The sequence below is a fragment of the Pleurodeles waltl genome, chromosome 4_1 (assembly GCF_031143425.1).
Source record: "Pleurodeles waltl isolate 20211129_DDA chromosome 4_1, aPleWal1.hap1.20221129, whole genome shotgun sequence".
In the NCBI taxonomy this organism is placed as follows: domain Eukaryota; kingdom Metazoa; phylum Chordata; class Amphibia; order Caudata; family Salamandridae; genus Pleurodeles; species Pleurodeles waltl.
This window is the reverse complement of record NC_090442.1, coordinates 778,737,226-778,809,314: the sequence shown is the minus strand read 5'-3', so window position 1 is coordinate 778,809,314 and position 72,089 is coordinate 778,737,226.

Sequence of the window (72,089 nt, the reverse complement as noted above, 5' to 3'; positions counted from 1 at the left end):
AATTGTTGCATCCTAGCAACGGGGGGCTACTACTGCTGGATTCAGCAGTCAGAATGCAGACAGTTGCTGTAAAGGCTGGACATGAGAATGGGGTTGTTCCAGATGACTTAAGTAAAGCTACAATTCAGCCATCTACCACCTCTTAAAATTGCGATGAGGATAGGATGGGCTATCAAGGCGGTTACAGCGTGAGACCTGTTAAGTAAGGAAATCTTTTGAAGAGGAGAACGACCCATGGCTCATGTGTATTGTTTGTAGAATATTCCATGAATGAAGATGCTGTCTGCCTAAGGACTAGGGCTGAGTGAATCATCCTGGGACCCTTTACATTGTGAAGGATGCTTAACTGATGCAGAGAAGCTCGTAAGTTTGGGCAAGCGTGAGCGCTTGCACGCACTTAGGTATCAAGTACTGTTGTGGCAGAGAGTGAGGGCCTAGCAGCAAGCATTGGACATAGTGCATGTGTCAAGCATTGGACAAAAGCACGTGTAGACGGTACGCTACATGTACCTTCTATTGGAAGCGCATCTTTTGAGTTGTCTTAGAAAATAAATAGAGTCTGTGGTACCATCAAAGGAGGTGAGCGGTGTCAGCGAGGGAAGTCAAGCATGGTGGCAAAGTACGTTATTGCGTGACGTTCCACTGTATGGAGAGTGCCACAAGGCAGCATGAGGCAGCGTCCATCTCCAGGACATGGACTTCGTACAGAGAGCATCACAGGGAGTCGTTGCTTGACGTTCTGCTATATGGAGAGCATCACAAGGCAACGTTCGTTTCCAAGGCAACAACTTCGTACAGAGAGAGTTATAGGGAACCGTGAAGCAGCGTGTTGGTCTACAGGACGATGACACTGCATGAGGTCAGAGTTTATTTCAGGGCAACGCCACTCACACGTGGAGTTGGGATTGGAGAATACGGCCAGACAAAGTGAGACAGTGGGAATCAAGGGGCTCATTCTGAGCCCGGCGGGCGGCGGGAGCCGCCCGCCTGGAGGGAGCCGCCAAATGACCGCACCGCGGTCAAAAGACCGCGGCGGCCATTCAGACATTTCCTCTGGGCCGGCGGGCGCTCTCCAAAAGAGCGCCTGCCGGCCCAGAGGAAATGCCCCTGCAACGAGGACGCCGGCTCAGAATTGAGCCGGCGTAGTTGCAGGGGTGCGACGGGTGCAGTTTGCACCCGTCGCGTATTTCAGTGTCTGCATTGCAGACACTGAAATACACTGTGGGGCCCTCTTACGGGGGCCCCTGCAGTGCCCATGCCATTGGCATGGGCACTGCAGGGGCCCCCAGGGGCCCCGCGGCACCCCCTACCGCCATCCTGCGCCAGGAACAGGATGGCGGTAGGGGGTGTCAGAATCCCCATGGCGGCGGAGCGCGCTCCGCCGCCATGGAGGATTCCCCCAGCAGCGGGAAGTCGGCGGGACACCGCTGACTTTCCGCTTCTGACCGCGGCTGAACCGCCGCGGTCAGAATGCTCGTGGGAGCACCGCCAGCCTGTTGGCGGTGCTCCCGTGGTCGGTGGTCGGTGGCCCTGGCGGCCACCGGCCGCCAGGGTCAGAATGACCCCCAAAGTGTGTTATACTTAAGGCAACATTGGAAGAACATTTTGGCGTTTTAGTTCGTTATTTATATACAAGTTCTATTGTCGCGTAGGCTCTCATTATTCTAAAGAGACTATTGGATTTGGGCGGCAGAATTGCCTGCTGTGTGGGGGACTGAGTCTAACCCACTACAGGTGACACCTGTCAGTCCAATCCGGGGTTTGCTCCGGCTAACTAGCAGTGCCTCATCTCTACCCAAGAGCAGGGATGATTGGGCAGCCGAACGTATAACACAATTGACTTCTCAGAGAAATCATGGTAACTCAGATCACATCCATTTCTCTCACTTACAATAGTCTCACATACACAAGGACTATCAGAGGCAGTATATGTTTCAATAAGGTTTATAATGAAGCAACTGCATCTTAGATACTAAAGCGTGTATTGCAATAACCAGGATGATAAAGCATGACAGGATTAAAATTGTGACTAGGAGAGTGAAACATAAAATAACGCTACCATGTTGTCACTAGAGTCAATAGACTAATTCCTACCTGGGCTTTATTAGAGCACATCATGTTAAGCTCTATTTCTGCCCTTCAGGTTCCCCTGGGAAGACATCATCCCTCATACTTGAGCAAGAGGCCTGAAGTCTGCATAAGAAGCTATAGCGAATCGTTCAGCAATCAGCATACAGTCGTGGTCATCTGGCTGGTATCTCCATCTAACGTGTATGGGACAGGAAAGTGTTTTTATAATAAAACAGCTGATGTTCTGAGAAAATATCCCTACGTAAGGATGTGTATGTTTCTATGAATACCAGAGACAAAGCGTTACCACGTTTACTAGCAACCTATCTTAATGCAGCCTTGAGAGAAGCACAGAGTGAACAAAATGCCTTGTTTAAGAACGTAGTGCTGGCCTAGGCAAAGAACAGCTAGTTAGAGACAAATAAAACAAGACCGCAGGTGTGGTTATTGTTAAAATAATAAGCGAAGCTGAAAAAAATATAGGGTAATCTAAGGGTAATCTAGGGTAAAATGCACAGCGGCAGGCTTAGTGTGCTAAAATTACATGCATGGAGCTATAACTAAAATGGCTACACAAAACCCTCCCCTTGCTGGTTTAAAGGTGGTTTAAAGCCTAATTATGTATAAAAGCTACTAAAACTCAACCGAAGATATTTATAAAAATATCAATAATGGCAAGTTTAAAAGACACTTGAGTATATAAAAAGGACAATTTGAAATGTTAACTTGTGGCGTAAAAAGACCGAATTTCAAGAGTCAGAGTAATTTTGAAAGTTGCCAATCGATTCCAGGACAATCTTCCACTTCGGCAGGTGGTAAAGTAAGAAACTCATCGCCAAGAAGAACCAAGGAGCATTTGTGTTCCATAGCCTGAGCGTCAGCCAAGGCAGCAGCTTTCCGTGGTGTGACCAATAATAGTTCAGAGCTGCATCCTCCATGAAGGGCAACTCATAAGCAGCTTACCGTAGCAAATGCACCCTCAACGCGCATGTCTGGTAATGAGCCCTCAGCGAGAACATCAACAGATCAGCGTCCAATGAAAGCAAGCGCTGTGTAGAAAGACAAACTTTCAGTGCCTGTTCAAACGAGCACCAGAGGCACCGAAACACGGGCTGCACACAATGCAAAACCGGTCTGAATGACAGAGACCAGTCACACTCCAATTGCTCCAGGAGTGTTGCTCCGAAGTACTGCATCATGCGTTCACGACATCGCTGCGCTGGTGAGAGCGCTTTTAGTCCTCCTTGTTGCGGTGGTACAGCCATTGCACAGAAAAAATAGCAATAGCAAAATGCCACCTATTATAGCCAAAGTTATTGGAAATACCGCGAAATACTGGAGAATATTGAGTGGATGGCTGATGGTATTAAACCGAATATAGAGGAGAAGGTGTGAACGAAACCAGAACAAACAGCCTAAAATAAATTTGCAATTCCAGTAGTACTGGGCACATTAAATATTCATCCCACTAGCTCACCAAATTGTCTCGGAAAGTTGGTACTTAAAAGGTACTGTATCTCTGCTGATGACCTTGCCAGCTAAAGTGCGTAGGTCTCTTGTACAGATGTGAGCGCCACATGTTTTAGGAACAATAAAGCCTTGAGTCTGCTCAAAATTCACATTTGAAATAGCAATGTGGGGCCAAATCTCAGCTACCTTTCTTTGTCTTGTGGGAGGAAAAAGTACGTTCCCGCAGCATGTAACAATCTTAGAGACCGAAACAACATAAACTATTCCGGCTCGCATCCCACAACAGTTTTCACTATTGAGGAGAACATAGCTGCCATTTGAAAGCATCTGGAACGCAGGTCTAATCAAGGGGACTGGAACTCCTTTCAGATGACAAGCCAAGTTCACTGCCGAAGCATTACATGCCCCGTGCAAGGACAGCTATTTATAAACCATCGAATGGCTGACAGAAGTCTTGCATTCACTACCGCTAAGAAAGACCTCTTCCATGCCACTGAGCCATTTGTACGAGAAGGGCAGTTCCCACACCTCATGAATGTAACTATCTCCCAGCCTTTCATACCTGCCTCCTGGAATGTGCTTTAAACACGACATGAATTGAAGTGTTGAAATAGGCAGATTAATGACCCTGTCTATTAGCCACTCAGCAGATGGTATTTTAGCCACAGTAAAAGGCAACTTTTCTAACTTTTCGATGTTTAACATGACATAAGTTGCTTCTTTCTTAGCCATTAGTTGTTGTTGTCATGTTAAATTAAAGGTAGAAAATATGTCCCTTACGCTAACGTGTAGCCAGGGAACGCAACCTGCCTTCAATTTTTGAAGTATCCAACCTAACTGCATAATGGACCTTAGTTGACTCTGTCCATGGTATAAAGAAGACATATCACTTTGTATTATGTGTATTGCAGAAGAGACAATGTTATTTAAGGTGTATATCTGGTTGGACAGGGTATTCATCCCATTATCTACAACACCTAATGCCTTCTGTAAATTTTCCCGATCTATTTGCCTTAACCGGGCAGCAGCTTCTTGTTGGGAAAGCTTCCAAATTTCATTATATACTGCATATAAGAAGTGCTTTCTGTGTTGTTTTCAGGGGCCTAACAGGAAATCAGTGTTATTAGACAGGAGACTGAGGTGCTCCCTAACTGCATCTAGTGAGGAACTCTTCAAACATTGCTGGTATAGTTTCCCTACACTGTATGTTGTTACTATAACCCCATGTTAGGATGACACATAGCGAGGGTCCGGCCTATTAGTTCTAAAACCCCAATGTAGTTGATAAAAATGCTTATGACACCAAATGGTATTTATTGGCCACAATAACCACTGGCCAGGACGTGACAGTGAAGCATTAAACGTGCCATTCTGGACCCATTCATCGAGCTGATCTTCTGTTGCATTTATATATTTTGCCATTTGTAAAATCTTGCAGGAGCAGGAATACTGGGCACATTCAATTCCTTAATCTTTGCTAAGCCTAAGCAACTTGTTTGTTGTACAGTTTCATTTAAAAAGATCATTTGAACAGGTATCAGGCATACTCAAAACAAAGCTTCCTTCCCCCTTATTTGCCAATTTCGTGTTCCCCACACACTTTTTAAGTCAATCGACTTTAGACAATATTCATACCGTTCTATAGCCAACTGGAAAACAAAGGAATCCGAATAAATGAATTTCGTATCTGTTAATAATATACGTATATTTTCCATTGATAGCAATTTGAAATAATATGACTCAGCATTTTTAACATTGTGCCTAGAAAAATATGCAAACATTTCAGAATATGTTTTGGAACTCCCCTGTGGTGGAGTTGGACAATGTTTCCATTGTGTCTAATTACAAATAGGCTTTGGGTTACTGTGAATGAAATGATGCCCATAACAATTATAGCAAAACATATCCCCATAATTCTCTTTAAATTGATAAACATCTTCACTTTCAAATACAGTATAATACTGCAATTCATTCATCATGGAATCAACTGTTTTCACATCCCTGTCATCAGAAACAACTCCGGGTATTATTACATTGTTCATTGAAAGTTTGAGCACATATGGTATTTGAATGACCTCTGTAGGGCCATGTATATGAAATTTTAGTTTATCCCAAACAATCCCATTAGGAATTGGTATAGCGTAAATATTCACATAAGACAAGTCGCTACGGAGCTTGTGAGAAGAAAAATTGGGTTTTAGGATCTCATCCACCAGTTCAAATGTTGATCTTTCAGGAAAAAAAATGGCTATGTATCAATAGAAAGAATGTTATAACAAAACCAATCCAAAGGAGGAAAGCTAATACAGTCAAGGAAAGCCATAGATAGTTCCATGGGAAAATAAAGTCATTTGTTTTAAGCCAGTTTATCAGCTCACGTGTTTTTGACAGTTCAGATGTAGAAGAGGCAAATGAGTCTGAGAAGGTGTCGTTGACGTCGGAAAAGTATCCAGAAGCAGTTTGTGAAAAAGCTGAAGCCGTATTTGTAGGAGGAGAACTTGTAGGGGTCTCCCTCAGTGGTTCATTGTAAATGACGCCATCCGTCTGTGTTGAAGTTGTATCAAATCGATCAGTAGTTTCAGTATTGTTTGTTGGAACAGATGTTAGTGGAACTAATGCAAGATCATTTTCCAAGCTCCCGAAGCTAAGAGAGGTGTCAGCGTCACTGCTTAAAACTTGTAGAGGGACTTCTTAACCTGTAGTGAGAGGGATTTGGGAACTACTGGCTGTTCCTCTTGGTCTGCTGTGCAGGATCAGCCACATGTTGTAACTTGACATTGTCAATAGATACAAAGCGGTTTTCTTTAGTACCAGCCAACGGTGGTAGAATGACAGTTCTGGTACTGTGCATTCCCAAGACTAGAACCAGTGCACGATAAGAAGGACCAAACTCCTCTTTCACAGCAAACTTTCCACGTACTAGATCTCCAACCTTAGGAATCCATCTGGTAGGTGTTATTGGCACATCCTTAATTCCTGTGGAAGCAGCACTGGCAGAAGTGTTGTCATCACGGAACTGTTGTATTTCCTGCAAGACAGTGACACGTTCATTTATGTTAAAAGGTGTTTCTGCCACCTCCACGCTAGGACCATTAAGCTCTGGAACATACATTTGAGTTCCGAAAAGGCACTCGTATGAAGTACAACCCCCCTGGGACCTTCTAGGCAGATTGTTAAGTGCTCTCTGGACTCCATACAGGTGATTAAGTCAACTACGATCCATACCTAAGACTCTGGCTGTTAAAGACTGCTTTAAATTAAGGTTTCGTCGCTCCACAACACTATTTCCCTCGCGATGAAATGGAGACGAGTAATGGAGTTGGACCCCTAACGAAGCCATGGCGTCCCTGATTGCCCTTGTAGCGAAAGCAGGGCCCTGGTCCGAGTGGAAAGCCGCAACTGCATGTGTACTAATAAAGACTCGCATATGTTTAATAACAGTCCGAGCGTCAGCCGAACGTTGTGGACACACCCATAGAAATCTGGAGTAAGAGTCAACAGCGACTAAGATGTATTTGTATGCACTGTCCGGTGTTAGGGGACCACAATGGTCCAAGTACACACATTGTAAATGTTTGTTGGAAATTATGAGGGATGTCTACGGTGGGCATTTGACGGTGGAACCCTTAATTTGTTGGCAGATGTCACAACAAAGGACATACTGCTTGGCCTGTTTGTATAGACTTGGCCACCAATAACGTGCTTGCAACAATGATATTGGAGCTGCCACATCAGCATGGGCAGATGCTATCACCTCATGCGCTGCTTTAATCAACTCTGATCTTATGTCTTTGTTGGGATTTACTTGAACCCCCACGCCTGGTATCTTTACTTCAGTGTTTAGGCTGCCTCCCGTTCGGTAGGAATATTTAGCAGGAAATGCTTTTGGATAGGGTGTGCCTTCAGCCGTGGTTTTCACGACAGCCCATATGTCATCATCCGGTTTCGCTCCTGAGCGGGTTACTGCGGCAACAGCAGCCGTAGCTACTGCTGATTTGGCGGCTTCATCAGCCAGTGTATTTCCAGCAACGTGTATTCCAACGCGCTGGTGTCCAAATGTATGTACAACATGGACGTTGGGTAGTGTTTCCTTCAGATCCACTACTTTCCGCCCTCAGAAGTCTGTGCTTAATGGTGTTGCCTTTAGAATCTTTGAACCCATTCTGGCACCAGTAATGCAGTTATTCATTGACAGACTGGCCACAATAGTACGAATCACAAACAATCAGTATTAGCTGTGCACGATCCGTATGTTCCAATGCCATCACCAGAGCCTTTAGCTCTGCTAATTGTGCTGTGCAATCCCCAAGGGTTTGCGTGAATGTAGATTGGGGACAAAATTTATTAGCCTTCATATAGCCGCCACGACTGCGCAAGCAGCGGAGTATTGATGTTTTGTGCCAACTGCAGGTTGTGCTGAGCCATTGGTGTACATGACTCTTTGATATTGATCAATAGGTAGTGTACTTGCTGGAACTGGGTGTTCTAGGTCATATTGCAAAAATTCTTGAGTTTGTAATTTCGGGTAAAAAATTTAGTCTACATCAGTGGCTGTCAAAGATGTTGCCCATTGTATCCAACATGGATGTAATGCTTTAGCTTTTGGAACGCTGGCTTTGGTGGCAGTCTCAAAGGCTGGAATTGGGGAGACGACAATAATGCGTTTGCCTTGGGCTAGAGGTCTTTCTTTAATAATGGCCATCTGAACAGCAGTGAGAATTTTCTCAGTGGGAGCAAAGTGTTGTTCTGCTGCCGAATACAAATGTGATTTGTATGCAATCAGGACCGTCTCACCCTCATCGAAAGTTACATAGGTGAAACCAATGGCATCAGCAATTACTCTGATGACCAAATGTGCTTTTTGTTGTCCCTGGTGTGTAGGTATTGTGCTGCAAGCATGTCTGTTTGCAAAGCTCTGAGAATGCATGTGTGTTTGACTGTCCAAAATTTACTTGAAAACTCAGGACGTATTAAGTCAAATAAAGGTTTTATTTGTGATGCATAATCAGGAATGTAAGTTCTGCCAAAATTTAGGAAAGCCAATATAGATCGGAGTTTTTTTATTGTATTCGGAAGTTGTAACTGTGCGCATTTTTCCAAGAATTGTGGCACTATGCTCTTTCCTTCATTTGATAGCTCATATCCCAGAAACAGGACGCTAAGGATGGCTATTTTTTTTTTTAATTGAATTTGTAACCAAATTCGGCAAATCCCACAACAATGCAGGCTACATGTCTTAAATGTTGCAGCAATTCATCATCCGTGAGGTAAATATCATCTACATAGGACAATGCTTCAGGGTCAATGTCGTGCAATATTGAAGTCACACGAGCTGCGAACAGCCCTGGGCTGTTCTTGTACCCCTGGGGTAAACAACTGAATTTTTCCTGGGAGCCTAGGGCACTGAAACTTGTTAAGTCTCTACTCTCAGGCACCATATTTTGGCAGAAGAAACCATTGGAAATCTCCAGTGTTGTTTTGTACTTTGTACGCACTTTGTTGTTCATGAGTGCTGTGCTATGTGAGTTTTGTATAGCATATGTGCGTGTATGACTGTTTAAATGTCTGTAGTCTAAGACTATTCTGTACGAATGGTCCGGTTTAGCTACTGGGAATAATGGATTATTCATGGGTGAGACACAGGTTTCGATTACGCCCTGGTACTCCAGTTGTGTGAGGATTTCCCTCACGGGTGCTTTAGCATCATGTTTTATTGGATATTGGGGTTGTGGTTGATTTTTAATAGGGATTACATGATAGGTGGAATCTTTATCCCATTCTACGTGGTTGCGATATAACAGGGGGTGCCTGTGCCAATGCCCAATCAATGGCATAGGATTCTGCAAGCTACTCTGGAACAAGGGGCAAGAAAGAAGGTTTAAAAACATTTTCCCCATATGGGCAGGTATGTACGGACAAATTCAGGGGCCAATCCCTTTCGGCCAGTAGAATATCATATATGTTTATGACGCGGTCCCAAAAGATTGCGTTGATTGTGCGTTCAATGTCTCCCTCTAACTGTAACGTTACTTTATACACCCTGTCAAGCGTGGAGACACGCATGTCCGCAGTTTCTACTTGTAGGAAGTCATCAGTTGCTTTCACCTCCAGATGCTCTAGAAGATTCCGGTGAACTATTGTGACCACTGCTGCGCTGTCTAATAATGCTAATGCCCACTTCTTGTTCTTCAATAGGGCCCTCTTCTTGAATGGCTGTCGCACTGCAACTGCTGACACCTTTTGAATTGGTGTTTTTGTAGGGGAAGTTTCTCTTCCTTTTTAACAGAAACTTCTGTTAAGCGTTGTGATTCCTGTCTCGGTTTCACGTACTTGGTTCTTCGCTCTGACCACCCACCTCTATAACTGCGTTTTTCCGATGAGTCCTGAAAGGAAAGAGATTGGCGTGTATCAGTATATTGATATCTGTCAGGCGTTTTAATATTATCTCTATTTCTGAGATTATATCTATTCTGTGGGGTTTCTGTATGCAAAGATTCTCCCCTTTCTTTCTTAGGTGTTTGCTGTTTTTTTATCCCAGAGTTTCTTAGTATCCTGAGGTGCTTGCTTGGTAGAATCTTTATTAGATTTACCCTGAAACTGTGGTTTTGGGGGTCTGCCCCCCAGACTATCTTGACCAATGCTAGAGTAGGTCTCTGCAATAATCTTTGGCAGCTCACGTTCTTGATCCTGTGGAGGAACGTTCCGGGAGCCGCTAGTGCAACTGCTTCCCCTTTAAGGTTACTTAATATAATTGAGGATACTGTGGCAAAGTTGCCCATTAGTTGCATCCCCAAATCCAGGGCCGGGGCAGCCCTGTATTCATCTTGACTTTGTTTCAACACTTCAGGTAAATTGGCAAGTGTTGGCGTACCGTGTGCGGTAGTATGCAGCATTGCAAATACTGTGCCACATGTATTACAGTTGTCTACAGTGGGAACCATCCCAAATGGCAAGCACATAGTTAATATTCTGTGTTTATCCTGAGGTCTCGTATGGGGAAATACTGCTTCCAGCGCGTTTATTTTTTTAGCTAACCAAAACTGAATTTCTTCTCGTTTGGCAGGTACTTTACCCATGATCGAGTGTACAGTCGCATGATTAATGCCTGGGGTTACTGCATGTGGTTGCGCCGAGCAGCACGTGCTGGGTTTGTGTTTAATGTTTGCATTACAAACTGTACTAATTGTCTATATATTTCAGTCAGCTCAGCGTATAAGCGGCAGATTTCAGCTACCATTAGGTTCGCTGCAGCAGGGTGAGGTGCATAAGTAGCCAATAAAAGCCAGGTAGGATAATCATTACTTAGAGGACCTACCCTAATGTGTAAAATTGTGTGGGGTAGGGCGCCATCAAGCCAATTATTATGTTCTTGATAAGATGGAGGGTTTTCTAGATATGCATATTGTTAGACTTTTCATCCTTCACGTGGTCTCCCTTAAATATTTGCCTCTGTTTCCCAGGTTGTTGATGTGTGCTGAACTCTGTTTTTGCTGTTTTTGTTACTCTGGGCACTTTACCACTGCTAACTAGTGCTAAAGTGTAAGTGCTCCTATACAAAATGTGTATGTAATTGGCTTATCCATGATTGGAATATTTGAGTTACTAGTAAGTCACTAGTAAAGTGCACTAGAGGTGCCCAAGTCCTGTAAATCAAATGCTACTGGTGGGCCTGCAGCACTGGTTGTGCCACCCACATAAGTAGCTCTGTGATCATGTCTTAGACCTGCCACTGCAATGTCTGTGTTTGCAGTTTTAACTGTAAATTCGACTTGGCAGGTGTACCCACTTGGCGTGCCTAAACCTTCCCTTTTCTTACATGTAAGGCATCCGTAAGCTAGGCCCCAGGTAGTCCCAAGGGCAGGGTGCAGTTTATGGTTAAGTTAGGACATACAGTAATGTGTTGCATATGTCCTGACAGTGAAATATTGCTAAATTCGTTTTTCACTGTTGCAAGACCTGACCCTCTCATAGGTTAACATGGGGGCTACCTTTAAATCTGATTAAAGTGTAGATTCCCTTTGCGAGTGGATAGACATGTGTAGTTTGTGGTCTCTGCGCTCACAATTTTGAAATACATCTTTTAGTAAAGTTGGTTTTAAGATTGTGTGTTTGAAAATGCCACTTTTAGAAAGTGGGCATTTTCTTGCTTCAACCATTTCTGTGATTCTGCCTGTTTGTGGATTCCCTGTCTGGGTCAGTTTGACAGTTGGGCTGTTTGCACCGCTCTCTAGACAGTGACACAAAGGGAGCTGGGGTGTAGCCTGCATTTCCTGATGAGTCATCTGTGCTAGGAGGAAGGGGAGGAGTGGTCACTTGCACCTGTGCCTGCCCTCACACAATGCAGCCTTCAACCCCCTGGTGTGTGTCTGGGACCTGGCCTGGGCAAGGCAGGATTTCACAATCAAGGGAGACTTTGCTTTGAAGTAGGCATACTTCAAAGGACAAAATGGGTATGAGAAGGGCACCCAAAACCACAGACTTTAGATCACTTCGGGACATCAAGAGGAACCTCTGCCTGGAGAAGAGCTGAGGAGGAGTGCTGCCCTGCCGGAGACTGTGCGTTGTGGAGCCATCCTGTAGCTTCTGCTTCTGCCTGTGTAACAGTACAAAGACTGGACTTTGTGTTGCCTTCCTTCTTGTGAAGAAATCTCCAAGGGCTTGAAATAGAGCTTGCCTCCTGTTGTTGAAGTCTCAGGGATAACAAAGACCTCTCTCTGCCAGCACCTGGAGCCTCTGGAGAGACTCCTGCCCTGCCAAGTGGTTCCCATCCAGTTCCTGGGACCCTGAAAGGAGAAGCTGGCAGAATAAGACTGAAAATCCACACACAGACCGCTCTGAGGGGAAAAATTTGAAGCACCTTCTGAGATGCGGCTGAAAAATGGCACGCTGCCGGCTTCGCAGCAGAAATAGATACTCCACCGGCATTGCAGCTGGAAAATCGACGTACATAGCTGGAAGAAAGACGCACAGACCCGCTGATGGAGGCTGTTAACATCGCAACCTACATTGTGCGGTTTTTCTGAGACCGTGCAGCAGGGTTTTTGATGCAAACCTTACTGGGCACGGAAAAACAACACAACGCCTGACCGGACCCGACTGCTGCCCGGATTGACGTATCTCTCCCTTGCGGGGAGGAAAAACTACGCACACCGGTCCGACCGGAGAAGGAGAATACGACGCACGAGCTCACTTGCGGGTGAGAAATGGACGCACGGCTTACCTTTTTCGACGCACAGTCGCCCATGCGTGTTATTTTGATGCTACCCAGGTACTTTTCACCGATAACAGTGTTTTACCTGCTTTCTCAAGGATTTAAGACTCTTTTTGCTTTTTAATCAATAACTTGACTTGTGTTTGTTGGATTTTTGTCATTTTGGTCTTGTTTTGTTTAGATAAATATTTAATATTTTTCTAAATCTGTGTGGTGTCATTTTGCAGTGTTTTCATTGAATTACTGTGTGTGTTAATACAAATACTTTGCACCTAGCACTCTGAAGTTAAGCCTGCTGCTCGTGCCAAGCTTCTAAGAGGGATAAGTAGGGGTTAGCTGAGGGTAATTCTCTTTTACCCTGACTAGAGTGAGGGTCCTTGCTTGGACAGGGGGTAACCTGACTGCCAACCAAAGACCCCATTTCTAACACATATGCTCTGTGTTGTGCAGGTACGTTTGCAGGTGTATAGTGACGAAATCTATTGGTGTTCCCATCATATGCTGGAAATGTGACCCAAGAATAAAAAGGTTCAGTTCTATAGGCTGGGTGAGCCTCAACAACAAATGTGACTGGACCCTCCCTGGGCCGTTAGGCCATGAGCCAGTTAATGTGCAGTAAAGGGGGGTCGCATATTGACTGCAATTGCTACCTTTTGTGGATTCGCCATAATGAATGGTAAGTTTTGTTCAAAGACAAGCATGCCAAATGGGGATTATCCTTTTAATGGTTCAAGCTTGAACAACCTTCAGCGTTAGTTTGGTACTCCCTACTTAGTTGAGGAGGAAAATCATCAATACCGCGGACATCTCTGTATACAGTACTGAGGTGTCCTTGTATGTAGTGAGACAGAGATACTCAGGAGGACCCGAAAATTGGAGCCTGACCAAACGTTGGTGGTGCCATGTCGCGTAGGCTCTCATTCTTCTAAAGAGACTATTGGATTTGGGCGGCAGAATTGCCTGCTGTGTGGGGGACTGAGTCTAACCCACTACAGGTGACACCTGTCAGTCCAATCCGGGGTTTGCTCCGGCTAACCAGCAGTGCCTCATCTCTTCCCAAGAGAAGGGATGATTGGGCAGCCGAACGCATGACACAATTGACTCCTCAGGGAAATCGTGGTCACTCAGATCACATCCGTTTCTCTAAGTTACATTAGTCTCACATATACAAGGACAATCAGAGGCAGTATATGTTTCAAAAAGGTTTTTAATAAAGCAACTGCATCTTAGATACTAAAGCATGTACTGCAATAACCAGGACGATAAAGCATGACAGGATTAAACTTGTGACAAGGAGAGTGAAACATAAAAATAACGCTACCACGTTGTTACTAGAGTCAATAGACTAATTCCTTCTTAGGTTATATTAGAGCACAGCATGTTAAGGTCTATTTCTGCCCTTCAGGTTCCCCTGGGAAGACATCATTCCTCATACCTGAGCAAGAGGCCTGAAGTCTGCATAAGCTTCTGTAGTGAAGCATTCACCAATCAGCATACAGTCGTGGTCATCTGGCTGGATTCTGCCTCTAACATGTATGGGATAGGAAAGTGTTTTTATAGTAAAACAGCTGATGTTCTGAGAAAATATCCCTACGTAAGGATGTGTATGTTTCTATGAATACCAGAGACAAAGCATTACCATGTTTACCGGCAACCTATCTTACTGCAGCCTTGAGAAAAGCACAGAGTGAACAAAATGTCTTGTTTAAGAAGGCAGTGCTGGCCTAGGCAAAGAACAGCTAGATAGAGAGAAATAAACAAGACCGCAAATGTGGTTATTGTTAAAATAATAAGCAAAGCTGATTAAGATATATCTAGGGAAAAGTGCACAGTGGCAGGCCTAGTGTGCTAAAATTACGTGCGTGGAGCTATAACTAAAATGGCTACACAACAGTATATTTTGTGGCATTATTATGTATTTTATGTATGCATTTTAAGTAATAAGGGATATGTTATGAATGAACAATTGACAAGGGGCACATTTGTGTTTTATTATACACAAATATTTTATAGTATCAATTATATTTAGTAAAACACAGCGAACAACCTTTGTTTTATGAAACACAAATTGTTTTAAAGTACTAGGTGTATATGACAAAACAAAAAGACACAATTTGGTATTAGGTGAAATACATATATATTAGAAAATGGATAGTTCATTGATAATGGTACCTTCAAAATGTTTACGAAAGCGAGGTTTGCCAGTCATGATATAGGAGGTTTGGAAGAAATCCTTTGAAACTTATCTAGAGGCAGTAGGAGGAGAAATGTTTCCATCTGCAAGGAAATGATGTTTATTAAAGCATAATTTAGGTATAGAGGGAAGAAAGGTTCTAAAACCTTTACCTAAACCATCTCAAACAGCAACAACAAATCATTAGGGAGATGGGGAAGATATTTCGGATACTGAAGAGGAAGAAGGTGATGAATATTTACATGCTATGAAAGCTCTAGGGGAGAAATATAGAAAGAAGTTAAGTGTGGTTGTAGAAGTACACACATTTTTCTCAAGGTCACAACAACTAGGGGAGAGTCTAGAACAATATATTTCTGTATTAAGAACATTAGCTGCAACGTGCAAAGTCAAGGATTCGGATGAAGAGATAATAAGAGATTACTTTATAAATAGAACTAACAATGTGAAAATATAAGACCAATTATTGGAATTAAAAGATCCTTCATTACAGAAAGTGATAAACATAGTGAGACGCATAGAAAACATGTTGAGATATGTGAAGGAACTTAACAGTGAAAAGGACCACAATCAAGAAACCAAAATAAATGTGGCACAAAGGTCAAAAAAAGGGGCCAGGACCAGTGACTGGGCTAAAGTAATCTATGGTAAAGGAAAAAGAGCATGTTATAGATGTGGGTGTGTCAGACATACTGCAGGTAATGACACATGCCCTTCTATAAAAGCAAAATGTTTTAAGTGTAAGAAGGTTGGTAATTTTTCACAGGTTTGCAAATCAAACAGTCAGACTAAAGGAAAGAGCACAGTAAATTTAGTTTGTGATGACCAAGAGGAGTACACAGATGATGAAGTGGATGAAAATACAGTTGAGGTGTTAGTCTTACAACAAGATGTGGTAGGAGAGATACAGGAAGTGTATCATCCTCCTAAATATGTTATAAAAGTTAATGAACAGAATGTAGTGGTGTGGGCAGATTTGTGCTCACCTTTCACAATAATAGAATGATGTGGCACAAGTTAGGTGAGTGTAACCTAGACACGACTGACATAGGACCAGAAGGATATTGTGGGGTGAAATTACTATTCTTAGGATAAGAACAGACGACAGAGTATAAGATTTATGTGGTGGAAACTGGAAAGGCGCTCTTAGGGTGGAAGGACCAGAACAAGTACTAGTCACTAGAGAAGTCTGTAAAAGTCAGTGGCACATGAAATACCCAAAATTATTCTGTGGGAGGTGAGGAGGTTTGGAAATTTTTGAACACCAGATAGTACTTAAGGCTGATTGTATTCCTAAAGCTCACAAGGTGAAAAATGTTCCCTTTGCCTTGAGAGGTACTCTTAAGGACGAATTGGATAGGTTGTGCGAAAAAGAAGTGATAGAACCAATAGAATTATTGGAATGGCTAAGTCTAATAGTTTAGACCAATGGAAAAATACACGTGTGTGGATTTAAGAGACGTCAACCAACAAATTTGTGGATCATCATCCTTTACCACATATTAATGAAAGGGCATTTTGATTCATATGCATACCATTTGGGTTGGTGTCGGCTGCTGCTGTTTTCCAAAGGCTTTTGGGCAAACTATTGAAGGGTATTGCAAATGTTTTAGTTTTCAAGATGACATCTTGTTGTGGGCTGCTAACAAAGAAAAACATGATGTAGTGTTGAATGTGGTGTTAGAAAGATTTCAAAATGCTGGATTAAGAGTGGGCATAGAAAAATGTAAATTTGAAGAGACACACATGGAATATCTGGGACATACATTACCTGGGGAAGGTATTAAACCTAAAGTGAAGTTATTGGAAGCTATAGAGCATGCACCTGCTCCTGTGAACAAAGATCAACTTCGCTCCTTTTTCAGGTTAGCTGAATATTATTCTAAGTTTATGAAGAATTTCACTGACAAAGTTTTAGTATTACGAAGATTGATGAAGAAAGGTACATCATTTGAGTGGTAATGGAGAGTGTTGAAAAGCGTTTGTGAACATAAAAAAATAAATTGCAGCAGTGGTAACTTTAAAACCATATGAACCACAAGATAAAACAATTGTAGTGGTTGTTGCCAGTGCTTGTGGACTAGGGGCTGTATTGATGCAAAGAAAGAAAGGTCAGGAAAGGATTGTAGCATTTGCTTCGCACACAATGAAAGGGGCAGAAAACACATTTTCTGTTATTGAGAAGGAAGCACTAGCATGCTGGTGAGGAGTGGGTCATTTCAAAACGTATATGTGGGCAATTACCTTTGAGGTAAGAACTGATCACAAGCCATTAGTGGACATATTTTCAACAAGGGGTGCAGGAAAGGCAACACCAAGGATTGCTAAATGGTTATACCATTTACAAGAATATGATTTTGCATTGAGGTATGTTCCAGGTATTAAACATATGAATGCAGACTGTTTGTCACGCTTACCTTTGCATGATGACAGGGAAGATGAGGTAAACGACAATGAAGAGCAGTGGTTGGTTGATAGTGTGGATGAAGCGTGTAAGGGAGTTCTAACAGAGGAGGAATGGAAAATAGCTCTAATGAAGATGATATTTTGAAACTAATAAAGAGATGTCTTACGGATAACAGTAGTCAGGACCAGGTTATCAAGGAAAGTCTAAGTGAGTACAGAAGGGTGTGGGAAGAGTTGTCATGGGTTGAAGGTGTCTTAAGGAGAAATTATAAATTGGTGGTGCCTGTCACTTTGAGGAAACGATTAATGGAATTATTACATGAAGGTCAAGGAGGTATGACAGGAATGAAAGGTAGAGCTTGCATTGATTTTTGGTGGCCCGGAATGGATAAAGAGATAGAAAGATTTATGCAAATGTGTGTGGCATGTAAGACTCATACAATGGAAGAATCTCCCATCATATCTACTATATTACCAAAGAAACCATTGGAAAGGTTAGCTATGGATGTGCTTGGGCATTTCATTTACAGAGGATTAGAAGGGTTATATGTTGTAGTGTTAATAAATCATCATTCTAAATGGCCAGAAGTACCGTTTGTGAGAGAAACAAAGGCTTCAAACATCATAACGTTTTGTGAGGACATTTTTAGAAGGGAAGGATATCCCGAAAGTATTGTGACTGATAATGGACCGCAATTTGTAGGGATAGAATTTCAGTAATTTGCAAAGGAAAATGGAATAAAACATTACAAGACAGCACTTTATAATCCTAGGGAACATTGACTTGTGGAAAGATTTAATAGGGTGCTAGAGGAATGTGTGCAACTAGCTTGTGAGGCGCGAATAGATTGTAAAAAATCTGCAAAAAAATGGTATGGAGTTACCAAAACACACCCCATTCAGCTACTGGAGAAACACCATTTGCTCTACTTAAGGGAAGGCATGCTTGTTCAAAGGTTACCCCTGGGTGGATAAGAAGAACAGAAAGAAGAGTAATGGCAAAGGGTAAGGTAGAGCAGAAAGTTGGAAAATATCAGATTAAATATGCGAAAAGGCATAACAACAGATTCCAGAAAATTAGATGTCAATTCATGGAAGGTGATTGGCTGAGAGTGTCTCAAATGGGACAGCAGATGTCTAGATTTTCTAACTGGTTGAAACCTAAAATGCTTAAAAAGGTCAAGGCAATTGTGTGTGGGTAGATGAAGGGAAAAAATGGAACATTAGAAAGGTGATGTTATGCAATGAGTTGGAAGTTAAGAGATGGTTGTAGGAGAAATGAAGTGAGAGATCATTTCCAGATGATCATGGAATGAAAAGAATGGAAGGAGAATTTAGTTCCATGAAACGAGTGAGGAGAAAGTCAAGATGGCATGACAAATATGTATGTAATTGAGCGTAGGATTAATTTAGAACTGTTTTTTATTAGCAATATTGTAAGTTTTCTTTGGGGTTGTTATTGTAAGAATAGGGAGATATGTTGTATTCTAGCAACAGGATGCTACTACCACTGGATTCTAGAGTGTGGAGTGCATCTGTCAGAAAGCAGACAGTTGCTGTGGAAGCTGGACATGAGTATAGGGTTGTTAACAGGTGACTTAAATAAAGCTACAATTCAGCAATCTACCAACTGTTATCTTAAAAGAAATGTTGTAGCTATAAGGGCTCTCTGAGACCTACTTGTTTTGCTAATAAACATAATTGCCTACTCTGAGGCATTGAGTTTTTACTGAAATCAATCTCTCTTTGAGTGGGGGGAAACCAGTAATATCAACATAAAAAAGAGTGTCCTTTCTTCCTTTACGGTTGAATTTATTTCTAGATATACGTCGTGTGTCAGCTCAATTTACCATGTGATTTGTGTATTCACCTACCCCAATATATTAATTTAGTTTGTCAACATTAAACACAAAGCATTGCCCTTTAGGTGTGAAACCAGAGAGAGAAGGAGATATCTATCTAACAACCCAACTGCATAATGTAGTGGTTCCCAACTTTTTGACATATGTGGATGCCCACTTCATCAATACTGGAACCCCGGAACCCCCACTGAATCATTACTGGAATCTGGGGACCCCCCCCCCCCCCCCACTGAGTCATTACTGAAAGCTTTGGACCTAATCCGTTAAAATTATTACATTTTCTAAGCAGTCGCGAACCCCCTGAGGAGGCTTTGCAGACCCATGGGGGTCCCCGGACCACAGGTTGGGAACCACTGGCCTAATGGATTGCAGGGGAACCTGATTTCAGATCCTGGTTTTCCCTGTTTGGCCAAATGCTTTGATCCTATACAATTACTTTACTTCATTGTGACACCTTTCGTTTCTCATCAAATTTTAAAGCACCTTAAATTCCTACAGTTCAGGATGTGCAATTTACAAAAATGTATTCTGTATATGATTTATTAGGCTTTAATCAAAGCCAGCAGTTGCAGCATTGTTCACATAATTATGGCTTTGCCACACTTGCCATGTAAAACACCATATGTTACATCATTTTCACATTTCAACAAATGTACATTTTTTCTCTAGTTCAAATTTATCAAGGGTTACTAAAATGCAAATTATTTTGGACCTCATAACACCCTCAGATGTCCCTTTTTAATGTTGAATTTATATAACGTTCTGTATGCATCTCTGCGGAGGCAATTCTGACCTAGTGCCCATCTGAGCATACAAACCATCTGGTTTCTTTAATCCGAAAGCCCATAAGGTGTTATCATTGGACATGTATTTATACAGTAACAGAACCAGCTGGCAAAATATCAAAATGTTACCAAGGCTGTGATTTCCTAATTGTTGATCAATGCATGTCTGAAGCACAAATATATTTAGCAGACTTTAACAAGTCATTGACTAAAGGTGCCAAAGGCTGAATCTATTTTCACATTTCCTTTCTTGCTAAGAGTATCAAATAAAGTAGTACCTTTTTTGATTAGTCAGTAAGAACCGTTTTCCTCTCCAGCTTCAAGGATTCAAAAAATAACAAGAGTTGGACTTACCTCTATAATTCGATTTAAGGTCTTTGTTATTATTTTACTAATGTCTTGCCAATAATTTATCAGGTTTACCAGAATAGACAAGTTGTTTACTTCCAGCAACCCACACTTCTCTCAAGCATTCTGTCTATTTTCTAATCTTTGCTAATTTCATCTGTGTCCAATAGGTTCATCTATGTCCAATAGATTATGCGGAGAGTGCAGTAAACTTAACTGTGAAGTAATGAGTGCTAAGAGCTACTGTCACATATGCACCCCTTCACAAAAGGGAGAGAAACACCTGGACTCAGATAATTATCCACCAACCTCCCTGGAAAGACTTCCCAAGAACACCCAGAAGACAGTGATGAAAAAACAATTGTAGTGATGGACATCCAAAGATTATGGTAAGCGGAACCCAAACTGTAGAAAGGAGGTAAAATAAGAGAACGGGGGAAACACAAACTGGGGAAGGAACAAACCAAGAAGGACGCAATGCAGTGATGAACTAAGGGAGAGCAGGAGTTATACAACAAGCAAAATGTTGGAATGTTTCATCTTGCGAATCTGCAGCTCTTTTTGAAGACCTGAAGGATACTGTGCTTACTCTACAGGCACTATCCAGGAATTGTATATTCTTGACCCTCTCTGTCTTTGTGTGGGCCAGCCGTCAAGAACCAGTCCTCCAGAGACTCCAACCAGTTTTTCATGTCTTTCTCAGATAGAACCGAAAAGTCTTGAACTTGTTTGTCTTTACTTGTCAATTAAATTCTGACTATTTGCCATACATCTTCTTACTCCTGCATTGACATGTATAAACACAAGAGGAAGGCTTCTGATTTATGTCATCTGCAGCACATAGTTCCCAATAATATGTTGAGACTTATTTTTTCCTTGGTGAAATATTTTGCAGGTCTAATTCCATCTGACATGGCTCAGTCAATGACCAATTTTGCTTTGTAAACCAGGGAATCGGTTAATAATACTTATAACTTGATAAAGTTGCTCTTGTTTTATCTGTTCGGTAACTCCAAGTATGTAGATTAGCTCCAACTACTAGCTGACAACAATGACTAATACCAGCTTCTCTGAGCAAACGTTCATGCAGAAAAGCATGCTTGGAGTGGCCTAGATTGGGGCCAGTGTACTATAAAATGTCATACCTAACTCTGCTATACCTTCAAACCAGTCTAGTAACTACCTGCAACACCTTCTGCCTTACTTTTTAAAAACTATTTGGGGGAACCAGTTAAAATATTTGGGGGAACCAAACTGATACAAACAATTCTCCTTACAAATGTCAGTCTCCATTGCTTGCAAACAGACGACCTAGATCAATCATGATTCGCAATCAGCATTCCACAAAATGTTAAGTTAAAGTACTAAACATTATCTCTGGAAATCCAGAAAACATAGCCTCCCTTAAGCCGTTCTCCTTCCTAATCTTTTCTAGGAAACTCTTATGCTCTTGGAGGTCCACATAAAACTTCTGCTACCGAAGCAGAAGTGGAGGACGCTATGCTCTCACATCGCAGCAAAAACCTGGAACAGCCTCCCCATGCACCTCCAGACCATCACCTCACTTCCGGAATTCCAAATGGCCCTCACCTCAAGACCTGGCTGTTTGAATAAGTGTCCGGGACCTGCAAGCGCCTGAATACCTTCTGGGGTGAATAGCTGCACTTTATAAGTCCTGATTGATTGAGTGATTATACCTTGAAACTGAGCATTTTTTATCAAAGCTCAGAGAGATACAGTCAGATTAGAAGCTGTGTTTGGTAAGAATATACATTTTAATTATGTTTACATGTCCATATGGAACTAACTGGAGATTACATCACGTATTCAACATATTTTCTGTCTTCTTAATAGTCTTATTGGGGTTCTGCAATTCTCTTGAAATCACGTATAACTGTAACCCACAGATATCTGATTTTTTAGGGTCGAGCCTGCGTTGCATGCGCTCGCGCATGCGTATCGCAGCGAGACGCTTTAGTATTTAGAAAAGGGCTCGGAGCCCTGTCAACTTCACGTCAGTGTTTTTTATTGGTTCGTGGGCTTGCCTAATAAAATCTGCTTGCTTTGATTAGTCGAAGGCACGCATACGTCATGCCTTTTCCGGTAGCTAGCCCTCCTCGAGCACAGCGACCAAGTACAGAAAACATGCGAGGCTCGCTGTTTTCCATCGGGCTCGTGGACTTCTTTTTCTCTAATTTACGAGCGCAATCTCGCTTGGCAGAAGTCGAGCGCTTTACATAGTTAATTTCACTTTTTTGGGTCATGTACATAAATGCACTTTTGCCCGATAGGTGAAAAGTCGGGTTAGGAGTTTACAACGCGATCAGCACTAACATGAGCAAACGCGAGACCCGTTGCATTGTAAATGCTTGTCTTATATTGGTCTAGTTTTGCAGGAACGTCTTCAATTTATAAGATCTGACTTCAACCCGTTCTTCTGGTATCCTGACATCTGACCAAACTTCTGTATGAGGAAGGGACTTCTACAAATCCAAAGTATATGTGATTAAATCAACTGCCTGGAGAGCACATTTTTTGGCATACTCTTTACAAGCAAACGGGACGGTGGTAGAAAATACTGCCGCTCATTGTGCCGTGCCTGACCCACCACCTGAAAGGATTATCTGGTCACCTCTTATGTGCTGATTGCTCTAGTCTCGTGATAAAATTGTAATAATATGTTGAGACTTTTACCCAACTATCATTTGAGTGTGTTAAAATGAGAAAACGATGAAATGTTACGTCCACAGACATCCAATGGTTTTTACCATAATTTCTGTCTCCTTGATAAGATTTTGCTGCATATCTGGTAACAATATAGGTCATATGTAGGAGCACCTCAACTAACTTTCCTCTTGCTTCAATAAAGCTTTCCTGGGTGGGAAGAGGGGGTTATGGCCGTTTCCGCATTCTTTTTTAGGAACTGTCACTTAAAATAAATGCCACTAAATAAATGTACTAAAATGAAGCACTCCGGGTGATAAAAAACAAAACTATTTGAGTACTGAAGAGTTTAATCATATGTCCACATTAAATTTGTTGGATCTTTAGTGCGCTTTAAATTGTTGCTTTGATTTTAGTGTCATCATCACAAAAAAACACCCTTTCCAGGTAAGATCAGGCAAACGGACAGGAAAATAGCAACGTCGAAAACGGAGAAAGAGAAAATGGGGGAGCAGTAGAAGCCTGAGAGAGAACTGGAAAACGGGACTATTCACACGTGCGGCTTAGGGATAATAGCAGGCCCGGATGTTGTTAAAGTTAGATGATCTTGTCAGAAATAACGAGATCAGTTGCTTGAATTAAAGGCCGGGCACTGTCCGCGCGATCGCAGCTCGCCCGCCTTGCTTGGGGCCTCCAGGGCCCACACACTGGAGCAGAGATAATTGGGTGCGGCTGCGCCGATGCAATCGCCCGGTTTTGGCGGCCGGGCCTGGGCTGTAATTGTTACTGGGGGGATGATTAAGGCCCAGCCAGCGCCAATGAGGAAATTGCGTAATTTGTCTCCGCTCTCGGTGCTGCCGTAGACAAGTTATTAGAGAAATCCCGGGGCTCGCATTCCCTTCTCCTTAAAAAGCAAAGCATAGAAAGAGAGATGGGGTGGGCAGGGAAGTGAGAAAATTAAGAAGGAGAGAAATGTAGCTGTGACAACGTCAAATAAGACAGAGCTTTTGTTTGTGGTGTTAGACTCTGATACCAGCCCCATATAAATGCAAATTCAGTATAACAAGGAGATGCAGAAGGGTAGAGCACAGGCTATATGTACCCTGGGCAGGGATAGTGGGATTATGGGGCAATGGACTTCCAAATTGTGTGGCGCAGTCTAAATAATGCAGCAAGCTAAGGCAAATAATGCGGCTTCATGCGGTACATTCTCTAGTAATATCATTGTGTTATTTTGTTTTAACGCACATTAAGTTTGTATGGGGCAAAGTTTCACTAGCAATTAGTAACTGACAGTTCACCAATTAAAAGCTGCAAATGATCTACCACGGTACATTTTTTGTAACTTTTGATCAGCTGGAGCTAGATATACATGTTCTGTTGTAATCTGAAAATTTCGTAGGAAATGGTGAACTTTGTACTAAGCAGTAAATCTATAATTATTGAGGAAAATTATGCTAAATCACAACATTTCCGTGACTGTCACCTAGGTGATACAAATGTAGATATTTTTATACAATTTGGAAGGAAAGGGAAACTTTCTCGCCCTTAGGCTGTATATACTGCCTTATGAAACTGTATAGGAGCAACAGAGGAGACAGTAACCCTGGAAGGAGTGAGACTTAGCTAAGACAGTCCATGTGCTGTCTATTGTGCGACATATTGGTCTCTTACAGCAGGCTTTCAGACCCATATTGCTTACCATTCATTGGCTTCATAGTCACTCTTCTTTGCTGCCTTCTAATTGGCTAGCACATGCCGGCTTCAACTCCTGTTTTTGGCTGGAGCATGGACCAAGTACTGGTTGTTTCAACGTAACTGCTGATCGTGCTGTGGTTGAGGTACCATATTTTTATTTTTTTATTCTTCCCCGTCTATCCTATCCCTCCTTGTTGTATGTGCTGCTTTTTCCCCCATCCCATCGCCACCCACAACCATTGTCCTTCTGGTTTTGGTAAATCTTAGTTGATGATATTATGAATGGGTAGTTATTTGTTTATGGTTTGTGGGACCACTCTACTGTGGTATTTCAGGCTCATATGGCAACTGAGCCTTGGGTGGGGAGAAGACAAGGGATCATCTTGTTGATCTAGGAGGTGAAATAGAGATTTTGCAAGATAAGGATTGATAAGAGAGTGATGAGGAACTTGAGAATATGGAAGAGGGTTATGCTGTGGGCGGTTGTTAGATTAGCAGAGAATATAAAATAAAGGAGCCTATGCTTCATTTAGTAGTGTTCAGAAGTACTGAAATAGCACTACTAAAGTACTACAAAAAGCTATTCACAAACCTGTGAGTGTAAATCTTCACCTTCACTGCTCATGTCTTTTCTTTGGGTAAATTGTGGCACATGTACGTTTACTGCTCAGTAATAGTTGTGGAAAGGGCCCAAAAAAGTGGCTGTAAAAAGAGCCACACTGACAACTAAATGGGTGGGGTTTAGGGAGGATAAAGGAGAAGTTTGGGGTGGGTGAGGGCAGAGTTTAAGAAAGGACATGCACCCACCCACAAAGGAGTAAGCCCACTGCTATGGACCCCAAACAATAGTTAATTACTTCTGCTCAAAGCTGGGGTAAGTCCAGCACCACATATGCCCAAAGGCTGGTACTGCAACACCCTCCCACAGAAAATAATGGAGATAGGGATTTAAAATAAAAGCCCATAGGAAATAAGGTATAGTTAAATTAAATTATTAAAAACGCACAAATTTAAATGAATGTATTAATTAATTTTAAAAGTATCTAAAAAGAAATATATTTGTTTAGTTATAACATATTTTAACACCCTGGTCAGAATTAATAAGTAAATGTGATATTAATTTGTATTAAAATACAATGTAATTGCTTTAAATACATTTTATGCATCATTAAATAAATATTAATGTATACTTAAAACATAATTGGAGGGGCACCAACAAATCTTGGAATAACTTCATACACACAATCAAGACACTCCATTACATCCTTTATTTTCTTCCACTTTAAAATAGAAACAGCAACCATTTTTTCGTTCACTACATCTGAACTTCCTCAGAGCTGTAAAAAGACTTTAGAAATATGATTAAATGGAAGTTTAAACAGGGTTACACTATTAGAACAGATTTGGTAATTTGCATTTCACCACCTCTGTATGGATAGGGTGCTGATTAATGTTATTGATTACACCACAGTCTAGTTTCTTTTGATGTTAGATTCTTTTAAGTTGGCATATGTTTTTAGCAGTAATTCACACCTTTTATAGGGTCATTCATGTGAATTGAATGTTTTTTATTTTTAAAGTATTGAGTGATATTGGGTGTTTCTTCTGTTTTTCTTCTGACGTTATATATTTATTTTTCTTTTTTGTTTTTTTTCACCAACTGTTATACTATTGTGAAAAATGGTTATGTATGAAATTCACATTTGGTGAACAAAATGGGTTGCTTCTTTTTTTTTTTTTAAAGGAAGAAAATAAAGGACATATTGGAGCGACTTGATTGGTAATGTGAAGTTATTCCAAGATTTGTTGGTGCCCCTCCAGTTGTACTTTATAGATGTGGGACCTTTAGGTTGTACCTTGGGAGCAGTAGGTGCTTTGGTTGGGAGTACGATGTTAACACATAGTTTGGACAATGGGGAGGTGTGGACTTAGTGAAGAGGTAGGAGAAGAATTAGAGAAGGTAGATCAGCCAGCAAGGTGTATATGATTGGATGAGGTTATTACTGCTTGGGACATTTTTTGGACAATGTTAGTAGATCTCTTCTCCCAGGGCCACTTGTGTATTTCTTAATAGGAGGACAAAAAGGGGCCTGAATGTTTTGAATTAGACTACATGCAAGATCTGATCAAGATCTTGAGATAGTTACATGGTGCTAAATCATGCCTTGACGTATTCACATATCTGAAGTTTCTCCTGCTGTCCTTGAAAAACCATGCTATGGGGATATATATCTTCTGTGAATTTGTACCACAAATAAGTGTTTGTCTGTTCAGAGAGCCTTGCACTGCTATCTTCCTATCACTGTAAGACACCCCTCTCGCCGCTGAACACCTGCATTTTCAGATTCGCACCGATCCGAGGACCACCCTCAGAGGATCCCTCGTCTACCGTCCTCCCGGGCCACGCGCCCCTTTCAGCGACGCCATCGCCGACTTCATCTCCCCGCACGCCCTCGCCTCGCCGGACTACATCCTCCTAGGTGACCTCAACTTCCATCTGGAACAAAACAACGACCCCAACACCATCACCCTGCTCGACAACCTCGCCAACCTCGGCCTCAAACAACTGGTGAACACCGCCACCCACATCGCCGGACACACGCTTGACCCCATCTTCTCCGTCAGCAAACACGTCTTCTTCAGCCACGCCTCGCCCTACACTGGACCGACCACAGCTGCGTCCACTTCACATTCCGACGCGAGACCCGCCACCTCCGCACCCAACCCATCCCTCGTCGACAGTGGAACAAGATCCCCGAAGAGCAACTCTTCTCCGCACTCGCCGCCAACCAACCCACCCTCACCACCGACCCCAACGACGCAGCCCTCAACCTCACAAACTGGATCTCCAACTGCGCAGACATCCTTGCTCCCCTCAAACGCACGCATCGACAGACCAACACCAAAAAACCTCTCTGGTTCTCTGACACCCTCAAAGAATCAAAGAAAACTTGTTGCGCCCTTGAGAAAGCCTGGCGCAAGGACCGCACCGCTGACAACATGACCGCCCTCAAGAATGCTACCCGCGAACACCACCACCTGATCCGCGCTGCCAAAAGGAACTTTTTCACCGACAGACTGGACAAAAACAGACACAACAGCAGAGAACTCTTCAGCATCGTCAAGGAGTTCTCCAACCCCAGCGCCAACGCCGTCACGCCCTCACAGGATCTGTGCGAATCCCTCGCCACTTTCTTCCATCGCAAGATTAGCGACCTCCACGACAGCTTCGGACACCAGACCCAACCATACACCACCGAACCGGCATCCACGGCCATCACCCTCAACAACTGGTCCCATATCAACACGGAAGAAACCAAATCCATCATGAACTCTATCCACTCCGGCGCCCCTTCGGACCCCTGCCCGCACTTCATCTTTAACAAAGCCGACGACATCATCGCCCCGCACCTCCAGACCGTCATCAACTCTTCTTTTTCTTCTGCTACCTTCCCCGAATGCTGGAAACACGCCGAAGTCAACGCCCTACTAAAGAAACCTACGGCTGACCCGAGCGACCTAAAAAACTTCCGCCCCATCTCTCTTCTGCCTTTCCCAGCCAAAGTAATAGAGAAGACCGTCAACAAACAGCTGACCACCTTTCTGGAAGACAACAACCTGCTCGACCCCTCACAAACCGGATTCCGAACCAACCACAGCACTGAAACCGCCCTCATCTCAGTCACTGACGACATCAGAACCCTGATGGACAACGGTGAAACAGTCGCCCTCATTCTGCTCGACCTCTCGGCTGCCTTTGACACCGTCTGTCACCGCACCCTAATCACCCGCCTCCGCTCCACCGGGATCCAAGGCCAGGCCCTGGACTGGATCGCCTCCTTCCTCTCAAACCGTTCCCAAAGAGTTTACCTCCCTCTGTTTTGCTCAGAACCCACTGAGATCATCTGCGGCGTACCCCAAGGCTCATCACTCAGCCCGACACTCTTCAATGTCTACATGAGCCCCCTCGCCAACATCGTACGCAAGCACGACATCATCATCACCTCCTACGCCGACGACACCCAACTTATACTCTCCCTCACCAAGGACCCCGCCAGCGCCAAGACCAACCTACAAGAGGGTATGAAGGACGTCGCAGATTGGATGAGGCTCAGCCGCCTAAAGCTGAACTCTGAAAAAACGGAAGTCCTAATCCTCGACAACACCCCGTCCGCCTGGGACGACTCCTGGTGGCCCACGGCCCTCGGCACCGCACCGACCCCCACAGACCACGCCCGCAACCTCGGCTTCATCTTGGACCCTCTTCTCACCATGACCAAGCAAGTCAACGCCGTGTCCTCCGTCTGCTTCCTCACCCTCCGCATGCTCCGCAAGATCTTCCGCTGGATCCCCGCCGACACCAGAAAAACCGTGACCCACGCCCTCGTCACGAGCCGCCTGGACTACGGCAACACCCTCTACGCCGGGACCACAGCCAAACTCCAAAATCGCCTGCAACGCATTCAAAACGCCTCAGCCCGCCTCATCCTCGACATACCCCGCAGCAGCCACATCTCCGCACACCTGAGACACCTGCATTGGCTCCCTGTCAGCAAAAGGATCACCTTCCGACTTCTCACCCACGCACACAAAGCCCTCTACGACAAGGGACCGGAATACCTCAACAGACGCCTCAGCTTCTACGTCCCCACCCGCCTCCTCCGCTCCTCTGGCCTCGCACTCGCTGCTGTCCCTCGCATCCGCTGCTCCACGGCGGGTGGGAGATCTTTCTCCTTCCTGGCGGCCAAGACCTGGAACTCCCTCCCCACCAGCCTCAGGACCACCCAGGACCACTCCGCTTTCCGGAGACTCCTATAGACCTGGCTGTTCGAACAGCGATAACCCCCCCCTTTTTCCCCTAGCGCCTTGAGACCCGCACAGGTGAGTAGCGTGCTTTATAAATGTTAATGATTTGATTTGATTTGATTTGACTCAATGGTTGATAAGTATTATTCTTAATCCTAATATGAAGATTTCAGCTACTTTTTGTTAGTTTCTGTTTCAGTTATTTTGCTGTCACAACACTTGTGTCTAGCTGTGTCATTTATATTCTGTGAAACTTGATTTATGTAATAATCTTTTCTGTCACTTCCCAAGTTCTGTTTTCTCCCTAGTCCCCACCAATGAATATTTGTTGTGTTTCTGATTGAACATGAATAAATATTGGATTTGGATTAATGTAAATTTTATCAATTTTTTTTGGGAGCAATTGAATAATCAAAAGAGTTGATCTTTGAACACACACGAAACACAGCTGTTTCTCTTATTTGTAGATTAAGCTAACAAGTCATTTTGGGCTCACGTGGAGCTTCATCTGCAACCTTTTGTTCTTCCTGTGATTAATTTCTTAGCAATAACTCATTTTTTGGAGCATATGAGCATCCACTTTGTAAATAAACTACTGGGTAAATCTAATAAACAGTGGGTGAGATGCCTTTTACATTCTTTTTAATATTATGACCACCAACCCCTTCATCTGTGGGAATAGATCATTCAAGACCATCCACCTGCACTATTTAAATTATTAAAGTGGACTTCAACATTATACATCTGTGAAAAAGATAGTGGCTGAAAAGGCAGATGATGTAAGAGCTTACCCGTCCTTTACCACTTTTAAGTTTCATCTCTGGAAATGCCTTAGAAGATTATGAGCAGCCCAGCCCTTTTCCATTGGTTTTAACCTGCTGCTTGTCTCTATATACATCTCTAAAATGTGAGGTTCATGCTTCTTTAATGCTTGAGCATCAACTGGCAAACTTCATTATACTGAGTCATATCTTTCCTTGTCAAAGTCCCTAAATTCTTACCTTGAGCCTATTTTGTATGCACGTCTCTGTTCTGTACAGCCCCCCATTAGACATTTAAAAGGGAAATGGAGAGTACAAATTGGGCAACCTACAAACCTATCATTTGGTGTAATGTCTATTCAAGCAAAAATCTAGGAGGTTAAACACTAAGGTCCTCATTACGAGTTTGGCTGTCGGACCGACAGACTGCCTTGCTGGTGTTCCAGAAAAGACCGCCATGCCAGGGGTCTGCCAGACCACCCTTCTACAAGTTACAGAGACAGGACCGCCACCAACCACCGAGCTCATTACAATAAGACAATGGCCATGGTGGAACCTTTGTGGTGGTTAGTCAGTGGCCATGTGGACCACAGCAGTTCGCAGTCAGCAAAGTAACAGACAAGTGAACATTGGATGGATTTAAAAACAACATTGCTGACACACATTGGCACAATGGACACATCTGCAAAAGACAGTATAAAACACACCCCTTCACAGACCACAATCTATTGCATTTCCACTGCAATACACAGAAACCTGAGCACCTTATTTTCCGTAGACTTCATTGATTAGGTGCCCCTTTTTTCACCATCCTATAGAACACCCCGGACACACTTTTGTCTATTCACACCCTATGTTCACACCCTATTGCCCTTCACCTTTTAAGTAAGTCCCTGCCACCCATAGTTTTGTCTCATCAAGTCACGTTAAAAAAATCCCTGTTTTTCCAAAGATGAGTTAGGAGTAATGGTGGCTAAAATCATCTGAGTAGAGCCACAATTGTTTGGCGCACAAGTCCAGCAAACTCCCCTCAGTAGGAAAATGGAAATGTGGGGCAGGATCGTCGAAAGAGTATATGCTGTAGGCAATACCCTGCGCACAAAGGAGAACATTAGTAAGAAGTGGAATGACCTCAGGGGCAATGTCCGTTCCATGGTCTCCAGGCACCAGATGCAGGCCAAGAAGACCGGTGCTGGCCATCCCAGTGCCCCATTAATACTCTTTCCCTGGGAGGAAGATGTCTTGGCCATCCTGTATCTTAAGGGCTTGGCAGGTGAAAATATTGGGAAGTGGAGTCCGGTAAGTCACAACACAAAAAATGTCACAAAAATGCAATGTCATGCATGCTCACAGCTTACCTTTTGCCACTGTCTTGTTCATGTACTTCACCAACATTCACTACCCAGAGTATCTGAGTGTTAACACTGTCAATGTGTTTTGTTGGACCCAACAACACAGCTACCAAGTTCCATCACATGCTATATACCCAAATGGTGACTGTAAGTCTTTCAATATCAAAAACACATCCCAGGACTCATGGTGTGTCTCATTATATAAATGTATGCCCAAACCTAAATGTAGTGTGCATGCAGATATGCAATACCCAATATTTTTATAGTGTGTGTATTAGATAGAGTTACCTGACTGCAACTCCTAGAAGACACTGTTTCTACAACTCCAAAAAATGCACAATGTTCTCTTGTCCAAAGACCCCTGTTGGTGAACTCTCAAATGATTTGTGTGCACCTGGGGGTTACCATTTGTATAGTGGGTGTAGTAGAGAGGGTGACCTGACTGTAAGTCCCAGCAGGCCCTGTTTCTGTAACTCCAAACACCAGCACAGTGTTTACTCGCCCAAATACTTGTTTAACTCTCAAATGAAGTTTACTCACATGGGAGGATACCCTTTGTAAAGTATTGGGAAGTAGAGGAAATGACATGTTTGTAAAGGCAAAAAGGACCTGTTTCTCTAACTCTAACCACCAGCCAAGTGTACACTAGTCTATATACCCCTGTTTGTTAATTCACAAGTGGGTGTAGTAGAGAGAGTGACCTGACTGCAACTCCAAGCAGACCCTGTTTCTGTAACTCCAACACCAGCACAGTGTCCACTTGTCCAATGACCTCTGTTTGTCACCTCCCAAATTAGGTATACTCACCTGGAGGATAACATTGTATAGTGTGTGTAGTAGAGAGAGTGACCTGACTGCAACTCCCAGCAGGCCTTGGCTCTGTCACTCCAAACAACACCCCAGTCAGCACTTGTCCAAATACTCCTGTTTGCCAACTTCCAAATGACGTTTACTCACCCAGGGAGACAACATTTGTATAATGTGTGTAGTAGAGAGAGTGACCTGACTGCAATTCCCAGTAGCCTAGGTTCTTAAACTCCAAACGGCAGCCCAGTCTGCACTTGTCCAAATACCCCTGTTTATCAACTCCCAAATAATGTTTACTCACCTAGAGGGATTAACATTTGTATAGTGTGTGTAGTAGAGAGAGTGGCCTAACTGCAACTCCCAGCAGGCCTTGGGTCTGTAACTCCAAACACAAGCCCAGTCTGTTTTTACCCAAATACATCTGTTTGGTAACTCCCAAATGAAGTTTACTCACCTGGGAGGATACTATTTGTATAGTGTGTGAAGTAGAGGGAGTGACCTGACTGCAACTCCCAGCAGGCCCTGTTTCTGTTACCCCAACCACAAGCGCAGTGTTCACTTGCCCAAATACTCCTGTTTGTTAACTCTCAAATGAAGTTCACTCACCTCGGAAGATCCCATTTGTCAAGTGTTGAGAAGTAGAGGGATTGACGCCGCCGCCAGTCTCATTCTGGATCTCCCTCACTGAGAACACATCTCCCAACACTTGAGGACTCTCCACTGGCTACCGGTCAAGAAGCGAATCACCTTCAAGCTTCTGACCCACACATACAAGGCCATACACAATGCAGGACCAGCCTACCTGAACCACTGCGTCTCTTTACAGACCCCCGCCAGATCCCTCTGCTCTACCCAGATGGCCCTGGCCACCTTTCCTCACATCCGAAAAACAACTGCCGGAGGACGATCCTGCACCTACACTACAGCAAAGAGCTGGTACAACCTCCCCCTGCACCTCAGACAAAGCCCGTCACTCAACATCTTCAGGAAGAACCACAAGACGTGGCTCTTCGGATGAGGCATCTCCCCCCCCACTAGTGCCCTGAGACCCTCACTGATGAGTAGCCACACTCTACAAATACTGATTGATTGATTGACATTACTGTAAAGCCCAATAGGCCTTGTTTCTCTAACTCCAACCACCAGCCCAGTGTTCACTTGTTCATCTACCTTGCTTGTTAACTTTCAAATGAAGTGTACTGCCATGAGGGGATAACATTTATATAGTGTGTGTGGTGCAGGGATTGACATGACTACATCTCCCATCAGGCCTTGTTTCTGTAATTTGAAAAACCAGCACAGTGGTCACTTGTCCAAATCCCCCTGTTTGTCAACTCCCAATTGAAGTATACTTACCTGGGTGTGATGAAGTTCAGATCATGCACAAATCAGGCCTGGGCTAAAAACTCTGCTCTGCTGACAGACTTTGCGGAGTTCTGCAACTCTGCGATCCGCGATTTCTGTTTTTCCCCGGTTGGCGCGCATTCAGGAAGCGAGACAAGAGACTTCTGGTCACTCACGAGCACAAACAAGATTTTTTACCCACCCGCAAGATTTAGCGCCGCACCAGTGACTTCCGGTGCATTTTTTGTGACGTAGGCGAGCACGAGTCAGCGTAATCGATTGTGGCTGCAACCTGTCGAAGCTCAAGCAGCTAAAATCTCCTCAAAGACACAACTTTGAATAAAAAATCTTCTCTAATGGACTGTTCGCATTGTTTTTTTTGGGAGAGAAGTACTTTTCTATTTATTTATTTATTTTCAACAACAGGAAGTGCCCCAGAGACTCCAACTTCCTGTTCCTGTCCAGCAGGCTCCTTCCAGTGCTTTGTCCATCTCCTGGTCACTTTTCATTTGGATTTTGAGCTGGAAGGATCGTTTTTTTCATCTCCTGGATGTATCATTGGATTTAAGGACTTTGTTCTATTTGAGATTTCACAAATAAGTTTAAAAAACACTTGTTTAAGGGTGTTGTACAACGTGCTTGTGTGATAGAGGGAATGCACCAGGATTTATCTGTACTTTTATTCCATTTTTTGTAATTTATTGTGGTGGGTGGCCCGCATTTAGGGCCTAGTTATAGTTTTACTTGTAATTTTTGTTCTATAAAGGAAAAATATTTTACAGTTCACTACATTTTCTCCATGTTTTCTCCATGTTTTGGTTCGTAAATTTGCAATATTCATTTAACTCACTATGTTAATGTTAAGTTGCCTACTCTGCTACTGGAATAGGCTTTCCAGCTGTAGGCCCAGTACTAGTCATGGGTGCATGATGAAACAACTCTTTGGGTGTCTGTTGAACTGAAACACCATGCATGGCATTGGATTAAATATAAAAAAAAATTGTTAGGCGGTATTTCACATTGGTCCTAACCTTCCATATCTCCGGCATCTTCTTCTTCAAGCCCCGCTTCTGATGATCAAGACTCCACTTGGATGCCACCTCAGTCTGAGACACACCAGGAGAGGCAAGGAGTGAAAAGGAAGGTTCCTGAAAGCCTTAGAGTCATGCATGAAGAAGAGGATGACAAGCCTGACGACGAGCCGGTCATCAGTGGAGTCCAACATTACCTCATCTTCTCAACCTGCTCCTAAGGATGTGGCACAGATACCTCCACCTCCACCAGCTTCCATATTTACAAGGCTCAGGCTGTGACTTACATCCACAGTCACCTCAGTAGAAGTAGGCACTGCAGAGAGACAAACATCATCAAAGCAACATCTACCTACCGCCACTTCTTGGCAGTGGCCCCAGCGTTAGAAAGTTGACCTCCTCAGTTTGGGACTTCTTTACAGTTAGTGAAAAGCAGCCAAACATTGCCATATGCTACATTTTCCGAGCCAGTGTTAGTCAGGGTAAGATTGGTACAAACTATGGAATTGGAGGCCAAACAACCCATTTGAGAAACACCATGCAATCCACTGGAAGGTGCACCTTAGACGCCAAAAGCCCGCTAGTGGTGTTGGTGAAGGTGCTGAAAGCAGGGAATCTGATCCTATCATGGTGGAAGATGAAGGTGAAGAAGACAGTGATATTTTCGTTACACAAATCAGCCCTGTCCCCAGCAGTGCAGTAGTGTAGTTGCCCACATCTGCAATATCGTGATAGCACAGAAAGACTCAAAGTCGGGTCGAAACACCAAGGCAAGAACATACAGTGGCTGCCCCCCTAAGATGCACATTGAGTGTACCACCACCTTCTGCTTTGAAGTCACCTGCATCAGTGACACCAGTAAAGAAATAAATCCAGGCTACTATTACTGCAATGTTCAGGCAGGAGGGGCAGTACGAACACAACCACCCATTGGCACATTTGTACAACGAGAATCTGGCTAAAATGTTAGTGTTGGACCTACCCATTTTTTCTTTTGTGGAAGGAGTGAGTTTTCTAGAATGTGTGGTGGCCATCTGCCCGAAATGGAAGGTTCCTTGCCATGCCTATTTCGCCAGAGTTGCTGTTCCAGCGCTACATCATGATATGCTGGAATTGGTTGGACAACCGTTGCAGCAGAGTTCTGTCCACACAGTCCTCCTAACGACAGTCATGTGGACTAGTTGCCAAGCCATTGATTACAAGTGCATCACTGCACACTGGATCTCTTTGGTGGGGGCTGGAGAAATTAAAGGGCAGGTGTTGGCACTGCTGAAATTTTTAATGGTGCTCGGAAGCATGCAACAGTAGCTATGTTCGCTATGGAGAAATCCCATACAGCTGCAAACATCGTGGATGAGTTTAACAACAAGGTCTTTGAATGGCTGCACTCCAGTGGGCTTAACATTGGATTTGTTGCCACGGACAATGGCAGTAATATAGTTAAGGCCATGTCACATGGTTGCTATTTCAGGGTCCTGTGTTTAACACTACATAATCATCATTTTACAGGACTTTCTCAAAAAAGAACCCTGAGTCATCAGCTTACTGTCCACATGCAGAAGAATCTGCACTCATTTTAGCCATTCTTTTAAAGCCCACAAGTTTTTGAGGATTATCCAGCGTAATAATAGAATGCCAGGTAAAGCCCTCATAGAAGAGGTGCCAACATGTTGGAATTCAACTTATTACATGGTGCAATGTCTGTTTGAGCAGTACAGACCGATCAATGAATATGTCATGCAAAGGAGGGATGCAACTGTAAAAGGCATGATCATTGAGAAGGACCAATGGGGCGTGGTCAAATGCCTGACAGAGATGTTGCTTCCTTTTCAAATGTTCACATGGGAAGTCAACAAGGAGGACTGTACCATGGGCCAAGCTATCCCATTGGTGCATATGCTGTAGAAACAGCTAAAGGAGATGTCTGAAACATACGCAGGTGTGGATGAAAAGAAAAGAACACGTGCAGAAGTTGGCGGAGAGCTTAATCCTTTGCTTATCTGTTCATACAAGGCTACAAAAAGAAATTGTGTCACCCAAACATTACATCTGTGCCACAATTCTTGACCTATGGTACAAGCAATTACTGGCCACTTTCATTCCTTTTTCAAAAGGGGATGTTTTAACCTACAAGACGTGGATTGCAGAGCAAGCCAGCGACCTAGAAAAAGAACGGCTGAAAATTAGAGGCCCACTCATGGGCAGACGTTCTGGGGTGCAGCCTACAACTTCCATAGAGCCTGCGGACAGTTCTGTTGCTCACAGGAGGCAAAATCAATACCAGCAACAACAAGACGAACAGGAACAGCAGCCCCAAAATCTGCATTTGATTTGTTTCTAAAGGCAGGGCTGAAATCCACTCCAGAGGCGAAGGCAAAGGTGGTCAAGCAAGGTGGAGGACCAATGACTATTGGGAGGATGGTCCAGCCATAGCTAGATGGCCCAACAGAGATCTATTTGGATCAAAACCCATTGGTTTATTGGTATGGGAAGAGGCGCCAATGGCTAGTGCTCAGCAAGCTGGCAATAAAGTATCTGGCTTGCCCTGTAGCCAATGTGTCTGCTGAGTATGTGTTCAGTGCAGCTGGTGCGGTTGTTTCAGTGAGAAGGACCAGTCTCTCACCCCAAAATATTGCGAGGATGACCATTATGAAAATGAATCAGCACTTTATACCCCTGAATTACAGTGTACCTGAAGTACAACAGGAGGTGGATGAGGGTGATTGGTCAGACTCAGGTCATGGTAGTGTGTTAGCTGACCAACTTCTGGGAGAACCACCTGAGTTTGAGGATGAACTCTACTTCCCTGAGAAGACCTGGGGCACCATAGAACCTTCTACTTTCTTCTATTGTTGAACTGCTTTGAGAAAAAAAAGAATACAGCTAGCTGGGAGAACATTATTATTTTATGTTGTTTGTTTCTGTCTAAATGACTAATGAACCACAACTGTTTTAGGCACTTGTATGGCCAGATTGGAGTTGGACTAGTGTGCATTGAGGAAGCCCCTCCACCCCTAAAATCACTTCAAGGAGATTTGAGAGACAGTGCCTGCCTCCATTCTGTGCCTATCGTTCCTTTTTGTCCCCTAGCAGGAGTGCCCCAGATATTTGATTTACAACTTACTGGCCAATGTGACTTTCAGCAATGTGCCACTATGCTGGATTGGAACAGGCAAATAATGCTATATGCCCGAGTGATATAAGGGATACCAGTTTCAACATTGAGATGGTTCTAATGGTGGCAGATAGTGAGAGTGGGTGTTTATTGTTTAACTATATTATTACACTTACTTGTGTTTGTATCATGATTGATTCACAATGTTTGTGGCCTAATAATGGGTGATAATTTTTTTCCTTCCCTTTGACACTTAGCAGAATTTGTTTGCTGGTGTTTTCACACTGTTTTGTTTTCTGGAGCTTTGTTTTCTAGTTTACATTTGTCAAAGACCCAACCAGTCCATTTAGCTAACAAACAAACATCTAGTCTAGACAAAAAAAAACTATTCACTGTTTCTCTTGTTGTTCAAAACAGCTATGTGCTACAGGTCACTCTGTCTCAATTGGGTCGGGAGACTGTGACTCTCAGGAGCAGTTGGTATGAAGTTTGACATAATCTTTAATGAGCGTATGGGGGATGATGAAAGCACTCAGAGCGTGAATTGACAACTTAACTGACAGAAAAAGGAAGTTATCAACTTAATGGAAATCAACATGGATGATGATGAGTCTAAGAGGCCTACTCTAATCTGTGGACTGGTGGTGAGAGGCACGTCCATTACTTGATTTGGGTAATGCAATGTTGCTGTGTGTGTGTGCTGGCTGGCTCAAACTTGAAACTATGGTTGGATGGGGAGGCCTGTTGTGGTAGGTATCTGGAGGAGTCTGACATGTTAGGGATGATGTCACATTATGCACGTGACCTAGGCTAAATGTTATGATGATTCTGTTTTACAATCTGCAGGTCTTCTCTTCTCCTGCACCATAACACTCATGCTTACCTTATCAGACCGCTTCAGGCAGGCACCCAAGACGATTGAAAGGGCAATCCAAAAAGAATGCAGATGCAGCACCCAATTTGGCAGTACTGACTAGTTTTATTGTCCTTTCGAAAATCTTTTTTTAGAACTGGGTGTGCTAGCTTTACCTCATCATTAATTATATGTACTATTTTGCAAACGTAGGTGACCAGACATTTTTAGATATATAACAACTTGGGTCTCACTGGGGCTGATGGAATGTAAAGTTATCTGTGTCATACATATTCATTTTTTTTTATTCCTCCCACAATAGGCTGCTGATCATTTCCTAGATCAATCAATCAATCAGGGAATTTGTAAAGTCCAATACTCACCCATGAGGGTCTCAAGGCGCTGAGGCGGGGCTGCTACTTCTTGAACAGCCAAGTCTTGAGATGTCTCCTGAAGGTAAGGAGGTCCTTGGTCTGATGCAGGTGGGTGGGAAGAATTCCACATCTTGGCGGCGAGAATGATCTGCCACTGGTGGTTGTTATGCTGATACGTGGAAAGGTGAAGGGGCCAAGGTCGGCGGAGCGAAGCTGTCAGATCGGGGTGTAGAAAGAGAGCTGTCTATTCAGGTATTCTGGTCTGGTGTTGGGCAGTGCCTTGTGAGCGTGGGTGAGGAGTTTGAAGGTGATTCTCTTGTTGACGGGGAGCCAATGGAGCTCTCTCAGGTGGGCTGTGCTGTGGCAGTGGTGGGGGATGTCCAGGATGAGGCATGCGGAGGCATTCTGGATGCAATGAATATTGTGTTTGTGTAGTGTTTGTCTTTTTGTCACAACTTTTCCGAAATCCCTTTCCTATCCTTTCACCAACTCCCTAACTCTATTCCCCTGGGCTGTGTGATCTATTGAGGTGTTACTTAATAATTTACAATACAACCAAAGTACACTGTTCCATAAAGAAGAAGCTCTAGGGGGATCTGAAAAATCAGGAGCAAGGGCCCTCAAGCATCACAATGGATGGCTGGTATCATCATTGGGTATTGCTCCTCGTCAAGCCGGCAGTGCAATGCCTGACGGTCTCCCCACATAGAGGAGAACTAAGCCGTGCGTTTGTTAGTTACTGGTGAATACTAACCATCTCAAACGGACATGCCTACATTCAAGCACCAGTACGTGAAGGAGAGAACAAGAAGAAGCAAGGGTAAAATTGGTTACTCATCCCTACATAAATCATCAATTTAATCAATAGTCAGAGATGAGACCAAAATTAAAAACCAGGGGGAAGTAAATCTTGAGTAGCAATGCTCAATTACTTCTAATGAACAATAAACTCGGAGGGATAACCATCTAGGCATCTACCTCAAACAGGGTCAACATGTTTCGCGTCGTGTGGTCCCCACGGATCCAGTGACGCTTCATCAGGACCAAAGAAAATTTTGTATATATAAAGCTCTACTCCAATTAAACCAATATGGTGTTGTAATCAAAATTCCATTAGCCGGTCACTTACATTTGAGGAATACTAGGCTAAGTCGCAGTCAGGTCGCCCTAGAAGACAAAATTAGATAAACAACACCAAAATATTGCCCAAAAGGTGGTCATAGGTGTAATCATGCAAACATTGTGCAATAAATCGCAAAAGAAAAGTAAAAGTAAAATATGATGACAAAAAGTGTGGGCTTACCACCCCCAAGTCGGGACTAGGCTCCTTGGTAAGCACGTCCCAAGGACTCGGTTATCAGCTATACATAGTAAATATAGATCATTAGTAGGTTTCAAATAAAACGTTTTGCTGCAAAACTTATCAGTCAAAAACTTCATTTGATAATCAATATATTAGCACATATATCTCCTCAGACAATATTTATAAAGGAAGAGGTGCAAGGCCCATTGTCCGATCTGCAGATAATTAAAGTGGTAGAACAGTCAGAAAAGCGTGTCAGGGCAAATAAATGCTAAATAAACATAGTCAAATGTGCTAACTATAGCGTTAGAATAGTTAGTATAGCCATACAAATGGGTAAATGTACGGTCTTAGAATCAACATCTAGTTATAGCGTCATTGAAAACCGGATGACGAAAAGAAAAAGAAATATTACCCTCAAAGGGTTACTGACGCAATACTAAACGTGCTGTTCAGTGTTAACAAGAATGCTAATTTGCAGTAACAGTAAAGGTAAAGGAATGGTTGCTGCTGTATTAATAGAGCGCTCGATCATGACACTGAGCGTCCATCTGTTCAAAAAAGATAATCACATTGCCGCCCGGTGCATTGTATATTTAAAAGGGTGCCACAACAAGAAATTTAAATTAAATGTATGCCAAAACAGGGGGGCACTTACTATAAATCACCGCCGGTCCGGATTCTGGACCTACCCTCCGGGGACGTGAAACCGCATTTAAACGCGGCAGAACGAACCCGGAGCTTTTAAAAGTGTCGGAGACCCGGAAATCAGCAGTCGATCCGGGTCCCGGCACGTGACGTTTGTCAACAAAAGAGAAAACGGTGTTTAGGCAGTCGGGGGTTTTACCAAAATAAACAAAGGCCACAAATCGTCGGCCATCTTTAAAGAGTAAATACCCAGTACAAGTCAATGAGTAATATAGTAATAGACTTGAAAACAGGTAAACCTCAAGTGCAAAGGTGTATATGATTCAAAATGATTCAAAATATTCTGTAGAGCATCACAAACAGAGGGAATGCAGAGTTACAAAGGGCAACCAAAGAAGAAAAAATAAAGAAAAAATATAAAGAAATTACTTGCAGTAGATCAATATGTTACAAAGTCTCCACAGATCTGTTATTCCAAAAATAATTTGTGGGGGACAAATTAGGATGTTGATACCTAGTGGGACTACTATATTACAGGGATATTATACAACCACCGTTGTCAGGAATGAACATTGGGTCGTACCCAGAGTATAAGCATACATTAATATATTTATGCTAAGGAGGTCCAAGGAATATCATCATTCAGGCCACGTATGTTGGTGCCTAATTTGAACACCCATCTCTGTTCCAACCTAAAGAGTTGTCCTGTATCATTAGGTCGTATTTTCGGTGCTTCAAGAACCATCCACCACAGATCGTCAGGGGAATGCTTAACAGTCAGAAAATGTGTACTGAGCTTGGTGGTGATCCTATTGCACCTGATGTTACTCCGGTGTTCATTAATCCGATTCTTGACCGGTCTAGATGTCGTGCCAATATAACGTAAATCACATGGACAAGTAATCATGTAGACACAGTTCTTCGTGTTGCAGTTGGTATGTTTCTTTAAATGCCATGTACCAATTGGATCTAGGTTTATTGACAAGAGATGTCTCGTAAGTGTACAGACACTGCAATTGCCACACGGGTGATGTCCTATAACTGGGGGAAGGCCCCACAACGTTGTCTGGGTATCTGTTTTAGGTGGCAGTCATGGTCGAGTATGGATTACCATGTCCTTAATATTGATTGAGCGTTTGAACGCAAAAAGTGGTCGAGAGATCTCGCAGCCACCACTGGTCAGGATAGACCATCTTTTATTAATCAATTTTTTTATAGAATTTGATAGGGGAGTGAAGGTGGAAACACACGTAATTTTTGACTGTGGTGTTTTGTCAAAGGTTGTGAGTAGAGATTCTCTGTTATTATTTCGTGCCCGTTTCCGAGCCTGCTTCACAATCCTGGAAGGGTAATGGCGTTCCAGAAGTTTCTCTTGTAGAGCATCAGCTTGATTATCAAATTCATGCGGGGAACTACAATTCCGTCTAAGTCGTAGAAATTGGCCAACCGGTAGATTATCTCGTAATGATTTTGGATGGTGACTATCATATAGTAACAAAGAGTTACGGTCAGTGGGCTTATGGTAGATGGAAGTAGACAGTTTACCGTTCTGAATGGTAATCATTAAATCCAGGAAAGGTAACTGTTTAGCAGATACAGAAGTCGTGAATCTCAGATAGGGATCAAGAGTGTTGATCCAAATACATAATTTACACCATTGATTAATCACACACTTGGTGGGCAGATGTAGTGGCAGCAACTCCAACTCAATGTGCAGGATCTTCATTTGAGTTCACCTGGGTGGAGTGGGACCTTGCTTCCGATGCCTTCAATGTTAATGCGCTAGCATGCTACTACTACACCACCATGGTACCTTGAGAAACCAGCTGTGACTTCATCTATTCAGGTAAGAGAACTATGGAGCATTGTTGCACTTTTAGTTTAGGCAATATAATTGGCAATGGCAAATCTCTCTGCCCCACTCCTCTGGGTCAGATTTTGCAGAATGCACTGTAGAGACTAGGAGAGTATTAGGACAAGGGTACCTAGCCGCATAATTAATTGTTATACACTATCGGCAGATCTTAAAACATGCTGTGCTAAAAGGAATACACTATCAACAGATTTGAAAAACATGAGGAGGCAGCAGTACGAAGTAAAACACCCCAAATAAGATTTTAGGCTTAAAAACTATAAATAAATATTTATTCTCCCCATCCCTAAGAAAAAGAATAGATACCCACCCCTTCCAACCACAACTGGTCCACCCATATCCCTGAAAAAATGTCCCTTTCACCAACCAATGTCCAAAAAAAAACCTGTCCAATTGTCTATACAAAACAAAACTAAGTTGAAAAGTCCCAAACCCAAAAACCCATTCTTACCCTCTCCATCCACAACAAGTCCGACCCACCAAATTAAAAGGTTAAAAAAGGGGCAGATGAGGGCACTTAAGGCAGGCCAGGATTTGTTTGAGGAGCCCCTTTGTGTGTGCCTGCCAGGCGTCTAATAGCACCACCCTGTCAACACCAGAGCAGCACGCGCTCTATTGGCGACAAAAATGCAAAAACCCAGCACTCTCAAAACAACGTAATGTATGCATTGTGCTGATATGTTGTGGTTTAACCTTTTGCTTTGCAGAGTTCAATCCTGAAAACTTATTTTTAATATGCTTACAAATACTGTTCCTTTGCAATGTATTGCTGCAGGTTTTCAGAGTGTGTTAGGGTGTGGCCCCTTTCCAGGGCCTTCCAGAGACTTTCCCTGCAACATGCCGGGGCGTGGTTCTGGGCTGGGCCAAGACTCTATAAAAGAGAGCCAGCCCAACTCCCAGTGCTCACTATTCAGAGGTCCTGGTGAGAGCAGCAGCTTCTTCCTGAGCTCCTGTCCCAGCGGCCTATTTGGATCTTCCAGTCTTCTGCCCTTCATCCTTCATTGGTGATCATTGTTCCAAGCGGTAAGACGGTGGTTGGACAGTCCCGACACCGTTATTGAGAATTTTCATATTCTAGGTTTAATTCTTAAAAGAGTAACCGATTACTTGCGCGCTACCATTTCTTGGCATTTATATGGTAGTTTACAAATAGGCAAGACGCGCGATTTATTTCATAAAGGTTTGACTTTGTTATTCATTGCGTGCTACCATTTCTTGACATTGGCATGGTGGCTTAAGAATTGGCAAGACGCGCAATTTGTTTTATGGTGTTTAAACATTGTTGTTCATTGCGCGCTACTATTTCTTGACATTTACATGATGTTTTACGAATTGGCAAGACGCGCAAATCGTTTCATGAGGATTTAACTTTGTTGTTCATTGCGCGCTACCATTTCCTGACATTTACATCGTGTTTTACGAATCGGCAAGACGCGCGATTCGATTAATGATGATTTGACTTTGATATTCATTGCGTGCTACCATTTCTTGATATTTTACATGGTGACACTCGAATCGGCAAGACGCACGATTCTCTCCTCGAGTTTATTTCATGTTGTTTATTGTATGCCACTATTCTAAGATATTTATTATGTAATATTCGAGTTGACAAGTTATGTGATTTGTTTCCTGAATCCATATTGTGTTATTCATGGTGCACAATCCTTTTATGGTGTTTACTATTTATATATATATATCTGCAATATGCGCAATTTGTGTTGAAACATTTTAAGAGTGCACAGAAGGTCACAGGTTCTAGATGCAATATTGTATGGTCCTAGTATACATTCTCAAAACAGGATTTATATGACTGGTTTAAAATTTAGTCAGAATGTTTTTCTGATCCTCATGTAAAGGAAATTACTTGAATAAGAAAGTTTTCATTTAATTCATCTTGATTCCCCTACAGGTATCCGGCCATCTTGAAACTTAGGGCCAGAGGTAGCAACAAAGCAAATTGCGACTTGCAATTTGCGAGTCCGTGCGACTCGCAAATTGCAAGTCGCAATTTGCTATGCAGAATGGTATCTCAGACACCTTCTGCAACTCGCAATGGGGTCGCAAAGACCCACCTCATTAACATTAATGAGGTGGGTCGCAGTTTACGACCTCATTGCGAGTATGGGCACTCACGGGGATGGTGGCCTGCTGGAGTCAGCAGACCACCATGTCCGTGACTGCTTTTTAATAAAGCAGTTTTATTTTTTCCATCTGCAGCCCGTTTTCCTTAAAGGAAAACGAGCTGCACTTGAGGAAAAAAACCGAAACCTTTAGTTTCGGTTTTTTTCAGGGCAGGCAGTGGTCCATTGGACCACTGCCTGCTCTGAAAAAATTTTTTTTTTTCCATTCACAAAGGGGAAGGGGTTTCCATGGGGACCCCTTCCCGTTTACGACTGGGTTACCATCCACTTCAAGTGGATGGTAACTGCGATTTCATTTGCGACCGCTTTCACGGTCGCAAATGAAATTGAATAGCATTGCGAGTCGCAAATAGGAAGGGAACACCCCTTCCTATTTGCGAGTCGGAAATGCATTTTGCGAGTCGGATCCGACTCGCAAAATGCATTTCTGTAGGGAAATGCATTTCAGAGAGGCTTTTGCGCCTCGCAAACGGCGTTTTTCGCCGTTTGCGAGGCACAAACTCTTTGCTACATCTGGCCCTTAGTCATTTTAAACTTAACTCTTAGATTGTTCATGTTTTCAGAGTGACTAGGCTTAGAATCATAGTCTAGTATAGATTTCAGGAGATATAATTTTCATATTGTGTATTCTAACCTTTTTCTTACTACAGGTCTCCTTCCCAGCTGTTCCCTTCCTAATCGCCTCTTCCCCTCTTGAACTCTCTCAGTGTCTGTGATTTATCTATCAGAGTCTTGGAGCTGTTCAGTGGTGGACGTGTTGGGAACGTGTACAGACCCCGAGGATCTGGTGACTCTGACAGAATAGTGAGCCCACAAATTATTATCCTCCTGGCTTGTGTATGTTCTCAGCATGGCCACACTAGACGAGTTAGTCAAGGCTATCACCCAGCTCCAAGCAGAGGTGGTATCATCCAAAGAATTGACAACTAGCTTAGCAGAGAGAGTGAGTCAGTTGCAAGATAAGGTAGAGAAGAAGGAACAAAGTCCCACAGGTGTGTCTTGGCCAGGTACTTCTTCGCAGGCTTCTGGAAGTAATCCGATTTCCCTAAATGTTCCTTCTGCAATTCCTTTAGCTCCCCCAGAACGTTTCTCAGGTGACCCTTTGAAAGCGCAATCTTTCCTGGTTCAAGAGGAACTACACTTCACCTGCAGACCAAATACTTTCCCCGATGCCCAGTCCAAAGTAGCTTTCTTGTTATCATATCTGCCTGAGGATGCAGCTACTTGGGCAATTCCTCTTGTGCATAAAAATAGTCCCTTGTTGTACAACTGGAGAAATTTTGTTCGTGAATTTGAGAAAGTTTTTGATCGTAGAACTGTAACACAGTCAGCAGATCGTGAATTATTAGATTTACGCCAAGGGAATCAAGACCTAGTGTTGTATTTAGCCAACTTTAACCGGCTGGTTGCCGAGACATCCTGGCCTGAAGAAAAACAAGCGGTCTTGTTTTACAAGGGACTCAAAGAGGAACTAAAAGATATCTTAGCGCAAATCGACCCACAACCTACAGACTGTCAAGAATTAATAAATCTTGTCTTGAGACTTGATCATCGTTTAGCAGAACGTAATGGAACGAGCAAAAAGATTGAAAAATATTCATGGCGCGTTCATGATAACAGAGACTCAAGCACTCCGAGCGAAAGAACGCCTGAACCGATGGAAATTGGAACCATCAGAAGACCTTTGACCAAAGATGAAAAGGACCTACACAGAAAAAAATGGACAATGTCTTTATTGTGGGCGAAAAGGTCATTTTGCCAAAGATTGTCCAATCAAACCAAAGAACAAACAAGGTCCAGTTCAGAAGGTCACAGCCAATGCACCAGTCGAGTTGGAAAACTAAAACACCCAAGATGCAGAGAAGGGTTGCTCTTGGGTGTCACCGTGGACCCTTCACAATCTAGACATCTTAAACTGGAAATAAGAGTTCAGGTCAATAAAAAGATCTATTTAAAAAAAGCTCTAGTCGATTCTGGGGCTACTGGGAACTTTGTTGATGTTCAATTGGTTCGTGCATGGGGGATCCCATGTATTGAAAAGAAGACCCCAGAAATCATCCAGGCAGTTGATGGAAAACTCTTGACTGGAGATCCGGTAACTCTTCAGACTATCCCCTTATCGATGATTTGTGAAGATAAGAATCAAAGAAAGAAACATAAAGAGAAAATCATCCTTGACGTGATCCATGCTCCCCAATATGGGATTATCCTCGGCTTGCCATGGTTAACTCATCACAATCCGGAGATCAATTGGGCAGAACGAAAAATCGTGTTCTCATCTGCGCTATGTAACGAACAATGTCTCCGAAAGATTCAAGTATCAAACGTTTGCAACTCTTACATAGCTACTGCAGCGGAGAAAGAAATTCAGCTGCCCAAACAGTATTCATCTTACAAAGATGTATTTGATGAGAAAGGAGCAGAGACTCTACCTCCTCATAGATCTTATGACTGTCAAATTGATCAAGCCCCAGGTGCGATACTTCCCAACTGTCGTGTATATGCCCTGTCCGAACATGAAAATCAACATTTACGAAAATACCTAGATCAATTTTTGGCGAATGGCTTCATTCGCCCCTCTAAGTCTCCTGCAGCTTCGCCTTTGTTTTTTGTTCCAAAAGCTAATGGAGAACTTCGAACTTGCATCGACTATAGGGGTTTGAACAAAGTCACCATCAAGAATAAATATCCTTTACCCCTAATTCCGGTCTTATTGGAACAAGTAAAGAGAGCAAACATCTACACGAAGCTTGACCTTCGAGGTGCTTATCATTTGGTCAGAATGAGAGAGGGTGACGAATGGAAAACAGCGTTCAAGACAAGATATGGCCTTTTTGAATACACCGTCATGCCTTTTGGTCTGTGTAATGCTCCAGCAGCATTTCAATTTTTCTTGAATGACGTTCTTAGAGAGTACCTCGACATATTTGCCATAGTCTACATCGATGACATTTTGATCTACTCAGACAATGAAAACGAACATGTCTAACATGTCAAGAAAATTCTTGCAGGCCTTCGAAAACACCATTTATATTGGAAACTAACCAAGTGTGAGTTTCATGTAACCACAGTTGAGTTTTTAGGGGTTATTCTTACCCCTCAAGGTATGGTGATGGCAGAAAAGAAAGTAAAAGCTATATCTGATTGGCCCACCCCAAAGACTGTTCATGATGTACAATGTTTCCTGGGGTTTGCAGATTTTTAACGGAGGTTCATAAATCATTTCTCCCAGACAGTGGCTCCAATCACTAAGCTACTAAGAAAGAAAGAAAAGTTTGTATGGGCCCCAGAAGCTGATCAAGCCTTCTCGACTTTGAAGGAAGCTTTCTCTACTGCCCCAGTCTTGACTCATCCTGATGCGAATCGACCTTTCATAGTGGAAGCTGATGCTTCAGATGTAGCAATAGGAGCCATCTTATCACAACGAAATAAAGATACTGGTCAACTTCATCCTGTAGCTTATTTGTCTCGGAAGTTGAACGAAGCCGAACAGAACTATGTCATTGCTGAAAAAGAGCTTCTGGCGATTCGTGACGCCTTTAAAGAATGGAGACATCATTTGTTGGGTGCCAAATACACTGTCACAGTATATACTGATCATCGCAATCTTTAATTGATGAGTTCCGCCAGACTTTTGACCCCTCGGCAATTACGCTGGATGCTTTTTTTTGCCGAAGTTGATTTTGTGGTAACCTTCCGGCCTGGTAAAGATAATCGCAAGGCTGACGCCTTGTCCCGTCAAGTGTCTACCACGTTGCCTGCATTTCAAGCCTCCCGAGCTATCATTCGTCCTGACAAGGTTCTATGTATCATAAAAACTGAAGATTTCTTTGAAGAAATTTGCAGCTCTTTCACTGTTGACAAATGGCAAACATGGGCCCAAGCAGATCCCAAAAGGTCAATCAAGCAAGGTTTACCCTTTCATGACGCTTGTTTGTTCGTACCCACTACCAAACTTCGCAAGATAGTGTTTCATTGGTTGCATGTTATACCTACGGCAGGTCACCCAGGTACTCCTAAAACTCTTGAACTGATCCAACGCAATTTTTGGTGGCCTACCCTAACAAAAGATGTAAAAGTAATGGTAAACAACTGTGAAGTTTGTGCTCGCATTAAAACAAGTCATTCAAAACCAAAAGGGTTGTTACATCCACTTCCAACCCCAAGTCATCCATGGGAGCACATTTCTTTAGACTTTATTACCGGTCTGCCAGTGGTTCAACAGCATTCAGTAATTCTGGTGGTAGTAGATAGTCTCACGAAATATGGACATTTCATCGCCTGTAAAAAATTGCCCACTTCTAGTGAATTGGCAACTATTTTACTGAACAGAGTGGTTCGTTATCATGGACTGCCAAAGGTTATCCTCTTTGATGGGGGTCCCAATTTTCCTCCAATTTCTGGAAGACATGGGGGGTCATTCTGACCCCGGCGGTCATGGACCACCGGGCCAGGGTTGGAGGGAGCACTGCCAACAGGCTGGCGGTGCTCCACAGGGTATTCTGACCGCGGCGGTTCAGCAGCGGCCAGAAAGGGAAAACCGGCGGTCTCCCGCCGGTTTTCCGCTGCCCTGGGAATCCCCCATGGCGGCGCAGCTTGCTGCGCCGCCATGGGGGATTCTGACACCCCATACCGCCATCCTGTTCCTGGCGGTTCGCCCGCCAGGAACAGGATGGCGGTATGGGGTGTCGTGGGGCCCCCGTAAGAGGGCCCCACTTTGTATTTCAGTGTCTGCCTTGCAGACACTGAAATACGCGACGGGTGCCACTGCACCCGTCGCACCTTCCCACTCCGCCGGCTCAATTCTGAGCCGGCGTCCACGTGGGAAGGATGATTTGCATTGGGCTGGCGGGCGGCCTTTTGGCGGTCGCCTGCCAGCCCAGTGCAAATCCCAAAATACCCTCAGCGGTCTTTCGACCGCGGAGCGGTATTTTGGAGGGGGGAACTCTGGCGGGCGGCCTCCCCCGCCGCTAGGGTGAGAATCACCCCCATGGTGTAAAACACTCCATCTACGCTATCTACTAGTCACCATCCTCAAACAGATGGTCAAACGGAGAGACTAAATCAGACTTTGAAACAGTACCTACGTGCCTACGCTGAAAAGGCACTTCATTCCTGGACATCTATGCTCTGGTTAGCTGAGTTAGCTTACAATAACTCATTCCAGACTTCTATTGGCGTTACACCCTTTTTTGGTTTATTTGGCTATCATCCTGACACCTTGCCCATCACAATTCCTCAAGAAAGTTCTCTTACTTCAGCTGTGTCAGAAACCATTCAGCATTTACATCAAACCCAGAAACTGATTCAACAGCATTTAGAAAAAGCCAAACAAAAATATAAAAGGCATCATGACAAGAAACATTGTGAGGGACCGCAATATCAACCAGGTGACAAAGTGTGGCTTTCCACAAAACATGTAGACTTCAAGAAGAAGCACATGTTTAACCCCAAATTCATAGGTCCTTATACTGTCCTTCAGCAAATCAATCCCGTGACCTATAAACTACAATTGCCCAGATCCTTAAGGATTCATCCAGTGTTCCACACTTCCCTCTTGAAAAAGGCAGTCCAAAAGGTCCACCCTCATCCAGCTCCTGTTCTAGTACAAGGGGAAGAAGAATACGAAGTCAAGAAAGTGTTGGATTCTAAACTGAGAGGGCGTAATCTATGGTACTTAATCTCATGGAAAGGTTATGGTCCTGAAAGTAACTCATGGGTTTCCGCATCTGATGTTCATGCTCCAGTACTTGTGAGACGCTTTCATCATCTTAAACCAAGCAAACCAGGCCCTAGAGCGCGTCTGGGAGAGGGGAGTGCTGTCAACACCAGAGCAGCACGCGCTCTATTGGCGACAAAAATGCAAAAACCCAGCACTCTCAAAACAACGTAATTTATGCATTGTGCTGATATGTTGTGGTTTAACCTTTTGCATTGCAGAGTTCAATCCTGAAAACTTATTTTTAATATGCTTACAAATACTGTTCCTTTGCAATGTATTGCTGCAGGTTTTCAGAGTGTGTTAGAGTGTGGCCCCTTTCCAGGGCCTTCCAGAGACTTTCCCTGCAACATGCCTGGGCGTGTTTCTGGGCTGGGCCAAGACTCTATAAGAGAGCCAGCCCAACTCCCAGTGCTCACTATTCAGAGGTCTCGGTGCAGAGCAGCAGCTTCTTCCTGAGCTCCTGTCCCAGCGGCCTATTTGGATCTTCCAGTCTTCTGCCTTTCATCCTTCATTGGTGATCATTGTTCCAGGCGGTAAGACGGTGGTTGGACTGTCCCGACACCGTTATTGAGAATTTTCATATTCTTGGTTTAATTCTTAAAAGAGTAACAGATTACTTGCGCGTTACCATTTCTTGACATTTATATGGTAGTTTACAAATAGGCAAGATGCGCGATTTATTTCATAAAGGTTTGACTTTGTTATTCATTGCGTGCTACCATTTCTTGACATTGGCATGGTGGCTTAAGAATCGGCAAGACGCGCAATTTGTTTTATGGTGTTTAAACATTGTTGTTCATTGCGCGCTACTATTTCTTGACATTTACTTGATGTTTTACGAATTGGCAAGATGCGCAAATCGTTTCATGAGGATTTAACTTTGTTGTTCATTGCGCACTACCATTTCTTGACATTTACATGGTGGCTTAAGAATCGGCAAAAGAAGCGCGATTCGTTTCATTGTACTTTGATCTTGTTATTTATTTTGAGCTGTTATTCCTTGACATTTACATCGTGTTTTACGAATCTGCAAGACGAGCGATTCGATTAATGATGATTTGACTTTGATATTCATTGCGTGCTACCATTTCTTGATATTTTACATGGTGACACTCGAATCGGCAAGACGCACGATTCTCTCCTCGAGTTTATTTCATGTTGTTTATTGTATGCCACTATTCTAAGATATTTATTATGTAATATTCGAGTTGACAAGTTATGTGATTTGTTTCCTGAATCCATATTGTGTATTGTGCTATTCATGGTGCACAATCCTTTTATGGTGTTTACTATATATATATATACATATATATATATATATATATATATATATATATCTGCAATATGCACAATTTGTGTTGAAACATTTTAAGAGTACACAGAAGGCCAGAGTTTCTAGATGCAATATTGTATGGTCCTAGTATACATTCTCAAAACAGGATTTATATGACTGGTTTAAAATTTTGTCAGAATGTTTTTCTGATCCTCATGTAAAGGAAATTACTTGAATAAGAAAGTTTTCATTTAATTCATCTTGATTCCCCTACAGGTATCCGGCCATCTTGAAACTTAGGGGGTCATTCTGACTCTGGCGGTCACCGACCATGGGAGCACCGCCAACAGGCTGGCGGTGCCCCGTCGAGCATTCTGACCGCGGCGGTTCAGCCGCGGTCAGAAACGGAAAGTCGGCGGTCTCCCGCCGACTTTCCGCTGCTCGGGAGAATCCTCCATGGCGGCGGAGCGCGATTCTGACACCCCCTACCGCCATCCTGTTCCTGGCGGGTCTCCCGCCAGGAACAGGATGGCGGTAGGGGGTGCCACGGGGCCCTTGGGGGCCCCTGCAGTGCCCATGCCAAAGGCATGGGCACTGCAGGGGCCCCCGTAAGAGGGCCCCACTGTGTATTTCAGTGTCTGCAATGCAGACACTGAAATACGCGACGGGTGCAAACTGCACCCGTCGCACATACCCACTCCGCCGGCTCCATTCGGAGCCGGCTTCCTCGTGGGGAGGGGTTTCCCGCTGGGCTGGCGGGCGGCCTCCTGGCGGTCGCCCGCCAGCCCAGCGGGAAAGCCTGAATGGCCTCCGCGGTCTTTTGACCGCGGAGCGGCCATATGGCGGTTCCCGCCAGGCTGGCGGCGACCGCTGGCCTCGGAATCAGGCCCTTAGTCATTTTAAAATTAACTCTTAGATTGTTCATGTTTTCAGAGTGACTAGGCTTAGAATCATAGTCTAGTATAGATTTCAGGAGATATAATTTTCATATTGTGTATTCTAACCTTTTTCTTACTACAGGTCTCCTTCCCAGCTGTTCCCATCCTAATCCCCTCTTCCCCTCTTGAACTCTCTCAGTCTCTGTGATTTATCTATCAGAGTCTTGGAGCTGTTCAGTGGTGGACGTGTTGGGAACGTGTACAGACCCCGAGGATCTGGTGACTCTGACACAGCCTTCGAAGGATGCAGCGTGGGAAAACGGTGTCCAGAGGGGACAGCAGTGATGGTATGGCAGCGGGTGACTGCCCTGGAACTACAGCACTGGTGTAGGGCGGGAGGCATTGGGGGCTAGCTGGGGCCCTGAGGATTGGCAGCAACTGCTGCTGCTGCCTCCTCCTCGAGGACCACCAGCCGCTGATACTCAGCCCTGATGGCCTCCAGCTTCTGCGGAAGCAGCCAGGCTCCTATTTCCAACTGTGATGGTGGACCAGAAGGAATAGCTATATCAAGAAAGAAAAAAGAAAAATTGTAAATAGTGCTCTGAGCAAAGCACTAGTTTAACATCATATAGGGGGTCATTACAACATTGGCGGTAAAAGCCGCTTACCGCCGTACAGAAGACTGCCAACACACCGCTGCGGCCGCGGAATTTCGCCACGGTCATTATGACCCACAGTTCGGAATCCGCCAAAATCCAGACACCCACACAAGTCCGCCACACCAAAGGTCAGGGATAAACTGGCGATAACAAAACCTCCACTGTCACGCCAACAGGAATACACCCACACTATCACGACCCATGAATCCACACAGCGGTCTTTCAACCGTGGTATTCCATTGGCTGTACACACCGCTGCGCTCAAAATACACACACATTTACAAAACACAACCACATTGGACAATTACAAATACACACACCTGATACACATACACACACCACTCCCACACATCCAATACAATATAAAACACGCACCCACATCACCCACAAACCCTTACGAACCCAATTGCGACTGAGGGCCAGAGAGAGACACCACCACCTACAGACTAGCATCCACAGGCACTCAACACCATCACTCACACAACATCCACGCACCTCACACAACACACCTCTAAACATCACCCCACACATCACAACCACACACCACCCCACACATCACCCACACCACCCCATGGCACTGCAAAGACACCCCAGGTTCTCTGAGGAGGGGCTCAGGGTCATGGTGGAGGAAATCATCCGGGTAGAGCCCAGCTATTCGGATCACAGGTGCAACACACCACCATAGCTAAGAAGATGGAGCTATGGCGAAGAATCGTGGACAGGGTCAACGCAGTGGGACAGCACCCAAGAACTAGGGATGACATCAAGAAGAGGTGGAATGACCTACGGGGGAAGGTGCGTTCCGTGGTATCAAGACACCACATCGCGGTTCAGAGGACTGGCGGCGGACCCCCACCGCCTCCCCCACAACTAACAACATGGGAGGAGCAGGTCTTGGCTATACTGCATCCTGAGGGCCTTGCAGGAGTAGCTGGAGGAATGGACTCTGGTAAGTCACTCTTCACTACTTTCACCCCCCTACCTGCATGCCATCACATACCCCCACCCTCGCCCTCACCCCCATCACTCCAACTCCTCACAGATGTCCCAATATCAGAAACCACACATCCCAAACCCAAGCCCTGCATGTAACACCAAAGCATGGACACCCATCACCAATGCATGGCCACTACACATTCCCATACACCCCCTAAACCATTATCATACAAGGTCCTACACAGGAATGCAAGCACTGGGGTACACAGTCACCCACCCATTGCACACCATGGCACACACAGATGCAATATTCATGCCTTTACACCCCTGCAGGACCCCTACCCAACGTCACCGGACAGGAGGGTCCAGATATGTCCACTCCACCCACAGAAGAGGCCCACAGTGATGACAGCAGCTATGTCCAACTGGATCTAGATGACCAACCCGGCCCATCTGGGACCTCGGGACAGTTGGTTCCCCTCACACTGGCACAGGCCACTACAGAGCTTGCCCTCTCTGGAAACACCAGAGCAGCACCCACCCAGCGGGCCCATACCTCTGTCCCAGGACACGTCAATCAGCAGTGTGTCCACCACTACAGGGAACCCAGGCTAACCCACCACCCCAACAACACCAGGGACCTGGGGGCAGTGGTAGTGGGCACACGGTTCAGGAACTGGGAGGGCTGCTGTGCGACAGGGGGAGGACAGGCCCAGGGAACCCACTCTCCACGAGGCACTCTCCAACATCATGGGAGCCTACCACCATTCCCAGTAGACGATGGCAACGATACTGGCCAAGTTTCAGGAGACCCAGCGGCTGCAGGAGGAACAGTATTTGGGCTTCAGGGAGGAACTCAAATCCATCAATTACACCCTGGGCACCATTGTAGGGGAGCTGAAGGAACTCGTCAACACCAGGAAGGACACTGTGGCACAACAAGGGGACCCTGACACTAGCCTGGACGATGAACTGCCCACCACCTCCGCCGGTGCTAGTGGACAGGAGGCACCGCCACAGGACCAAGACAGCAGCACCCCACCCCCTGCAGATGGAGAACCACCCCGCAAACGGTCCCTGAGATCCAGGACAAAGACCCTGCCAAGAAATGAGACCACCCTGATTGTCATCCTTCTGTCCCACTTTGCCACCCTGTCCATACTTAAACTGCCCCAGCTCGACTTCCTATGCCCCTTTGGACAATGCACCTGTGAGACTAATAGATTGGACTGTGCCATGGACATTCCTCTACCATCAGCCCTGACCATTTTACAACCCCCTCCACTATTGAGCACTTAAATAAACACCCTTAAATCAAAAAACAATCTGGAGTCAGTCTGTGCTTTCGAAAATGTGTATTTGCAATTACAGTGGCAAAATGCTATATCAAATGTAATGTCAACATACCTATGTCACACATCACTAGTCCATGTGTAAACAAAGCAGATGTCACACAGTGGGACCCACATCTGTGAAATCGTAAGGAAAAGTGACAACTCAGTGACCATACACTGGGTAAAAATGACCGACAGATGAGAGGTAGTAGAATTAAATCACATGTAGCAGGCTGTGTTGTCTTCTTACCTGTGTCTCACTGGAAGTATTGCAGGATCACCATATTCCTGTTGTCTATGTCCTCTTCATCAGCTTCCTCGTCTTCACTGTCCACAGGCTCCACAGCTGCCACAACACCTCCATCTGGACCATCCTCCTGCAGAAACGGCACCTGTCTTCGCAAAGCCAAGTTGTGAAGCATACAGCAGGCCACGATGATCTGGCATACCTTCTTTGGTGAGTAGAGTAGGGAACCACCTGTCATATGGAGGCACCGGAACCTGGCCTTCAGGAGGCCGAAGGTCCTCTCTATAACCCTCCTAGGTCGCCCATGGGCCTCATTGTAGCATTCCTCTGCCCTTGTCCTGGGATTCCTCACAGGTGTCAGTAGCCATGACAGGTTGGGGTAGCCAGAGTCTCCTGCAAATGTCGAGGGACAACTGTTAGACACACACTAACCCTTAGGGACAACCCCAGACCAGACAACTATCCACACTGTATAGGGTCCATGTAAGATTTTTCTGGTGAGAATGTAAAATGACAGAATTTGTTTTTGTCAGTCTAACAACAAGAATAAGTCACTAATGGCGTTCTCTGCTGATTTGCTTCCTGAAGTTGTTGCTGCCAAAATAGATCACAGGGTGCAGTAAAATCAGCAGGAACCATTTTATCAAACATTCTGAAAGATTTAGGATTTAATGACAAATTTTGTGATGCCCCAGAGCTGCGCACATCATGGGAGTCAACAAGAATGCCCAATGTTGTCTTAACATTTTTTACATCATTGTTTAATAACAGCAAAGTTAAACTGTTACAAATGGAACAGAACCCGACAACATTGATGATGGCTTTGAAGATGTAAGTGAAGAAGTGGAAGACAATCCCATGAACAGACAGGCTTATGCTATGCAAATGTACTGTCTTTTCTAAATCATGTTTGATGAATTACATCACAGCAAAAAGAAAACTCAGATACACATGATGACTGCCCACACAATCTATGACAAGTGCAAAAGTAGTGAGCTAATCATTTCAATTAATAGGATTGGTGTATCAACAAATGATAGTTACATAGAACAGAGCAAGAACTTGTTAGCAGCTCATACTGTAAAATTTTGAGAACCCGACAGCACACCATTTCCAAGTCACTTTACCAGGTAAGGATTTACAATTGTTGCTCTTGATAATTTTGATTTTAAAGACAGATCTTCTTTGAAACATCCAGCACATATGATAGTACCATGGTGCTTTTTCAAGACCGTACTAATGAAGTAGCTACTAGAAAACAATCTGTGTCAGCTGTAGGCATTAACATGGATTTTCTTCTACCTGATGCTGTGGTCTGCACAGCTGATTTAACTGAATTAATCATAATTCTTATTCAGTGAGGACTGAAGAATGAAAAGAAGCCAGTTCCTCCATGGGCTGGAATTCATGCTCTAATCTCCCAGAATACCATCTCACTGAAGAACCAGTAATACCATTTCCAGTCACAAACAACGCAACAGTGTACACAGCTCAAAAATAAATCCAAAATGTGCAGGCTGAGCTACAAGATCAGCTTATCCTGCAAATTTTCTGCAATGAAGGTTTTTTTCTTAGTGTAGCTGGCATTTTTATGATCAATCCAGTGTTTATCCAATGATGGGCATTTTCCCCATAACAAAAGTTGCATTGCGTGTGCAGGAAGTTATCTGAGTGGATGTGGCATTGACAATGCACTTATTGAGGCTGAAGTCTTTGGAAGCAAAACTGTCCAGTCAGTATTGAGCAGAACTGATTATGTTCATTTGTTACAAGGTATGCTCCTCATATCTGAGGCTATAGAAACATTGCACTGGAATGCTTTCTGGGACATGAATGACAAATTCGATTTTGCATATCTTATCTCAGAAGTGAACAAGGCACAGGATGCCCTTCATTCAAAAGTTATAATGCAAAGCTAGACAGTGTTTAATAGATTCAGTTCAAAATCAGAAAACCTGAAAACCAGGTTCGTAGAGTTTGTCAAAGAATGTGAAGAAAAATCAAAACTTTGCGAGTACTGGGGAAATGTTTTACACATGATAACTAAAATGAAAAATGTGGCACCTGCTGATGGGGAACATGATTGGGACTTGCATGTGAAGATTGTGGAGTCACTGATTACTGTGTTTCGCTAATTCGATTGCATAAACTACCTAAGATATGGGCCCAGGTATTTGGAAAGAGTGGAGATGCTAGAGGTGGAAAAACCATTCCTCTACAGGAAATTCATCCAAAGACATTTTGTGATGAAAGACAGAGAGGGAAGGTTCAATGTTGTGGCTCCTGATATGAAACTGGAACAGACTATCCAGAGATCACAGAAAAGCTCCAGGGAGATTATTGGTCAGACACATAATAGTGAATATGTTGCTTTATGGCAGCTAGTTTACCATGAAGTCCTTTCTATTTGCAATGTTTTTTGAGAGATGACAAATTCAAAATGAATGGACCATTGTGAAAATGTTCCTCACCACAAACTTACGGGAAAGAGAGGGGAATATTTTAATAAACACATTGATAACCTTCTTCATTTCATGCAGCAGCAAGAAAACCCCTTTGAAATGACTGAGCCTATGTGACTAGTCAACTTTGTGACCAAACAATATGGGTATTACGATATAAAGACACGAGTACTGGATGTCCTGGATCATGAATCAAAACTATATGCAGATCTAAAGGAGGACAGATTAGTATTTAAAGAGAAAAAGCTATTTGAAATAATCACTAAAGCTAAACTTCCATAATTTAATTGTCAGTGTAGGAGTTTCATCCAACCGGCCACTACAAAACAGGTTACAAAAAAACAACTTTCGCAAGCACATGGATTGATGTAGCAAATGAAAGGGGTGAATTTATCAAGGACAATCTGTCGCATGATCTTCTTCTAACAAAAGCATTCTTTGATGGGCATGCTGCAACCAAACCAGTGAAGCACAAACTCACACAAGAGCTCAAAGAAAACATTTCACTTAAAGAATTTCAATTTGAAAAGGTGTCCTCATAGTGGGAACATTTACCAGGGTCAAGGTCTTTGCAGTTTCCTGTAGAGAATTTGCATTAATAAATTTCACTTGTTGACCCAGACAAATTGATTAGCCAGTTTCACAGCATTGAGAATTGAGTGGCTGCCCTTTGACTTTGTCCCGGCAGCAGCTGCAGAGCTGCATTTTGGTGCAAGGTATGTTCATCACACTCTTCCTTCAGCGGTGGTGATCTCTTTACTCCAAGGTATCTATTGACAGTTTTTGTGGTCAGGCCACATAGACTTCAATCAGGAGCATGGAAAAATTATATTTGGCCGCATAGGCACTTTAATTGGGGGTGCACGGGGTGTTGCAGCACCTCTTAAATAAGTATGCTGCAGTTCAGAAGGTGAATGGGCAATAAAGATGCTTTTTTAAAATCTTATCACAATTGCTGAGCATTCAAAGACAGAAGTCAAATGTTAGGCTATATCTTCTGACAAACGGCTATGAAGGGCCTGATTTAGAGTTTGGCGGATGGGGTTACTTCGTCACAAGCATGTCAGATATCCAGTCCCCAGTATACCGATTCCATTATATACTATGGAATTTTGAAAATGGGGGATGGGATATTTGTCAGGTTTGTGAAGGAGTAACCCATTCACCAAACAGTAAATCAGGAACTGTGGGGGTTATTACAACTTTGGAGGAGGTGTTAATCCATCCCAAAAGTGACGGTAAAGTGACGGATATATCACCAGCCGTATTACAAGTCCATTATATCCTATGGAACTCGTAATACGGCTGGTGGTATATCCGTCACTTTACCGTCACTTTTGGGACGGATTAACACCTCCTCCAAAGTTGTAATAACCCCCTTAATCTTTAAAAGTGAAGTTGGTGTTTATTTTTCTTTCTCTGACTGCAAAGTGAGAGCATTTTGTAAAATGAACTATGCAACAATCTTGCCCTGCTCAAGTAATGTGAAAGAAATGACTGTAGGATGTAATATTTTTTCTAAACACAACACAATTTAAATCCATGTAAATGGACTGTACAAATATTTCAGAATATGTTAGCAATTCTGAAGTGTGAGAAAAAACAGTGATTTTAATAGGATCAAAACAAATCAATACACTTGGTGATGCTCAAATCAAATAGTCCCTGAACCTGATTTTCACACATTATCGTCCATGCCTGCATAGTTCTATCATTAAAAGAGTATGGCTGTGCAAATATAGTCACCATGTAAGCAGATAATGATCTCTCTGTAAACAACAGTGAGGCACTTCAGAATGCTTTTGTTACATGTATGTGACAGTGTGCTCCAAAATGTACAACCAGCTGCATACTACATATTTACCACTCTTTTGCTGCATACATTTGCTAGACATGTTGAAGTTGGATTTTTCACAATCCCTTTGACTTCAATGATGCACCATTGATGGCAGCACCCCGCTTTGAAAATTGCTCTAGCAGCAATGAGCATGTGGCTCTTAAAAAAAATGAAAGTTGGGGAAGTGAAGGTGTGCCTCAAAATCCAAAAGTATGGGGCTTTTCTTCAGTGCCCCTTCAGAATCAATTGCTTTTTACTCAATTTATGTGAAAACTGTGCTGTAAATTACATCTTGTGACTCTGTTTCCAACGTGTTCCCCTGATTTTCCTAATGAAGCCTCAACTCGTTGGCTAATATCAACCGTAGCAGCTGCCAGGAAGGGACGGGGCAGTGCACGTAGCAGGGGGCTCAGAGGGCAGTGAAAAAAAAATAATAATAAACGTACCTGCCCCTCCGTGACCTGCCACTCCCGCTGCCTCTCGTTTTCTTCCCTCCCCAACCAATCCTGATGCTCAATCATGCTTTTACACAGCATGAAAGAAGTGCCGCAATTGGCCTGAGTGGGCAGAAATGCCGCTCAGAGAGGGAGTGGGGCACTGCGCTTGGTCTCCACCCAGCTGTAAGATACAGCCGGGTGGAGAGTTTCTAAGTTCTCATGTCAGTTTGGACATCCTCAGACAGCCAGCCAAACTGACATGCGCACTTAGAAGAGCACCACAACACCTGCTCCACTTGTTGACTTGGAGGAGGCTAGCCCCCCTACAAAAGCGGGGGAAAAAAGGGATAGTAAAACTTCTATTCTCCCTTTATTTTTCTGCTTTCAGCAGCGGGGCAACGTTCCTCCCCAAATCAGAGGGGCCGCCCCTGGCTAATATTCAAGCTAATTTGTTGTGCCCCATCTATTTCAATGTTCACTAGCTGCCAGTGGCTAACATGTAACTCTATCCATTTAATAGACCATAACCTCTCGCTTCAGACACGGGTCTTTAATCGCTTTAATGTTCAGCAATTATCACGTTTGCTTAGTTGTTTTTCGAAAACTTCGATTAATAACCCTCGCTGCCAGCTGCAGAGACTGGCCCTTCAGGCAAATGATAGAAGCCTGTTGGCATTTGCAAACTACAAATTATTTATTAAGGTTCGGAGCCATCTTTTAGTCTCCGGTGAACATACAGGGCAGACACAAAGAACTTGATAAAAGTACTCATATTTTAGTTGCACAGTTTACACACATTCAAATTTTGTTGGTGAGCCCAATGTGGCAAAAAAGCGAATATCAACAAGAAACCGGAATTTCCTCATCTTTAAGTCTTGCTGAAAGAGACCTCCACGATAATACTAATTGCGCAATTGCTTGAAAGAGCTTACGATCTAAGCATGAGGTCATTTTATAAAAGAAGCTTTCCGTTCAATACAGGAGCTTTCTCTTAATGTTCAGTTTACTATTTATCCAAACGGTGTGAGAATAGAAGTTGCATTCAAGTGCTCTGTGACTTTTAACAGTGATAGAGTTAATTATAAATACGTATTCTAAGGATTTTCTTTAACATCTCTCTTCCGCCATACTTCTATCCAAATAGAAAATGTTAACGTCTGTTCAGGAGTATATTTAAATTTATAGCACATTTTAACATACGCAGGCAACAGCGACCTTATCCGCTTATTCGGACAATATTCCAGCCTAATTTGAGCCTGTTACGTCAATCACAGAACGAACGAACTAAGAAAAGAATTTCCAAACCCAAATGATGATATTTCACCCAGCTAGAGTCTGTAGAAAGAAACAGAAAAACTCCGAGCTGCCCAGGTCACTGTTGTACAGATATGTGTGTTTGACCCGCCTCTGCCTTCTGGCTGGAAGGCTTGAACCCCACTAGTCATCATTCTCTGGATCCCCTGAAAACCGGAATATCCCCATGCCACCATTAATGTCTGATACACCCACTTTTTCACTCCAGCTACTTTCTCTCCAAGTACCCTGTACTGAAGACCACAAAGAGAGAGTCAGACAAGTGAAAAGACGTGGGGCCTTATTTAGGATAGCTCTGCTAAAAATCGGCACTTCTCCTACCCCACCCGACTTGTGATATTCCCACTCTATTTAGAGTTGGGGTGGCACCATATTCACACCAGAGGTGCATTGACTCTGCCACCGTAAAGTCTCTGACCAGGTGGCCCATCTATAAAGTGCGCCACTCGCCCAATTGAGGGCAGAGCAACCATCACCGATTTTTCCCTGCCTGTTTCCGCCTTGCAATGCATAGCAGACATGGCAAGGAATATCCAGAACGGCCCTCACACAGAAGGAGAAACCTCCCTGCTGGTGAGACGATTTGTATTTGTTTTTGTGGGAGCACGTTTTCTCTAAAGAAAAAGTCATCCTTGCGGGTGCTTAACGCATGGCACCCACTCGGCAAACATGCCATAATATCAAGTGAGCCACAGCTGGACAACTCAATTCATAGCAGAGTTCCCCACCAGGCCGGGGCCTCCACCCCCAGATGGAACTAAATGACCCCATAGTCCTACTCCCGTACAAGGTTCTTTTATATTATGTTTAATAAGTTTCAGTTGACTTCAAAGGTGCAGCTCTTCTACCAACATTCTGAAGGTGCATCAGTTCCCCTTCCAAATACCCAGGCCGATGCTAGGCGACTGGGCATACAAGTTTCTGATGGGAATGGAACCATACAACACGTTTGTAACAGAATTAGTAAACGATCTGTACGAAAGTACAAGTGCACCAGATGGCTTCCAACTCACTCAAACAGCAGTCAGGTTGATAGCCAGTGAAAAAATACATGTTAACGCAAAGTCTATGGCTCAAAAGCACAACGCAAGGGAACCATGAGAACAAGCTACATAAGAAAACTGAGAAAGTATGCAAAGAAGTAACTCATCATTACAGTAACTTTGAGTCAACTTTCTTCAAATTGCCTGAATGAGTGCCAGCTGAACCCCAAACTCGACAGAACATTTACAGTGAAAATAAATCCTAATTGAATCACAAGAGACACTCAAAACGTAGCACACTATGGGATTCAAGAATGTTTCTTTTCTTTAATTGTTTTGCTTTTGCTATAGTAAGCATTCTGGGCCACATGTACAATCCCAACATTTTGCCAGTTCCTAATTGCAACTTTTTGCGACTTACAATTAGCAACTCACAAAGGGCCAGATGTAGCAAGCATTTTGCATGGTGCAAACTGCGAAAATCGCAGTTTGCGCCATGCAAAATGCCGTTAGCGATACTCATTCACAATTTGCGAGTCGGTACCGACTCGCAAATTGTGAATGCGACTCGCAAATAGGAAGGGGTGTTCCCTTCCTATTTGCGACTCGCATCGCTATGCTAAATTGCTTTGTGACCGCGAATGCGGTCGCAAAGCAATTCGCAGTTACCACCAGTGTCACACTGGTGGTAACCCATTCGCAAAAGGGAAGGGGTCCCCCTGGGACCCCTTCCCCTTTGTGAATGTTGCCAAAAAGGGTTTTTCAGAGCAGGCAGTGGTCCAATGGACCACTGCCTACTCTGAAAAACCGAAACCAAAAGGTTTCGTTATTTTTTTTATATTGCAACTCATTTTCCTTTAAGGAAAACGGGCTGCAAAATAAAAAAAAAACTGCTTTATTTAAAAAGCAGTCACAGACATGGAGGTCTGCTGACTTCACCAGGCCACCATCCCTGTGAGTGCAGGGACTCGCTATGGGGTCGCAAAATGCGACCCACCTCATTAATATTAATGAGGTGGATCTTTGCGACCCCATAGCGACTCGCAGAAGGTGTCTGAGACACCATTCTGCATATGGTTTTGCGACTCGGAAATTACGAGTCGCTCTGAGTCGCAATTTCCGAGTCGCAAAACCTAGTTTTGCTACATCTGGCCCAAAATGTGTTGTACAACAGTGTCCCAGACACCGTTTGTGTTTCCCAAATGGGTCACAAGGGACCTGCCTGAACAATATTCATGAGCCAGGTCTCAATTTGCGACCCGTTGGGAATGACCTGCACTTACAAGGATGTTGGCCTGCTGGGGTCTGTTGACCACCATTTCTGTGATTGCTTTTTAAATAAAGCATTTTTTTCTTTAAATGAAGCCCGTTATCCTAAAGGAAAACGGGATGTGTTTCAAAATTAGCAATGAAGTGTTATTTTTTTCATTTTTTAAGTGTAAGCAGTGGTGCATGGGACCACTGCTTGCTCTTAAAAAATATTGGCACCCACATTCACAAAGGGGAAGGGATCCCTTGGTGACCCCGTCCCCTTTGTGCATATGTTACCACCTCCTACATGGAGTCGGTAAAAGATTAATGTTTTGCAACCTAATTCCGGTGGCAAAACATTCATACATGGCCCTGCTACACGCTATCAGGAAGGGATGCCCTGAACATGCCCTTTCCTAATACTGACTCGCAAACCCTATTTTGCAATTCAGTAATTGGTTACCGAATTGCAAAATAGGGTTATTACATGGCAAAAGGCCATTTAGCATTCGCAAATGTCCCAAGTCACCATTTGTGAATGATAAGTACTTTTGTAGATGTGACCCTCTATGTCATAAGTATTGTTTGGATACCAATTATATTTTTCTTAAAGGATTTATTCCTAGTTGCCTGGAGTACAGAGAGTTTGTACTCCAATGAGTAGAGTCCCTTGCAGAGAATTGTTTCGTTGCACGACTTGATGCTCCCATTAAACTGCAACATTTGAGATTGTGTCGAGGGATGGACGTGAAGCAGGGCGGTGCAGACACAGAGTCAGGGGATGAAGGACAGGGAGAGCCAGAAAGAAAAGTATAGGATTGTTGATGGATTCAAAAGAGTGGAATGAGCGTTGGTGTGCTGGTGCCACAGAAAGTAAACACCAGTGAGTTGGAGAAAAATACAGCTCTGTGGGAGCCATACTTATGCTACAGTTAGGCTTTAACCCTTTCCAGACTGGCAGGCATAGCTGCATAACTAGAAACATTGGGGCAGATAAACTAAGGTATTTTGTGGTTGATTCACAAAGTCAGATTCTGTGATTGCAAAATGTCCTCTTGGTATGTACCTAACTCAAATTGCAATTCAGTAACACATTGCTGAATCGCAGTTTAGGTTTGTGGCTAGAGGCGGGTGGTATTCCACCTGTGGAATTGGCAGAATTTGGCGACTCCACATTACTCTTGTAACACAGAGTTCAGGCCAAATACCGCCAATCGCAGCTTGGCAGAAAAGTTTCTCATGAGGCTCCAGAAATGCAAGATTTATCATTCCCTGGTGCCATTTTCTAATGCGGCCAATCACGAATGGTCATGAGAGGTTGCAGTCACAGGGCTGCTTCTGTAGTACACTTGCTGCCAGTTGAGTAGATATTCTCCTTGAGTGACAGCAAAATCAACGTGAATGGCCATGCAGTCTTGTGCATGGCATGGTGTCTCTTGCGCTGATTTTTCTGTGCTCCTCACACTACTCGTGCTAAATGTAAGTGCGAGTAGTGTGACTTGTATATTTTCTGCCTCTTGGAGGAACCCTATGGAATCTCACACAGTTTTTATGTAACTCTGCGGCATTCCACAAAGTCAAACTCTCAGAGTTTTGTGGAATTCTTTCCACCCCTATTTGCGTCTACATATTGCATCAGAGTCTAAAGGGTTGCATTTGAGGTGTCTTTCCCAAATAACAATTTGCAATGGGATGTAATAATGTTTTGCAACCGAAATCTTGTTGCAAAAGGTTAATATTGTACTTACTACTGAAAGATAGTAGTAATCCATTCACAAACTACAAGGGGTGCCCAAGGTCAGAGATGTTTAAGTCATGGCTGAAGGGGGAATATTGCCCAGTGCTCAAACTTTCCAAGGTGCCCCAGGGAAAGTCAACAAACTTTTTCTCTATCTCACCTCTATTTTCATACCTCAGCCTCTCGCTTCCTCTCTCTGCCAACCTCTGCCTCTGGTTCTGTATCTCTTTGCCCAGTGTCGTCTGAAGGGCATGTTCCAACTGTTTTTGTGTGGCCCCTTGCTTGGTTGGTGTAAGAAATGGGGACTCTAGTTGGCAGTCAGTTTGCACCCTGTCCAAATAGGGACCCTCACTGTATTCAGGATAAGGGAGATACCTGCTCAGATAACCCCTGCTCACCCCCTTGGTAGCTTGGCACAAGCAGTCCGGCTTATCTCAGAAGCAATGTGTAAAGCATTTGCACATGACACACAGTAATAAGTGAAAACACTACAAACGGACACCACACCAGTTTTAGAAAAATAGTCAATATTTATCTGTATAAAACAAGACCAAATATGATAAAAACCCATCATACAGTAATAAAAATATGTATTCTGCAAGATTTACTCAAAAATACAGTTCCTTGAAGTTGATAGCTCCACCTGGGGCTATCACGGCATCGTGATCAACAAAACCACAGTTCAGGCCGGCCAGCTACTGTGTCGAGAAGACCCACAAACAGTACCTTGGATTTGCAGTACGTCGAGATCCTCGCGGTGCGCTCCGGAGAGCGGCATTGCTGATGTTGCGGTGTTGGTTCCGGAGTCGGTGCAGGAGTCGTCGGGCCCTTGAGGGCACACGCGTTGCAGATCGAACTCCAGGCTGATGAAGTCAGGTTCGCCGGCGTGGATGGCATCGGGGCTTCGGTGCGAAGCGGGGCGATGCAACGTGCTGTGCCCACAGGTCACGGTGCAAGCCACGGCTCAGTGACGGCATCCAGCAGCGTCGGTGAGACCAGGGCTGCGATGTGAAGTGGGGCAGTGCGATGTGCGGTGTCCACAAGTCACGGTGCAGGCAGCGTCGTCGTCTTTGCTGAAGCGCTGTCATCGGTAGGCCCAGGCCAGCGGTGCAGGACGGTGCTTTGTGACCCTCATGAGCAGTTTCCACACGTCACAGTGCAGGCAAGATGCCTAATGATGACACAGGAGTTGATGATGCTGCCGCCGGCGGACCGGGGCTGCGGTGTGGGACGGGACGGTGCTTCGTGTACCTCATGAGCGGTGTCCACAGGCCACGGTGCAGGCAGCGGCACCGGTGTCAGCAGGAGCGTCGTCATCGGGGATGCCCAGGCTGCGGTGTGAGCAGGTGATGCCGGAGAGCTGGGCCCACAGGTAGCGGTGCGAGCAGCAGCTCAGTGAAGTCGTCCGATGACGGCGTCGGTGAGACCAGGGTCACGGTGCGAAGCAGGGTAATGCGACTCCGTGCGGTGTCGGCAGGTCACAGTGCAGGCCAGCGGCATCGTTGGCGACGTAGCAATGGTTTCTCCTCTTGAGCAGCACAAAACACACAGTTCCCAGCCCTGCAGGTCGAGGAAACTAAAGTCTTTGGCGTCCCTGAGACTTCCAAAAGGAGGCAAGCTCTACTCCAAGCCCTTGGAGAACTTTCTCAAGCAGGACACACAGCAAAGTTCACCCTTTTCAGGCAGAAGCAGCAACTGCAGGCCAGTCCAGAAAAGCAACACAGCAAAGGGACAGTACTCCTTCTTCAGCTCTTCAGCTCTTCTCCTGGGCAGACGTTCCTCTTGACGCCAGAAAGATTCTAAAAGTCTGGGGTTTGGGTCTTCTTTTTATACCAAGTTCTGCCTTTGAAGTTGGCAAAGTCTCAAGTGTTTGCAAGATCCTTCCTTGTCCAGGCCAGGCCCCAGACACTCACCAGGGGGTGAGAGGCGGCATTGTGTGAGCGCAGGCACAGTTCTTTCAGGTGTGGGTGACCACTCCTCCTCTCCAGCACAGATGGCTAAACAAGATATGCAGGCTACACCCCAGCCCCCTGTGTGTCACTGTCTAAAGGAGAGGTGTGAACAGCCCAACTGTCAAACTGACCCAGACAGGGAATCCACAAACAGGCAGCGTCACAGAATGGATTAAGGAAGAAAATGCCTACTTTCTAAAAGTATGTCACAAACCACGGAGGGTCACCCTGAAAAAAAAACAAAAGGGCTGGGTAGGACTTATTACAAAACTACATTGCTCACTTGGGAACCAAATTAAACAACATATGCATCTCATATATTACCACACTGATCCCAAAAGCCCTGGTCACAAATTACGATTCAAATTTTGTGACCACTGTTTAGTATATCTGGTACTATTTACTGAACGCAAAATCCTGATCTCATTTTCTGACCAATAAAGAAGTTTAAGAACCAACCTATGTACTAATAGGTTAGTACCTAAAATTCAAAATCGTAGATGGTCAGAATCTGACCAACCTCATGAATAATGAAGTAGTTTGCTAATTAGAACTCACTACGATTGGAGGCCATCACAAAGATGGTGGCCTGCTCAGGTCAGCAAATCACTGTTAATTTTTTTTTAATAAAAGAAACTTTTGTTTTTTAGCAGCATCCCATTTTACTTAATGGAAAAAGGACTGTGTTTAAAGAGAAACGTTTACTGTTTTTTGGTTTGTTTGAGTTCCAGTGGTAGGCAGTGGTCTCATGTACCACTGCCTACTCTTCAACAAACTTTTTTTTTACCTTCACAAAGGGTAAGGGGTTCCAGGAGGACCCCTTCTATTTTTCAAATGCAGTACCAGCTCCTTTGAGGTGGCAGTAAAATATCAATGTTTTGATTTAAGTCAGAAAACATTGATACATAAGAAACCAGAGGACTTGTTTTTGAGGCCTCTTTGTAAATCAACGTCAGATAAAAAAAGGGGTATGAAGAGTATTACACAATTAAACTTTATTTTCCAAAACGTTTTACAATTGTCGGCCTACGATTGTGCAAATTTGTGGAAGGTAAAGATTAATTGTGTAATCTTCTTCACACCCCTTTTTTTGTAGACATTGATTATTTTACGAATAGACCTCAAAAACAAGTCCTTTGTTATTTCTAGTTGTGGTATCTGAGGGTTTTACCCCACAAAATCTTTGAGGTCGGTGTGTAAAACTTACAGTGACCCTCTGTGTCCCTCACATGAGAAACCAATACGGTAATGGGAAGCGGTGCCTTTAACACGCCCGTTCCATATACTCAATCAGTATCCATTCGGAATTCAATTTTAGAAGCTGGAAAAACGGATTAATGCACATGAAACATCATTTGTTGGTCGCAAACACCAAACTGGAGCGTTTGCGACTGTTAAAATGCTCAGTACATCTGGATAATGGATGTGTTCAGTGAGAGTTGCCTTGCACCGGGAAGAGCCAACATGCTACCATAATATGTGCTTTATGGTGTCACCTCAGCGGCTCGACTGAGGAGAGAATGCACAAGGCAAACATCTGCATAAAGCAAGTAAGCAAACAAATTCACAAAATAAATTAAAATAACATACAAAAAGACATGAAAATTCCACTGCATCAAGAACCCAGTACAAGAGCCTATGCAAATACCAACAGACAATTTTGAAAAGTCCAAATGCAAAAAAGAACAAAAGAAGGAAATACAAAAATGACACAATATTATTAAACAAATGCTCTTTAACTAAACAGTGGGCACCCAAATGTCACTAGAGAGAGAGAAGCCAAACAGTACAGGGAAATCAGACTGAACACAGTAAAAGGCCTGGAACTGCGTCCTACATAAGGAGGTTCGGGGTCCTATAGGACATGCATTGTACTTGCAAACACAGGTAAACCTGATCTGGAATTTAAGGATTAGGTGAATGCTCAGGAGGGAAATAGTATGACACAAGGAGAGGCCCCAAAGGTTAATCACAGCATGAAAATGCAGGGTCTCTAGAATAAGAAAGCAGGCAACTAACTTGTTGCAAATTAAACTGAGATTGCTTAGTAAAAGCACAGAGTAACAAAGCTAATAGGTCTGGCTTTAATGCGCCAACTCATGTAGAGACCATATTCACAAATTCTTGTTACAAGTATTGCTTGCACAAATGGTTGCATATAACATTAAAGCCTGATCTACTGGCTTTGTCAATGCTGTGAAAATAGTAGCTAATGAGGATTGCTTTCTGTATAGAATATATATGTAGGATAAATGCTTGAATGTGTCTAACAGATTGGTGTTTAGTGGTACTTTTCAGATGTCAAATAGTCCTGCATTTATTTCAATAGAAGCACTTCCTGGACGGTGGAATAATACGCTGAATAGCTATAGCCAATAGCATGAGGTGAGGAAAATGACCCTTCTAGGTGAAGCTAAAGACCTCTATATGTATATTTTATAAAAGTGATAATATATCTTATAGATAGCTATGCTATATAACCAGACTGAGCAAATTGCAGCTTCCTGTGCCAAACTAGGGACCTAATTATCACTATGTCAGTCCTAAGACCGCCATACTCGCAATCTTGGTGGTCCACCACCCCTGCCCTACCTCTCTTTTTCTCCCTCCTCCCACCCGTGTCCACGCCACCTGCTCCACTCTGCCGCGGGTCCTCTGCAGGGGAGTTGGGGACCACAACTCCCATACTCCCCTGCTACCTCTGAGCATGGCCACACGCCGCGCACGTTCCGCCTGCCACATCCCCTGATCCAGTTTGGGCCGGCGGACGGGCGCAGGTTGGGGCTTTTTAATCACCGCTCTCTTTCCAGATCCGTTACCACAAGCGGTCTAGGAGGGGAACAGAGTAGGTGCTTAGCGAGCGCCTCCTTTGGAGTAGTAAGTTCTACCCGAATCCTCGACAGCTGCGATTCCCCGGCACAGATAAGATTTTGACACCTTTGAGATCTATTGTGTGTTTGTCTAGTTACTGGCTGTACGGCTGAGCGTTTTGCACTCAGAGGCTTGATGACGCTAGCAATGTTCATGAACTGTGACCTATATATATATATATATATATATATATATATATATTTGTGTGTATGTGTCTCTAACTAATGTGCCACTGGACAAGTACTTTTAGAGTTGCCTATTTCTCCGATTGGGCTCTATCAATGTAGCACACTTCATGCCCAATGTTTTTTAACAGTGTAGAGTGACCTTAGCTGGCAGAACCTTGACCACCTTTACCCTCCATTCCTTGTTCTGTTTTGTTTTGCCTTATTTTCCTGAGTTTAGTGTGTGACTATAAGGGGACACTCCTCCTCCTTTAGACCTGGGGCCACTAGCCCTTCAGGGTTAGGGTGAGAAACCTCCTTCTTCCCTTTTATACGTACTTCTCACCCTGATATTGCATGACTTTGTGTTTGCTGTGTCACTTCCCTGTGTGCTGTGGATTGCTTTGTATCACTGATATGTATAATGTACTATCAATGTTGTCTCTTTCAGTCCTCCAGAGGGTAGCTTCCCACAGGTAGGCCCTCCACTTCTATCTGAACTCCTCCTATTGGAGTAGCCTCTTTCTCTTGCTTCTGTTGTGCATAACACTGAGGGATCCCAGGCCCTGAAGAATGCCGCCAGACCTCCTTTGGCTCTTAGCAGTGGGCAGAAACATGTTGGCCAGTAACTACTAGATAGGTGACCTTGTGAGTCTTTATTCTCCTATAGGTGTCCCATCATTAGTTCTTAATCTCACTAGCGATCACGACGAATAAAGGTGTACTATTACACAGGTGACTGACTAGGTGTTTTTATATTATCCTTAGCATAGCTGGATCCCATATATTTCCAGATAATTTGAATTTCTGCACTCCCTCCTGTTCTTTTAACAGTGAGGTTGAGTCCATCCAGGTGGCACTGTCCTACCTGGTTGGGGCTAGGTGGTCATATGATGAAGCAAGACACTATATAGT